General features: G+C 43.1%; 1 protein-coding gene across 2 annotated transcripts; it reads right to left on the reverse strand.

Moving 5' to 3' along the window:
• Positions 1-15,016: 15,016 nt before the first annotated feature.
• Positions 15,017-23,528, reverse strand: RBM15 (RNA binding motif protein 15). 2 transcript variants are annotated; one of them, XM_054482839.2, is made up of 2 exons: positions 19,415-23,528; positions 15,017-15,386 (listed from the first exon to the last, which is right to left on the reverse strand). In XM_054482839.2, exons 1-2 carry the CDS (start codon positions 22,275-22,277, stop codon positions 15,340-15,342), a joined length of 2,910 nt encoding a protein of 969 aa, XP_054338814.1. In that variant the 5' UTR covers positions 22,278-23,528; the 3' UTR covers positions 15,017-15,339. The 2 variants fall into 2 exon arrangements, with proteins under 2 accessions (XP_054338814.1, XP_054338805.1); XM_054482830.2 differs by having other exon boundaries at positions 15,017-16,158.
• Positions 23,529-72,089: the final 48,561 nt, after the last annotated feature.

Here is a 72,089-nt window from a genome sequence, read left to right on the forward strand (position 1 = left end):
CATTTAGATGTGGATGTCTAATATTTTTACATTTTACATGTAAGAAAATATGAAAAAAAAACCACCCCCTTACACATACAAACAGCAAAAATAGTTAACTAATAATAAATATCAGCTCTGCCACTTGTTACCATATGCCCTCATGAAAGTTACTTAAAATTAACTTCTCTGAGACCCAATTTCCTCCTCTGTAAAATGAAAATACCACCAACCTACCTCAGATATACTGTGAGGACTAAGCGCATGAAAATATACTTGTGCCGGGCATGGTTGTTCACACCTTCAATCCTAGCACTTTGAGAGCTAAGACGGGTGGATCACTTGAAGTCAGGAGTTCAAGACCAGCCTAGCCAACATGGTGAAACTCTGTCTCTACTAAAAATACAAAAATTAGCTGGGCACAGTGGTGCACGCCTGTAGTCCCAGCTACTTAGGAGGCTGAGGCAGGAGAATCGCCTGAACCTGGGAGGCAGAGGTGGCAGTGAGATCATGCCACTGCACTCCAGCCTGGGCAACAGAGTGAGATTCTGTCTCAAAAAAAAAAAAAGAAAATATACTTATACCAGGCAAAATGCACTTCATATATAGTAGCTGCTAATGTCCATTCTGCTTTCATGTCAAAACAAAAGATAATCAATGATTTTATGAACCACTTTCATTAATTCCTCCTTCTCTTTAGAGTAGCAATTATTTTTAAAAGGGACTTCAACTACCTAGAGCAACCTGATCCTTCCTCCTATCTCAGCAAGCTGTACATTTTAAGTAGGACCAACTAAAGAACTGCAAATTGAATTCTTAGGTTTTATGAATCTCATGCAACAGAGTTCTTTATCCTACTCAACGGTAATAGGCCCTCTAAACCTGGGTGGTGTGAATTAAGAAAGCCTGAATCCCAAGACTACAGAAAGCTAACGACTTCTATAACTAATGTGTTCATCATATTAACAATTAACTTATGATGTTCCTGTTCATTTACTACTATGTTGTCATTTTTGTGGACAACATTATAAGATGCCATATAAAACATTTCTAGGAATCCATAATGCAGGAATATCATCCCAGCTATATAGAGTTTCAAGAAAAGCATAATAGTTGCTGATTTTTTCTTCCCCCTCAAGAGATTCCATAAAACAAAGAGGAAACAAATATTACACAACTTACATATGAGTAAGTGCGCTTGGGGCAGTAGAGTGGTGAATAACTTTACTTCAACATCTAATAATACACCAGTTACTGAGGTAGACACATTACCTTTTTTAAAAAAATAATTTTCTTTCAAAAAATTTTTATTTGAGACCAGGTCTCGCTCTGTTACCCAGGCTGGTGTGCAGTGGCACAATCACAGCTCACTGCAGCCTCTACTTCCTGGGCTCCAGTGATCCTCCCACCTCAGCCTCCCAAGTAGCTGGGACCTCAGATGTGCACCATGCCTGGCAAAGTTTCGTATATTTTCGGTAGAGACAGGGTTTTGCCATGTTGCCCAGGCTGGTCTAGAACTCCTAGGCTCAAGTGAATCTCCCGTGTCAGCCTCCCAAAGTGCTGGGAATACAGGTGTGAGCCACCGCACCCAGCCGACAAATATCCTATTTAGTCTTCATGATAACCTTCAGAAGCAGACAGAGATACCATACCATGATGCCCATTCTACAAATGAAGAAACTGAAGGTCAAATAAATTATTATTTTTTTAAATAATTCAGTTTTATTTGAGATGGAGTTTCACTCTTGTCACCCAGGCTAGAGTGCAATGACATGATCTGGGCTCACTGCAACCTCCACCTCCTGGGTTCAAGCAATTTTCATGCCTCAGCCTCCGAAGTAGCTGGGATTACAGACGCCTGCCACCAGGCCCAGCTAATTTTTGTACTTTTAGTAGAGATGTGGTTTTGCCATGTTGGCCAGGCTGGTCTTGAACTCCTGACCTCAGGTGATTTGCCCACCTGGGTCTCTCCAAATGCTGGGATTACAGGCATGAGCCACTGTGCCCAGCCTGAAGGTCAAAGAAATTAAATACCCAGTGAGTAGTGGAGTAATAATTCAAACACAATCTAACATAAAACCCTACTCTTTCTCCTTCACATTACTCTGGCTTCTTGGCAGTATCAACAGATTATGAAGCTAATTTAATTGAAAGCAGTTATAATAAAAATCTAACTCAAATTGGCCTAAAATTTTAATGTCTGTATTGAAACAAAAAGGAGAATGCGGGCCAGGTGGCTCACACCTGTAATCCTGGCACTTTGGGAGGCTGAGGTGGGAGGATCACTTGAGTGATCAGGAGTTCAAGCCCAGCCTGGGCAACACACTGAGCCCCATCTCTACAAAAAATTGTTTAAAATTAGCTGGACATGGTGGCACACACCTGTAGTCCAAGCTACTCGGGTGGCTGAGGCAGGCAGATCACTTGAGTCCAGGAGGTGGAGGCTGCAGTGAGCTATGATCGTGCCACTGCACTCCAGCCTGGGTGACAGAGCAAGACTCCGTCTCAAAAAAAAAAAGAGAATGCAAAGGTGTAAAGTACCTAAGAACCACCCCCCATCCTCCACCTCCGTCAAAATTAAAACCACAAAATACATCTGCTACAATGCAATAATAATGTAGTTGTTAAGATAATTCTTAGGTCTCCCAATACTCAGTGAACCTGATTAAAGAGAAAATAATGCCTACGTACAGGGCCACTTATAATTCCTTAATACGTTATTATTAATAGTTGGAGTGTTTACAAATTGTATAAGCCTTAAAATATACACACATATCTAGTAGAGCTATGGTAATTTGAACATAAAAGTTCAGTATACTTCAGTATACTTTCTTCTCTGCTACTTTTTAGGTTATGTTTAAAACTGTTAGGATATTTCCATCATTATAAAAGAAGGAATTTTCCATATATGTCATTGTAAAATACTATTTCTGACACTAAAACTCTACCTTATGGTACTGTTAACTATTTGGAGTTCTTTCCCATCTATTACCTCATTATCATCATGTTAATTCTGTGACAAAGTATGGATAAGTATTATTATTATTTCTATTTTATATAAAAGGAACAAAAGCAATTAAGAACAAGTTACTTGCTTAAAGCTAGCCCTTAACAAAGCCAATTTTAAAACCTAATTACTGGTGCTGATTAATTAGCTCATGGCCCCTGGCTTTTCTTCTTTAATGATTCTCTAGGAGTTTAACTTTATTAAAAGCAATTATACTTACATGGACTGAAATGATACTTTTGTGATTTTTTTCAAATAACTGAGGTATGTGTTATGTCCTGTTTGCAAAATATGTTTAGTAAATACATTTGTCTAACTGTAAAATCACCTTTTTCCATGTGAGGAAAAAAATCATATACTATTATTTTAATTGTTTTTAAGAGAGACATAGTGCAAAACTTGGATGGTGGTTTCTCTGAAGACCTCATATAAAACCAAAGCCCAATACTTTTTATTGAGACAGAGTTTCACTCATGTTGCCTGGGCTCTAGTGCAGTGTCGCAATATCAGCTCAGTGCAACCTGTCTCCCAGGCTCAAGCAATTCTCCTGCCCCAGACTCCCTCAGCCTCCAGAGTAGCTGGGACTACAGGTGCACACCACCACACCCGGCTAATTTTTGTATTTTTAGTAGAGACGGAGTTTTGCCACATTGCCCGGGCTGGTCTTAAACTCCTGAGTTCAAGTTATCCCCGATTCAGGTTCCCAAAGTGCTGGGATTACAGGCATGAGCCACCACACCTGGCCCAAAGCCCAATACTTTTTAAAAGCTTTGAGTGTTTCTCTTAAGCCAGAATCACCTTGTATTTGCCTCAGGTGGCTACTCATTTGCCACAAATATCTATTCAATTGTTTCACATTTGTCATCTATGGTCTTAACATATACACAAACAAAAAATAACTAAAGTGCTTGAAAGCAACTTTTAAAATCCATTTAAAATTCTTCATGTTTTATTTCTGTGAGAATTAAACTGGCATGACTTAGGATCAGAGACAAGTCATTTCTTGAAAAAAGTACCTGGGGCCAGGCATGGTCGCTCGTGCCTGAAATCCTGGCACTTTGGGAGGCCGAGGCAGGTGGATCACTTGAGCTCAGGAGTTCGAAACCAGCCTGGCCATCATGGTGAAGCCCCGTCTCTACTAAAAATACAAAAATTGGCCAGGCATGGTGGTGGGCACCTGTAATCCCAGCCACTCAGGAGGCTGAGATAGGAGAATCACTTGAACCTGGGAGGTGGAGGTTGCAGAGAGCCAAAATCGCACCACTGCACTCCAGCCTGGGAGACAGAACGAGACTCCGACCCCCCAAAAAAATAAATAAATAACAATAAAAATAACCTAATCCCTGATACATTCTGACAGAAGCTAGCATATTGTGAAATCTCCTTCCATTCAAAATGATAATCAGTAACAGCTTAGTGAGGCCTTTTTAGGGATACAGAGAATGAACTAGGATTAGGGTGACTGTCTGGGTCTAGACAAAACAAAGGAGTTCTTGAGACATAGGACTTTCAGTTTTAAAGCCAGGATGAGTTGGCTACTCCTTATGAAGTAGTGGAGAATACATATGGATACTTGATAGCACACAACGAAATACTAAAGTTTTTTCTAGCCGCCTTCCAAACAAAAAAAAAAAAATCCACAAATTCATTTCTATTTTTACCTCGTGCAAGCACTAATGAGCAAAACAGAAACCAACAAAGGAGGCATACAACACTTTTAATGAGAATTCATCAGAGTAGAATTACTTAAATTAAATTTTAAAAAAGAGAAGCCACTTTAAGGCATTATTTGCCTTGTGAAAATAAATTTTTAAAAATGAGTTTACTTTTCCTATTGACAAGCTTCCAGCTTTTAAACTATTTTTAAAAGTGACAAATTGAGCAGAAGTAATGGCAAAGTGTTCCACCCTTTGACTTGTGTCAACAAATCTTATGTCTTTTAGCAGGAAAAAAATAAGTCCATCCCTTAAGGGTAGTATGCCAGGACCAAGGAAATAAGCGAGACAACTTTTAAAGAGCAACAGCAAATATTGCCTTCCTTCCACTATCGCAAAACTAGTCACAGTTCAATATAAGTTACTTATATATGGCAACCTGTAAATCAGAGGAATGTGCTTATCATACCTAATCAAACAATGTCAAGCCTAAATACTCCAGCTGTATAGTAGTCCTCTGAAGCCATAGCAATAAGATGACTCAACAACTGGCAGTTGTCTTAGGTTCTACAAATAATGGGTGTCTGCCTGCATGAAAACAAATGTATGTGCCCCAACAGACAAACTCACCCTGCTTGGCTAAGAGAGTAGAGAGACTAAAAAAACTCATCAGTAATACAGTACTTTATAATGGAAAGAAGAATCTGACTTCGCTACAACAAGATTTTATAATTCATGCAGACTTTCAAAATGTCCTTCCAATGTTCACTTACCAAAAAAGTACAAGAGAATAAGATCTAAGATAATAAAAACCAATTTTATGACCCTCAAATTAAAAATAGCTGAAAGTGAGAATTGACATTGAGTTCACTGCTTCAAGAAATGTGAAGTCAGTCACAAGAAAAACAAATCCATATTTAAACCCTCCTATTATATTTAGTGACTTGATGTCAGTTTCCACTCAAGTGAAAATCAGTAGTACATATTTGAGTTCTAGTTCGAGGATGTATATTCTTATGTGAAAACTGACAACATGTCACAGTTAATAAGATATGGGTTTATAAATATGGAATTAAAAGAAACTTACCCTTTCCCTTTGTGCAGCTCTGACTTCCAACCCAGTTTCTATAGAAACAGGAGGACAAGTGCCAGTGCCAGAAGTCTGCCAATTAGAACTCATCTTTGAGTTGCTGAATAATAAAGTCAGATCCCAAAGTCGACTATAGGTTTTTGTCAGTAGTTCCTAAAAAGAAACCCAGGAGGAAAAAAGATGTTTAACCAATTACTGTACTTAGAAATGCTCCCTTTAAAATTGGCTTTAAAAAAAATTGAGGAGGGAGATCTAACACATGTTAAAAAAATTTTCATTAGGGCTTCAGACTTTACTAAAATTAAGGAGCAGCAAACAGAAGAGAGGGTGTCTCTGAAGGTCCAAAACCCTTTTAAACTACTACATTAAAGGAAAAAAGCACTCATACATCATAAAGTAGTTTCAATCACTAAACCTTAAAGTTCAGATGAATCCATTCCTTTTGTGGAGTGAACTTTCAGTAAGGTTACAGCACTGCAAAGGGTAAACTTCACAAATGAAATTTGTCAGGAGAACTGATTACATAGGTTAAGTCTCCACTAAAAACCTCTCATTTCTAGGAGAAATCCATAAATTACAAATGAACCTTTGAAAAGTCTTCTAGAGACGTTGGCATTGTTGTGCTTGATGAAAAAAAAATCCCTCTAAGTCACATATACCAATTTAGAAATTTTAAAATTGTGGGATTGCGTACAATTTTTCAATTGAAATCCACATGGTTGTTTGGTGAATGTATTTGAGATTCTTTTATCATAAACATTTACACACTATTTTTATCTCTTCATGTGCCTCTGAGTATGAAAAACTTACACATTAAAAGTATCAGGCCGGGTACAGTGGCTCATGCCTGTAATCCTAGCGCTTTGGGAGGCCGAGGCAGGAGGTCAGGAGTTCAAGACCAGCCTGGCCAACACAGCGAAACCCCATCTCTACTAAAAATACAAAAATTATCCAGGCTTGGTGGCTCATGCTTGTAGTCCCAGCTACTCGGGAGGCTGAGGCAGGATAATCACCTGAACCTGGGAGGCGGAGATTGCAGTGAGCCGAGATGGTGCCACTGCATTCCAGCCTGAACAACAGTGCAAGACTCTGTCTCAAAAAACAAAAACAAAAACAAAAACAAAAAAAGTCATTCCTGGCCGTGCGCAGTGATTCACGCTTGTAATTCTAGCACTTTGGGAGGCTGAGGCAGGTGGATTGCTTGAGTCCAGGAGTTCAAGACCAGCCTGGGTGACATAGTGAAACTCTGCCTCTAATTAAAATAAAAAAATTACCCAGTGTGGCGCACGCCTATAGTCTCAGCTACTTGGGAGGTTGAGGTGGGAGGACCACTTAAGCCCTGGAGGTGCAGGTTGCAGTGAGCTGAGATTGTACCACTGCACTCCAGTCTGGGTGACAAGAGTGAGACACTGTCTCAAAAAAAAAAAAAAAAAAAAGTAAAAATGTCATTCCTGAACCTAATTTGATACACTGCAATTTAGAGTACTATCTGAACACTCATATTGAACCATTCCCTTTAATACATATGAATCTTAATACACTACTTGTCTCTGAGCATTCATACTGAACCATTCAATACATATGAATCTTAATACATTATTTGTCACTGTGTACTTTAATAGGTATTTGATTCTTGTTATGTAAGGAAAATTGATTTATGAAGTTAGTATACTACACTTAAGAAACAAAGGCAATTAGGAACCATTCCTCAATCCTGCCCATATCTATCCCCTCACAGAAAGCTCTAAACCTACCACTACCAAATTTCCTAAACCCTGCGGCACCTATTAGCAGAGTGTCTCCAATATCCGAACCTGTACTTGTAAAAAAGTAACATTTTCTATCTCATAAAGAAGAGAGGTGACGAGGATAGAATGGGAAGGCAAGAAAAGAGATAAGCATAGCAAAGTAATCAAGAACCAACCAACTAGGATAGGCAAAATAGTAACCCTTTCCCCTACCCTGGTGACAGAGACCTCTGGTAATTTTCTGGTCACCTGGGGCTCCCTACATAAGAACTCCTTTGTTCCACTTTTCTTGTTGAAAGTTATTTTTTAAAATGCTTTACAGTAAATGTCACTGACTAATGCACAAATCTGAGAATCCTATGCACATGGAAGAAGATTCTAATTATCAATTTTTATCACACAGAACATTTATATCTACATCTAAAGTATTGCTTCTCAAACTTTAATATACATACAAATCACCTGAGGATCTTGTTCCATTCAGTGGGTTTGGGGTAAGGCCCTGCAATTCTGCATTTCTAATAAGCTTCCGGCTGAGACTGATGCTGTTGGTCTGAGGACCACACTTTCAATAACAGATTCTAGAAGACTGAGCAATATACATACTGTACTGAACCCAAATTACATTCTCAAAGTTTTGTGTTTTGATTTTCAAACAATCCTTAAAAGGCTGATTGTGTGTGTTTGTAGGTATAAAACGTGTCTCTAGAGCAGTGGTTCTCAACCCTGACTGCACGTTACAATCACCTGGGAGCACTTAAAACAAAATGAAAACAAACCTGGGCCTTTGCAGAAACCCACTCAATCTAGATCAATTTATATGAATCTCTGAGAGTGGGCCCTAGTCATTGGTATTAAAGTTCCTCAGGTGATTCCATTGTACAGCCAGAGTTGAGACCTCTGCCATAGAATGCAGAAAAATTCCAATTAAGGGGTCTAGTTTACTGAAGTGTTTCTGTACAGAAAGAATATACACAAATGGCATATATTAAGATACTTATTGTAGGCTGGGCGCGATGGCTCATGCCTATAATCCCAGCACTTTGGGAGGCCAAGGTGGGCAGATCACGAGGTCAGGAGTTCAAGACCACCCTGGTGAACAGAGTGAAACACCGTCACTACTAAAAATACAAAAAATTAGCCGGGCGTGGTGGCAGGCACCTGTAATTGCAGCTACTCCGGAGGCTGAGGCAGGAGAATCGCTGGAACCCAGGAGGCAGAGGTTGCAGTGAGCCGAGATCACGCCATTGCACTCCAGCCGGGGCGACAGTGCGAGACTCCATCACAAAAAAAGAAAGAAAGAAAGATACTTATCTTGGGAGCTAGGTAAAACTACTGATACTCAATTTTTTTTTTTTTTAAAGAGATACATCTTGCACTCCTGGGCTCAAGCAATCCTCCCGCCTTGGCCTCCCAAAGCGCTGGGATTACAGGTACAAGACTCAGCGCCCAGCCTGATAGGCAATTTTTTTTTTTTTGAGACGGAGTCTCGCACTGTCACCCGGGCTGGAGTGCAATGGTGTGATCTCGGCTCACTGCAATCTCTACCTCCCGGGTTCAAGCGATTCTCCTGCCTCAGCCTCCCGAGTAGCTGGGATTACAGGCATGTGCCACCATGCCCAGCTAATTTCTTGTATTTTTAGTAGAGACACGTTTTACTATGTTGGCCAAGCTGGTCTCAAATTCCTGACCTCATGATCCAACCACCTTGGCCTCCCACAGTGCTGGGATTACAGGCATGAGCCACTGCGCCTGGCCTCTGATAGTCAATTTCTATATGCTAAAATAAAAATCAGTTTTATGAAACATTAATTTTCCCAATAGGTCTTAAACTGTGTAATAAAAAACATACATGAATACAGCATCCCAAAGTGTTAATAATTTTACATGTAATAATAATTATATTGCAGACACTGGTGTAATAACTTATGCTTATGCATAAAAATTTTTCATTACGTCCTTTTCCTAGGTAAAAAGGAATCTGCTGGTTACCTAAGAAAGGTCAGATAAATTCAGCACTTAAAAACTGTATACACATATGTATCTTATTTGCATAGGATAACAGCCATTTCACAAAAAGACCCTCTAAATTATTTTTTAGCAAGGGAGTTTGGTTAAATATCACTAGAAAAACTGCAAGTTATGAAATATAGAAAGCATGGTCAGTGTGTTATATCAGTCACGTATATGACTACAGTGGAAACTGTCATGACAGTTTATTGAAAGCAGAAAATACGAAGCGGCATATTCAGAAAATGAGGCATCTTCAGAAGGAAGACTGCTTTGAAAGTTCAGGATGGTCAACAACTATGAGCCCTAAAAAGAAATAAAATCCTTATTATTGTATTTAAATAAAAGAACAGTGCTGATCTCTGAACAGGAACATATTTACAGTCTGACAGAGAATCTGTGAAATGCTAATTAACTTATTTTCTTTGGCATTTGAAGGAAATTTATTACTTTCCTCAGACAGGTAGTCAAATCTTGATCAAATCATATCACACTCTGCTTAAAACCTACACTGTCTTCCCATAGCAATCAGCACTTAGAATACAATCCAAACCCTTTGTCTGGAGCCTAAATGCCCTAATTTATAGCTTACCACCTCCTTTCTTCCACCAGACTGTAAGCTCCACAAGAAAAGAGAAAAACGTCTCGTTTTTTTTTTTTTTTCACAAATACACTCCCAACATCTACAATAATGGCCGATATATAATATGTACTCAAATATTTGAATAGTTCATTGGCTATACTTATCAAACACAAATGCAGTATAGATACTGTAATTCAAAATAATCATTTACAGGACAAAGATACACTCAACTTTACCCATAATGCCTTTGTCTCAATCCTATTGGTAACTTAGGAGTAGCAGATATAGGTGATGGTCCATTAATGGAAATAAGTTTCATGTGTACACACTCAATCCCAGCATCACTTTCAATTTTAAGACTATAGTCACAGTATTTTTAGATAGACATCTGAAAACTCAAAGATACCTCAATCAGTTCCTGGCTGTGTATCCTTCAGTTAGTCACAAAACTTTTCTGGTGTCCCTTTAGCATTTCATAAACAAAAGAGTGGCCCATCTTCAGGACTGTTATGAGGCAAAATTAAATAGTAATCTAGATTGAGTTTCTTGGAGAAATAATTACATGACTAGAAAACTGTTATGTTACTTAAGTGGCAATTTTAAGTAATAAATTCCATGGCAATTGCAGTTTTGTTCTCCTTGTCTGCTGCAACAGCAAAGTTATCTTCTAGAAGCTCCTCTCAGTTTCTGAGACAACACAATTCTTGTTTTCCTATCTAGGCTTTCTTCCAGCACCATCTTCTCTTCCCATGCCTCAAATATGACATTATCCTAAGTTTACCTTAGTACTCTACTCTCTATGGGCCAGTGTTGCTCAACACATGGCCCACTGACCACAGAATATATCAGAATTACCTGAGGGGTTTGTAAAAGAACAAAGACTCCTAGGTCATGCTGGTCCTAACAAATTCCAGAATGTCTAGGGGAGGTACCAAGGGCCTGTACATTTCCCAAGTACTGCCAATGTTCATAAACTATAGTTTGAAATCCATTGCCCATTTTTTCAGGTTTGCAGCTTTAATCTCATTCTAGCCTCCACAAGTACGGTAACCAAGAGAGCCTTAGCTGGGACAAAGGCCTGGTTAGAACTGTGGCACCAAATTATGGTCTGTGGTGAGACTTAAATGAGACAATGTGTGTACAGTACTTGGCAGAATCCTTGGCTTGAAGTAGACAGTCAATAAATGACTGCTATCAATGTGCCCCAAATGATCTGTTTGCACTCTCCACCCCTCAAACTGGCCTACCCTTCAGGATTCCCTATTTTTGTTGACCCAATCATTTTACTAGTATTCCAGGCTTCAGTTTGCATCTTATCTTTCCCATCAATCCACAAGCTGCTATATTCTTACGTACGCTTGTCTGCCTGACATGTCCATCCCAACTTCTCTCCACCATTCCATGTCCTACTCTAACAAATTCTTTTGTAAAGCCTTTCTTGACCATCCCAGTTTCAAGTAACTTGTTCATATGCTCATTCATACACCTATATCACCTATAAAAATTCATTAGAGGCAGGGCGCAGTGGCTCATGCCTGTAATCCCAACACTTTGGGAGGCTGAGGCAGGGGGACTGTTTCAGGCCAGGAGTTAGAGACCAGCCTGGCCAACATGGGGAAACCCTGTCTCTACTAAATTACAAAAAATAAGCCAGGCGTGACAGCACACACCTATAATCCCAGCTACTCAGGAGGCTGAGGCAGGAGAATCGCTTGAACCCGGAAGGCAGAGGTTGCAGTGAGCCAAAATCATGCCACTGCACTCCAGCCTGGGTGACAGGAAAAAAAAAATCATTAGAAATTGAAGAGAATAGATTGATCAAAATAACTTATTGGTTGCTAAGACCAAACTTGTCTGAGGTTTGAAGGAATTTTGTTATTCAATAAATTCCTCTGCTAAGATTTTAAAACTAGATAATTCAAGTTATTAAGTTAAAGGATCTTTAAACAGGGAAGCTCAAAAAGACTAAACTGAAATGGGAGATAGAGGTGATGGTCAGAAGCCATAATCAGATATACTATTGTGAGAAGAAAAATAGATGCTCTATAAGCTGTAAACACTAAATATATTGCCTCAGATAAACAGCTTATAAACAATTATACAACTTAAGCTATGGAAGTGGCAATTTATAAAATTTAGGTTGTTTTACTGAAATCAGGGTAATCCTCATTTTCAATTTTAGTACTAACAACAAAGCTTTTCAAATTGAGCCCAAGTCAACTTGGAGGTGTTTCTGGAAGTAGTTCCTTTACAGAACCCTAAATTTAGATCATATGAAGGACACTGGGAAACCACACAAATACTTCAAAAGGGAAGTTTCCAATTTATAAAACCAGAACACTGAATCTAACACTCAATCCAGTTAATTTTTTTCACAGTGCAGCTGGGAATAAATAAAATGATTTCATGAGTAATTTCAAAAAATTGTCATGCTGTGTACCTTCCCATTTTGCATGACATGGTTTTATACACAAATAAACAAATGCCCTGTCTGCAACTTTTTTTCCTTGTTCTTACTAGAGAGATGAAGCTTGAAACTTTAAAAAGATACCAGACATATAGAAATATGTAGAAAGTGTAACACAATCTTTCTAAATCTCCATAGTGATTTAAAATATTTGCTTACTAACTGGAAAAAACCACTCAGCGGGCTCATGGTGTGAACTAGCAAGAAAAAGAAAACACACTGAAAACTGACATTTCCAACAAGTATAAAATGTTTAAAGAAATGCAGGGGAGAGACCATTTAGAAAAGCCTCAGATGGCGGCCATCATCTCATAACCAGCTGTTTTAAAAATTCTTATGACACACTGAGAACCTGAAAAATTCCACTGTACTTCGTTTTTTCCCTTTTACTGTATCAAAGTATGGGTACATAAGCTGCCTAGCAAAACAAGCAGCTCTATCTTGTGGAAAAAGTAGCTAGTATAGATCAGCTATTGTAGTTACTAGATACTGGATGTCTTCTAGAAGAGATGAAACAATAACAATTCTATTCAAAAATTTTGATCCCATTTGAAATAAAGCAAGGAAACCTAAGCTGTATTATATACTAACAAAGCTGGGCTTGTGATAAGTTGCCAAAGCTTGAAACTTGATTAATGTGGGGAAGAAGGGCTCAGAAGGCTGGTAAAACTAAATAAATACTGAAAATGTTAAGGGGAGATAAAAGCCAGACTTCTCAACACTGCTTATCAATTTCCCTAAAGTTAAGGTTGCCTAATTTTATAATCTTTCTGTGGGACAAAAAGAAAGAAAGAAAGAAAATCCTGGCTAAAAATATGTATCCTTCACAATCTGATGGCATACTTTCTTTTGTTGCTGTTATACACTGTAATGTCTTAACTCTGAAGTTTAGAAATCAGTATTTGTAAATAAGCAACGTTTTTACAGCAGTAAGTCCTCCTGCATCATTAAATCATGACTAACGGTAAAGGCCAAGGTTAACAGCAAATGTCAAAATTTTAAAGGACATAAAGGCTATAGGTCCCAAATCCATAACCAAGATTTTAAAACTTTGGCTCCCACATTAAAAGTATTTTTTTAATGTTAAAAATAAATTTAAAAATATCAAGTAGAACAAAAGTTCTGACCTGAAATATGACACTTCGGTGAAGGAAGCTAGTAATGGCAGCAGAGTGCCTTAAGGCTTCCATCTAGAGAAACAGACCCAAAACATTAAAAGCCCTCACCCTATTAATTATAATGCATTTTGACCTCTAAAAACCCTCTTACCTGTTTACAAGAGTTTATACAGCTGTTTGCCACTGGAACACCACCTTGCAGAGTATAACCGTGGCATCCTTTGTTGATAATCACCTGTTGCCTAGCAATCATCATCCCGCATGGAGACAGACAGCACTAGGGCTCTTCCATCCGAGGTTAAAATTCAAAACAAGCCCAACAAGCCTGCATTTCAAGGTGGTCTTCGTCTGCAACTAGTTAAGTTTAAAACTGGCAAACAACAACAATGGTGTCTGAAGCCAATGGTGCAGCATTGCTGGCTTCCTCTTGAACTCCAGCGTTGTCACCGTGCACTGAAGTCTCCTGCTGCAAACAGGGGAGTTGTTCTCCTGTACTGGGAACAGGCTTCCAAAACTCAGGAGCCCCTGTACAGGATAATGCAGGAACTAAAGGCAAACATTTTTCCTCCTTAAGGATGCCTCCATCTTTTTCCTCACAATCTGTACTACCAACCGAAGTGACTGGGCCTGAGTGTGCGTTCGTACCTATGAAACCGTCACGGTGCATGCACATCCAAGGCATGTGGAACCAAAGGTCAAATAAGGCACAGATACCAAGTAACGGTTCTAATTACAAACGCTAGCTCTCAGGAACTCTTCATCCATTCAGAACTAAACCCATCACTGCATAACTCTGGTAAGAAGCCCCTGGAGACGGAGGAGCTCCTCAAATGTGTCAGGAAAGGCTTTATTAACATCATCATTAACATTTAAAAAGCAAACGGAGCATTTCTCCTTCTTTTGGCAATTTGGTGCAAATGTTAAGTGCAAGATAAAGCAATTTCAAACTTTTCTTCAAATTAAAAATGAAACTAAGGCCAAACGTGATGGGTGAACAAAATAAATCAAAACTTAAATTTCAGCAACTCCAGCTCTTCAAACCAGCAAAAGCCCCCGACTCAGGCACTGTGGTGAGGCTTAGGGTGCCTGCCCCGGCTTCTTGCGTGCCAGCAAACAGCACCATTTCCTCATCACGTTGAGAACCGAGAAGCAAATGATCCCCTTCACTGCAAACAAAGGGGGTCAACAGTAACACTAGTGATCCTTCAGAATTGACACACCGTGATAGTCAAAATGAAATTGATGGTCTCCCTGCTTCTTGCTCAAGACATACAAGATCTGAGCAGCAGCAAGTACCCCCTCGGCTGCAAACAAAGGGGTCAAAGGTTTGCCGTCAATTCACTTCCAGGCAGAAAAACATTTTCCTCAAAAGAAACAATTTATTTAGAATAAAACAAAAGCAGCTCAACTGTGAGCGCACGTTTGAGAGACAGCTACTCTTAAGCTGTGTGAGCCATAAAAAGGGTTTTTCTTTACTTTTCCAGAAATCTTGTGTACACAGCACAAAGCAAAGAGGTCATTTTTTTTCCACTTAAAACACCGGCATTGGCATCACAATAGCAGATACACAACTTTAAGCTGCCATTTTAGTAAAATGCACAAATACTAAACAGATTAGCTTTCTTCCATCAGAGGCCCATGTCAACTCCACATAAGCCACAACTTCTCTTCAAAAAGGTCCATTAGAGCTTTGAATTCCATATCTTCATCCGCTGTTCAACCAGTTTTGCTTGCGGGGGGGGGGGAAAAAAAGGTTATTCAGTACAAATGTTTACAATATTAAAAATATATATATTTCCCCTATGCCATTACAGATGAACATAACATTAACAAGACCTTCCTGGATGGTTCACCTCAACTTCAAAAAGCACCAATAATACCCACTGGCATAAACCTTGAAATGAATTTACTGTATGAATGACATATAACAAGTAGAACAATAGGGTGGGTTTTTTTTAAGACTGCGATTGAAGATAACAGGACTGAAAATATCCTTTATACTCATGTACAACTGAGTAAAACATGTTGAAAAAATTCAGAAAAAAGTTTCACAATCAATTTATAATCTATCAATGTATTCTAAATATAACTTAAAAAGTGAAACTATAAAAAGGTGAAGTTTAGTCAAACTTTTGCCCCATCTATTTTCATTCTGTAATTTATATGGAGCAACATAGACTACTCCATTATTGTAGAAAGGGGTCGATACAAAGCCATTTAAAAATCCACCCTCATCTATGTTACCAAAGACAGCAGCCGTTATTTTAAGAAAACACTCATACAAATAATTGTTAAACAGCCAAAGAACACTTCAGGAATCTCACTTTTCAACTCTGTTTAAACCATACATATAAAACTCTTCATTTAGCTTAACATTTCACTGTGGTTACCTGAAATCATTTTCTCCCTTTAGGGACATCACTATAACCACTATAACAGGGTCAGCGCCATGTTTTCTCTCTTCTTGTTCTCATACCTAACTCCTATATGAAAACCAAACCCTGTGACAGAGACAGAAAAAAAATTGTCCAGAAATTCTCTCCAAAATTTTTTTTCACACAAAAGGTCATTAAGGCCCTCTTCTCAAGAGGATTTCCTAATTCTGTTACCAGAGTTTTGGTGAATGGTTCCTATATGGACCCAAACTATAGTTCAAGCTGTATATGCATAATGAACAATCTGCCTTAAAAAAGTGGATTTACATTTTTTATTTTTAAAAAAGCATTGTCAGTGAAAACCTGCTAATAGTTTTTAAATAAACTTAAACAATGTCTGACTCTGAAAGCAATAACCAAACACCTGACTCTTATTACTGGACCTAAAATGATCTGTAAGTGAGTCAAGAAGGGCCAGAGTATATTTTACCTTCAAAAGGTGACAAATGCTTATAACCAGCCAGGCGATGGACATTTTAAGATGTAATCCTCAAAAGAAAAACTCTATCCACTCTCAGTTGAGAGTCAAAGTACACCAGAAATTTAAAACTGTGTGTGAAAAATTATTTATAGGAATCCCAACAAAATACTTAACCAGAAAGTTAAGCAGAACTATTGGCTAGGTATTGATTGCTTAATTTTCCATAAAATTTGAAGCTGTGATCTAAAAGTCTTATCTTCACGTTTTTACCAGTAATACTTAATAGTCATTAAATGATATCCTGAAGTTTTCTTTCCATTCGTTTTAACTGAGTTCCAGGAAAATCAACTACATTAAAATAATTAAAGAAGAAAGACAGAAAAAAATTGGTCGTTACAAAGAACATTCAACGTTGGGATTATTAAATCCTGGCTAATGAGAAGTAGAACCGGTTTTAGACTTTTGCTTTCATTCGAATTCTTACGGTTTAACTAGATACTTTATAGATATTATGAACCTGCACAAAAGAATGGGCAGTACAAATCAGAGGTTCATGTGGACTATGGCACTCTGTAGGTAATGACCAACTAAACATAATTAGTTTTTTATAATACATACATTTAGAAATGGTATCAAGCCATTGTTTCAAAAACACTAAAGCACAAATTGCCCAGACCTAACAGAAGCGGCAATGTCAGGTAAAGATTCAAACAAACATGGAGCAAAAACATAGTACTCTTCTGTAAGCTGTCACACTAACAAAAAACAAAAAACAAACAAAAAAAATAAAGTAAAAGAAAAGAAATAAAACACACATTTTGGATGATAGTAAAATTAGATGTCATGGACTTCACTCTCCAAAAGAGCAAAATCATTTGTCCAACTATCTCAACAAAAGATATTCAAAAATTAATGGTTAGTGAGTTTATTTAAACTGGAAAAATGTAGCTGGCCACAAATTATACTATGAGCCCACGTATGCAGACTCCACACTTGCATTAGTTTCTGAACAGGTGTCTACTCCAAACCAAGCACAGCTTTTTTAAAGCAAGAAGCATCAAAAGTCTTCATTATAGGATTTCAGGTATTTTCCTAAGAGGCACAAGGACCTTCATGCTCATAGCCTAGAACCTTCCTTCTCAAAATGGCTAGTTTTTCCAGTTTAAAAACAAACAAAAACCCCCACAAAACCTGCAAACTTAAAAAATTATAGATGCATAGTGAAAACCAAGAGGGATGACACAGCAGTGATGACACTTTCGTGCTGACATGCATTAGACACCTGTCATAATGGAAAATAAAAATTACATGACATTTCCCTGGGTTATTATTGGTGCTATTTCAAAACTACCAGCTTTGATAACAGAAAGAAAACAGTTGGGTTCTGCCAGGCTTCAAGGTAAGTCACTTTCATAGAACAGAAACATGACCATGATCCAGAAGCTCCAAAAGTCTCTAATCATAATTAAATATCAAAGGCCTTAGCTGAAATCTTCAGCACTTAAATCAAGGGAGAAAAATATACTTACTAATGACCTGACAAATTAAGGGTGGGACAGAGGGGATTAAAAAAAAAAAAATCCATTACTGTTAAGCAGCAAAAGTCCTTGTTGAGAACCAGAGGTTGACATCATTCTCACCTTTGAAAAAAAAAAACTGTGAGGCTAAGTTAAATGATCCTGTATTAATTCCAGGTGTCTGGGAAAATAAAACAATTAAAAAAGGTTTTCCTACACTGACATTTCAATTCCGTAGCTGGACAGCAGTGAGAATATTAAACATAAAATTTCCAAGATGTTCAAAACATTTCCAATAATGTAATGTCACTACTGTTTAAATATGAAAATAAAAAGACAAGCAAAATTTTAAAAGAGCATGTCAAAGGCATTTTATGATGACTTTTTAAGAAATTCTGCAATCCAAATATGGCTGATTTAAATGCCCACTGAAATAAAAGATGACTATGAGCCTGCAGACAACTCTTCTTTCTATTATTGAAACCAGAAATTTGAACTGATACAAAAACAAAAACTCATCTTTGATGAAGAACACTTAGTTTTGAAATATGCACAATTAGAACTGTACCTGCTACACCTCTCTGAAAAAGTCAGTAAAAACACCACCACACACCAATAACTGACCAAAGAATTCTGATTTTAAAAGCACCTACTCACTTCTTGCATACTAGTGTAAGCATAAGACATATATGGTTTGTAACATAGTCCTTAATTTTTACTGAACAGTTACTGCTACAAACCAAAAGTGCATATATGGGATACAGAACTCTAGAACAAAAGATTTTAAAAATGCATGTTAAAGCAAACTCTCTGGGAATAAACTGTTATCTTAAGAAATACTCAAATACCTGATTAAAATAATTACATTGCTATACAATTTACCAGCATATCTTTGAGATCCCTGATCAAATTTTAGTCACACACATTTCTGGTAAAAGAATTATTTACCCACACACCAATCGAGTCATTTTTAGGTGGCTATTACTCTCTTTATATGGTCAGTGGACTCCTTTCTCCAAATTCTGACTTTTCAAAATTTTGGTTTTGTAACTCTGAGGATTTTTTAAGCTCAAGATTAAAAAAAAAAAACTGAATAGAGGAAAAAAATTACTCATAAGGGTGGGAACGCCTAATTAAAGCAAATCTGTCTGCCTGCTACCTTTAGGGCATCCCTTTCACTTAAAATAATAACTAAACAAACAAAAAAATAGCTAAACTGTCCTGATTTCTATTTTAAAGACGTTTATAAAAATATAAAAAAGAAAATGCTACAACTAACAACTAAAAAGAAAACTGCATCTGATGCTGTATCCCATTACACATCACAAAACAGGAACCATGTCAAAGTAGTAAATGCAAGTTACACATAGACTTTAGGACGCACCACGGACAATGATCATGACCAGGTAATCTTCTTCAGATTTGGCCAGTGCCTTGGCAGGGGAATCCAGGAACTGCTGGGAGAACTCACAAGGTGGGAAGGCATGAAGGACCCCGGTGTTTTCCTTGTCTTTGTTGCCCCCCACAGGGAGGCTGATCACCCCAGCTGCCTGCTTTTGCTTTAAATAGGACACAAGGTTCCTAAGTGGCCTCTGAGTAGAAGTGGCAGTGTCTGATGCAGCTGAGGAAGAGGAGGACCGGCTGTCAGAACTTCCAGGCACAGCCAGAAGAATGGCATAACCATTGGGCCCTGCTACTTTGATGCGTCGAGTTACTTCATCCAACTTGGGCTGGTCCAAACGGAGACGCTGAGTGATCTTGAGCTGGGCCACTTTGCCTCCAGTTGAACCCTCCACAAGAAGACTACTAGCCACTTGGAGGTCACCCTGCAACAGATGCATGTTGGAAGGAAAGTTGCTGTTCTTCAGTAGAAGCATGCCCTGCCAGGCCAAACAGAGTTTAGGAGAGGCTGATGCTGCAGGGGCTGTCCCCCCATCCTGTTTCTGGGACGGGGACTTCAGCTTGGAGGAAGCAGTACTGGTGCTAGGTGCACTCCCATCGGAGCGGTCTTCTTTTTTCAGAGGGCTTTTTCCCTCAGTGGGAGCAGTTGTCCGGTGCTTCCTATCTCGTTCAGCTGATGCAGAGTTTTTACGGTCTCGCTTGTCACCCTGGCTCTTCTCCAAACTACCTCGTCTGTCTCTGATTGGAGAGGGCCTTTCCAAGAGAAGACGGGAAGATCGATCATTGTCGCTGTTGTAACGATCCCGGCTACTACTCAATTCTGGACTGCGGTCAGGAGAAGGAGCGCAGTGACGTTTTCGTGGGCGGTCACTCTCAGGAGACCTATCCAGATGACGTCCTCCACTCTCCTCAGGCAGCCTTCGCTTCCTAGGCTGGTCTCTGCTGCTGGGCAGATCTCGATCACCTCTGTCCCGGTCCAAGGACCAACCATCCCGCCTGCGATCTAGGCTATCCAGTGGCTCGTAAGCAGGCACAGAAGTAGCTGCAGTCCGAGTGCTGCGTTCTCGGACTGGGGGTGGGGGTGGCACCCAATCAGAGTCAGGATAAAGGTCCCTATCACGATCTCTGTATAGTAAGGGTGGTGTCCTATCCCGAGCACCCCTCAAAGGGTCAGGTGCCCGATGTCCAAAAGCATCTGTCACCAGCTCATAATGAGTTAAGGGCAGAGGCTGCAGATACTGCTGCTGGTAACGATGTTCGGTGTCGGCAAAGTCTACTCTAAGGCGTCGATCTGGGCCACCAAGTGGGAAGCCCCGCATATGGGTCCAGGCAGCATGCGCTGCATCCAGGCTTTCATACTGGATATATGCCCAACTATCACCTTTTCGGTAGTCTATGGTGCGTATGGTGCCAAATCGATCAAATTCTCGTGCCAGGGCAGCAAGAGGAACCCATGGTCCCAGGCCTCCCACCCAGAGGCGGGTGGTGGGTGTAGCTTTACCATAACCAATTTTGATAGGATTCCGAATTATAATTTTGCCGGACATTGCTAATTTGGCCCGGTGAGACATATCTAAGTTCTCAAATTTGAGAAAGCCATAAGTACTAGTCTGGCCGCGAGAAGGCCTCTTGATATCTACTTCTGTGATGACTCCAAAGCGATCAAACGCCCTTCTTAGATCACTCTCCGTTACAGTGATGTCTAGATTGCCCAAGAAAAGCGTCCGGTTAGCTCGCTGATCATCCTCGGGTGAAATCTCATCAACTTCTCTGAAAGGAGCAGCACCTGCTCCAGCTCCCACCCTTGGCTCAAGACTGTATGCAGGGCGCACTCTCTCATAGAACGGGTAGTCTCTTTCTCTCTCCAGCTCTCGAGGCAATGGTGGCGGAGGTGGAGGGGGCAGACGGCCAAGAGCCAACTGCTGCAGCCGGTAGTCTCTGTATCCCAAAGCAGCGCCACCAGGGGAAAGTGATCTCTGGCCTCCACCACCTCCAGGGGGGTGCCGGTGACCACCTACAGAGGCCCCGACCACGCTGGCTGATGGAGGATAAGTATCTTTGTCTAAAGGGGAGCGGCTGCGACGCCGGCTCACATACACAGCTTCTATCTTCAGAGGACGGTCATAGAGCACCAGGCGGCCTCTGGCATGCTTGGCCGCCCGCGCGTCCTCTGGCCGCCGGAAGTTCACAAAGGCTACCCGCTCATCCCCGCTGCCAGAACCCGACAGATGACTGATTTTCACACTTACATCACCGAAGCGTTTGAACTCATGAAACAGGCCGTCCTCCACCGCTTCGTCACTAAGCTGGGACCCCAACTCGCTTATCTTCAGAGTCTTGTATTCCGCGCCGTCCCCGCCGCCGGGAGCTGAGGAGGCGGCCCCAGAGGAACGTGACTCCCCGCCTCCACCCCGGGAGCTGCTGCGCGACTCGCCCCCGCCCGAAGAATTTTTGGTGCTCGGGGAGCTATAACTATGCAAGCGGCTACTGGAGCTGCCCCCACCGGTGTCATACTCGCGGCTGCCACCTCGACTGCTGGACTTGTCCAGGTGGAGACTCCGCCGCGACCCACCGCCGCTATCGGTCTTTCCGCTGCTGCTCCCATTGCTGCCACCAGAGCCCCCTAACTTCTTGCTCCGCTCTCCGCGGGAAGTCGAATCCTCACCACCACGGGAGCGTTTGGCCTTCACTGGCGAGCGCTCTTTTCCCTTCATTGTTGCGGGTCGTCGGAGGTCGTCTCCGCGGAGCTGATTAACCCGCCGCCCCGCGCTCGTTTCACACAGCGGAACCGCACGCCGCCATCTTGGACTCCGCCGCGGCACAGGGTCCCGCCCCGCAGTCCTCATTGGCCAATTAGCTCTCTCTTCTACAGTCTCATTGGGAAAATTATTTGTCTATCTTTACATCTCCCCGCGCTCCAGGAAGGCGCCTGCCCAACCACTGTTATTGGGTTCCCAACCCACTAGTCAGAGTACCTCATTGGTTACATTTGTTGTCTATCTTAACGGTTCCTCGCGCCAGACTGTAGCTCCGCCCCTCGCACTCTTCGGTCACGTGACCCAAAGTGTTGAGGTGTTGATTGGACAAAAAGTCTGCCCTGTAACGGTACTTCTTGCTCAGTGAAAGCAGCAACCCCACCTCCTCATCCCTTTCATTGGCTTATAAACCCGTCCTTTAAACCACTATTTGGGAGGTCGGGCCATCAGTTTCGGCGTTTTTTCCAGAGAGGCAGGCTCACAGCGATATCGCGAGAGACGGTATGCTCCCTCTTTCGACCCCCTTTTTCCAACTCCTCCAGCGGCTAAAAGAAGTTTAAATCTGATTGGATGTCGGCAAGGAAGATGATAGGCTAAAATAACTGTCCATCACTCGCTTAAAGGGGTAGGCCTGTATAACGGAGGAGGCTGACTGAAGGTGAAAGACTAGAACACGTGCTTGCTGTGCGACGTCACTTAGATGTCGCGAGAGGGTGACTGTGTGCCAGCCCCACCTCCCCGCGTTTTCGGCGTTCTCCCCACAAACATTTGTTAAGTTCCGTGGGGTATTTGGCTGTGCTTCGGCCCTTGGAGTTCGAAACTTCTGAGCTCCCCGCCGTCCCACCTGTGCCAGCCAAGGGGCGGGGCAGGCTCTCCGGCTGTCGGGGCCCTCCAGTCCCTCAGGAAGCCGTCCTGGGACGCCTAGCGGACACCATCTTATGTCGCTGTGGTCGCTGAGTGAACAGCCGGGGGAAGCCCCGCCCCCCGCGCGCGGGAGAGCGCCGCCCGCGGTCACCCGGGCCCGCGGGGCAGGGAGTTCACGGTTCCTGCAGCCTCGGGTCATGCTGACGCCCCGGGGCGGTGCTAACACGTAACACGCGGGATCTCGAGAGCTAAGAAGCATGGCGGCTAAGACGCAGCCCTCGCCCAGGAGCCTGTCTCTCCCGGGCGCTCCCCGTTCCCGCCCAAGTACTCCGGGTAACCGAGGGGAGTGACCGTCGCTCCCCGCCTCGTGGCCCGCGGGCGGAGCCGGAACTGTCGGGACACCGCGGACGTGTCTTTGGGCGGCATGTTTTATGTTGCGAATCTGTGTGGATTTTTTAATTCTGTATTCCCCTAAAATAGCAGTGTTTGTTTTTAATATGTAATGCTTCTACTCTGAAAATCACCAAGCGAAATTTAGGCTCCATGCAGATATGTCACTTGTTTTTCCCCCTGTGGCTTCTTGTATCCCTTGGCACTCTTATTGTGTGTTAAAAGCCAGCAGCACAGGCACCTTGCGGCCGCTCCAGATCCACCTCGTTTGGCTACTTCAGTCGTTCGCCGTACAACTTTCCTTTCCATAGAGCGTTACTGTGGCGGACAGAGCACCTGTGAGAGGTGCAGGCGATGCCGAGCTTATGGCCTGTGCCCCAGCACTCGCCGGTTGGTGGAGGGACGCATCGCTGAGGTCACCACGGCCTTTAGACAGTCTGCAGCCCTCACAGGTATGCTCCGGGGCGGAGGTTACTAGGATTCTTGTATTAATCCGGTCCTCAACCCTATTTCCCAAGATCCAATCTATAGTAGAGGGTGTGAGGTGTTTATAAACATGACATTTTTCAAGGTAACAATAACATCCCAAAAGCTGAAACCTAAATTTAAAAACTGTTAAGATTAGGGACTGTAACCTAAATTTAGCCTTGGCTGAGCCATCCTTTTTGTAAATAATCCTGAGGAATGTGAAGCTGTAGGCCTTTTATCTCTTGATTAGATCAAAGAAACTCGAAGGAAGAAGCTCAATTGTAAAGCATAAAAATCCACAATATTGTAATGTGTAGACATATTCATTGTATTAAAAAGGGAAATAAAACTGCATAAGGCATAAAATAATGTGTATAATACGCTACCATTTGTGGTTTTAAAAATATTTGTATTTATGAGTATGTACATTTAAAAAATTTATTTTCATGGAAACTTTCTTGACAAATACATGGGAAATTGTTACTAGGATTGCCCTGAGGAGGGGTGCGAGGGTCTGGAGTAGGAGGGAGACTTCACTTTTCTTTGTAGAAATCTTTTGTTTCTACAAAGGGCGCTGTTACTCCTTCAGTTTAAAAAATAACATTTTTAACTTTCCTTAAACTATTTTTATGGAAAAAGTTTAAAATATATAAAAGAATACTATAAAGAACTCCCATGTGTACCCAACACCCTATTTCAACAATTATCAAATCATGTCAATCTTGTTTCATCTGCATCACTCTTCCCACTCTTCGTTTCTCCATTATTTTCTTCCAGACTTACCTGATAAATTTCCTGCCCCAGTTGTGGAATCAGCCATTTCTCCAGAGAGCTCTGGTTCCTTTTAGTGGGAGATGGTATTTAAAGATAAAAATCTGGATGCTGGAGGATAAAAAACACATGAACAGATTATTTGTAAAAGCACGAAATAAAATTTTACAATTTTAAATCTGTTTCAAGGTTATGTTAATAGACCACAAATGGAAATTGAAGTTAAGCCATTATCTGATTACTCAATGTAATAGCCAATCGAGATAATGAACCAGGCACCAGAGTGACTTTTTAACCTTAATTGACCTGCTAAGGTGACTCACTGATCAAAGAAAAAGATAATGACCAAATCAGTAGTTTTCCAAACTTCATGATAGGCATTGAGGGAGCACAAGATTTGAGAGAAATAATTCAGGAAGATAAACAGACACCCAGTCTGTGTGAACATGCACCAGAGGTATGCCAGTCTTAGTGGCTTGCCACTGCAAATACCAGGGAGCTTGATGGAAGCTACTGCCCGCAGCTGGCTATAGTACAAAGGCTTGCCTAGGGGGACTGGAAATCCGCCTGGAGCCAAGAGTACTAGTAAGTTTTACGGTTAGATGGAAAAGGCCTAGATTCCATTAAGAGTAACAGCCAAAATATTGCCTGTGATGTGTATGTGTGTGTGTGTGTCTTTCCACGACAAATGAATAATGACATAAGTTGGATCCATGCTGTAGTTAAAATAAGTGATCGTTTTTATTTCCTTTGTGTTATTGCCTCCAAAATTACCCCCTCCCCTGGCTTCCAGCAGATACTACCTGAAAATCCTTTGTGTTCTTTAAAGCAGTGGTCCCCAAACTTTTTGGCATCAGGGACCAGTTTCATGGAACTGTTCCACCTCAGATCATCAGGCATTAGATTATCATAAGGCACACACAACCCACATCCCTCACATACTCCGTTCACAATAGGGTTAGCCCTCCTCTGAGAATCTAATGCCTCTGCTGATCTGTCAGGAGGCAGAGCTCAGGCAGTAATGCTCCCTCCCCTGCCCCTCACCTACTGTGCAGCCACGTCCTAACAGGCAACTGACCATTACTGGTCCACAGCCTGGGGGCTGGGAACCCCTGCTTTAAAGCATAAAGCTGCTTACTTTCTTCTTTTTTTTTTGTTTTTTCTTTTTTGTTGCTTTGTTTTTGTTTTTGTTTTAGAGACAGGGACTTGCTCTGTCACCCAGGCTGGAGTGTAATGGTGCAGTCATAACTCACTGCAACCTCAAATTCCTGGGCTCAAGCAATCGTCCCAATTCAGCCTCCCATGTAGCTAGGACCACAGGCACACACCACCACACTCAGCTAATTTTTAAATTTTTTGTAGCAATGGGGTCTAGCCATGTTGCCCAGGCTTATCTCAAACTACCGGCCTCAAGTGATCCTCCTATCTCAGCCTCCCCAAAGCACTGGGATTACAGATGTGAGCCACTGCACCCAACCAAGTTAGGTTTTATCCTCTGTTTACATGTGTGCTTTAGAGAGGGCACATGCATAAAAGTGGATAAAAGTGACCCATGGTTTAGTTGGCCAGGACTTTGAACCCTTCTTTTGCTGTTGATGTTGGAATCGTTAAGGTGCAACCCGAGCTTTCATTTGATCTCTTTGTGAAGCTGCTTACTGAGTTTCTTCTTTTTTTTGGTTTTTTCTTTTTTGTTGCTTTGTTTTTGTTTTGTTTTAGAGACAGGGACTTGCTCTGTCACCCAGGCTGGATTGTAATGGTGCAGTCATAACTCACTGCAACCTCAAATTCCTGGGCTCAAGCAGTCGTCCCAATTCAGCCTCCCATGTAGCTAGGACCACAGGCACACACCACCACACTCAGCTAATTTTTAAATTTTTTGTAGCAATGGGGTCTAGCCATGTTGCCCAGGCTTATCTCAAACTACTGGCCTCAAGTGATCCTCCTATCTCAGCCTCCCCAAAGCACTGGGATTACAGATGTGAGCCACTGCACCCAACCAAGTTAGGTTTTATCCTCTGTTTACATGTGTGCTTTAGAGAGGGCACATGCATAAAAGTGGATAAAAGTGACCCATGGTTTAGTTGGCCAGGACTTTGAACCCTTCTTTTGCTGTTGATGTTGGAATTGTTAAGGTGCAACCCGAGCTTTCATTTGATCTCTTTGTGATCAATGGCCAGATTTGTGAGGAGAGCTGACCTAGGTGAGGAGGATTTTCGGTGGTCATGAAAACAGGGCTGGACGAAGTGGCTCACGCCTGTAATCCCAGCACTTTGGGAGACCAAGACGGGTGTATCACTTGAGGTCAGGAGTTGGAGATCAGCATGGCCAACGTGGTGCCCACCCCGTGTCTCTACTAAAAATACAAAAATTAGCCAGGCCTGGTAGCAGATGCCTGTAATCCCAGCTACTCGGGAGGCTAAGGCAGGAAAATCGCTTGAACCCAGGAGACAGAGGTTGCAATGAGCTGAAATGGTGCCACAGCACTCCAGCCTGGATGACAGATCAAGACTCCGTCTCAAAAAAGAAAAAAATAAAAGAAAACAGAGTTAAGTTACCAGCAGACTCCCTGAGCATCAGAGCAGCTCTGTAAGGATAGTAAAAAAAATCCACTGAATTGTATACTTTATTTATTTATTCATTTATTTTTGATGGAGTGTTGCTCAGTTGCCTAGACTGGAGTGCAGTGATGCAATCTCAGCTCACTGAAGCCTCTGCCTCCCGGGTTGAAGTGATTCTCCTGCCTCAGCCTCCAGAGTAGCTGGGATTACAGGTATGCACAACCACGCCCAGCTAATTTTAGAATTGTATATTTTAAATGCATAAACTTCATGATATATACGTTAAACTTAATAAAGATTGAAAACATACTGGCATCTTAAACTTATGTTTTCAATCAAATGTCCTCTTTCCACCCTCATCTTTCCTAGGTTTTATTGTTTGTGTATCCTCAATATACACACAAAAAATTACAACTGCAATATGAAATTTATCTTGAGAGTTGAGAGCCGTCCAATTTCCTGGCAGATGCAAATAAGAGGCTAAAGCTGGGAATTGAAAATTTTTTTCCATCCATAATAGCAGATTAAAATTTTCTATTTCATCCTCCTTCATAAAGTGAGTGGTGTCTTGACAATGAGGTTTATTTTGTTTGGTCTCAGACCAAACAAATATTTACCGTTAGGCAAATATGAAATCCCACAAGTAGCAAACAATCATTCAGGACCCAGTTTGTGTTACAAAATCACTATTTGTGGTCTGTGAGGTTTTTTTTTTAACAGCTTTATTAAGATATAATTTATATACCATAAAGTTTACCCACTCAAAGTAATACAATTCAGGGGGTTTTAGTATCCTTACAGAGCTGTCCATGTGGTTCCTCCTTTAATATTGTTATAGAAAGCACTCTGCTATAACTTTTTCATGACTAAGCCCTAATATAATTATCTCTTTTATTTATTTAGACACCTTATAGGGTAGTGATTAAGAGTACAGACTCTGGAGGCTGCCAGCCTGGATTAAATCCCAGCTCTGCTATGGGCCTCAGAAGAGTTACTGGTAACCTCTCTGGGCCTTGGTTTTCTCCTCACAGGGAAAATTAAATGGGTTAAACTATATAAAGAGCTTAGAACAGTGCCTGGCATGTGGTAAACACTATATAAATGATTGCTATTATTAATATATTTTCTCTTTGAACTTGGGTACATAGAATTGGATTAATTATAATCCTTAATTCATGGTATACAATCATCAATGGTCCATATATGGGCCCTTCAACGTTTATTATTTATTAATAACATAATGAATATCCCTGAACCCAGCACTCAATCCAGCACTCAAACAAATAGAAAATTATCAGTAATTTACATCTACCTAAATGCTCCTCCTCTATCCTGTCTACTGCCCACCTTCATAGATATCCTGAATCTAGCATTTAACAATCCTCGCCTTGTAAAAGAATTTTTAAAGGAATTTTAAAGAATTCATGTGTGTGTGCTTGCACATGTGTGCACACACATACTTTAAAAGTATATTCTTTTCATTTCGGTTGTTTTAGAACTTTATACAAACTTGTATTCGAACAACACACTATATATAATTTTCTGAGATTTGCATTTTTCATTTATTGTGTTACTGTGATTCTTGCATGTTATCATACATAGTAGCTATAGTTTATTTCCATTGTTGTAAAATATTCCATTATATTGAATATACTACTACTTATATATCCATTTTTCTTTTGATTTGGGCTATGAATATTTTTTACTTTTTGTGCTATTATGAAGAGTGCTTGATATAGTTTGAATGTTGTCCCCTCTAATCTCATGTTGAAATGTTATCTTCAGTGTTGGTGGTGGGGCCTGGTGAGAGGCATTTAGATCATGGGGGAAGATCCTTCACGGCTTGGTGCTGTCCTGGTGATAGTGAGTGAGTTCTCCAGAGTTCTGGTTGTTTAAAAGTATATGTCACTCCACTCTGTCTCACTCCCACTCTCACTGTGGGATATGCTGGCTCCCCCTTTGCCTTCTGCCATGATAGTAAGCAGGCCAAAACCTCACCAGAAGCTGAGCAGATGTCAGCACTATGCTTCCTGTACAGCCTGCAGAACTGTGAGCCAGTGAAAACCTCTTTTCTTTATAAATTACCCCAGTCTTGTGTATTGCTTTATAGCAACACAGAATGGCCTAACGCAGTGCTATGATGAAGATTCTTATTCATATGTCCTGAGGCACATATGTAAGAATTCCCCTGGGATAGGATGGAGAGGTGAAGGATACCTAGGAGTGGAATTACTGGATTAAAAAGTTATATTGAAGCTGGCCTGTAACCCCAGCTACTCAGGAGGCTGAGGTGGACAGATCACTTGAGCCCAGGAGTTCAAGGCCAGCGTGGGTAATATAGTGAGACCCTCCCTGTCTCTTAAAAAAAAAAAAAAAAAGGTTATATTGAATGTCCAATTTCACAGGATAATGTCAAATTGTTTTCTAAAGTGGTGTTTAGCAATTTACAATCTCATCAGTAGTGTATAAGAGATCTTATTGATCCATGTCACTAACATTTTATAACTTTTTTTAATCAAATGGACATAAAATAGCATGTCTTTGTGGTTTTGATATTTTATTTCCTTGATTACTAGTGAGGTTGCATATCTCTTTATAAGTTTACTGGCCATGTATATTTCTTCATCTATGAAATATCTATTCATGTATTTTGCTCCTCTATTGAATTGTATGTTTCTTATAGGTATATGAGTTTTTCACATGTTCTTGATCCTAATCCTTTATTATAGAGTGTATGTATGGCAAACATCTTTTTCTAGTTGTGGCTTATCTTTTCACACAATTTAAGCTGATTTTTAAGAAACAAATTCTTAATTTAAATAAGATAGAATTTATCAACATTTTATAGTTAGCACTTTCTGTATCTTGTCTAAGAAATCCTCATCACTTTCCCCAACCCTGCCACCAGTATTTGACTATATTAAATTTTTGTTCTTTCTTATAAATTATAAGGCAGAGTGGTTCACACCTGTAATCCCAGCACTTAGGGAGGCAGAGGTGAGAGGATAGCTTGAGCCCAGGAGTTTGAGATCTGCATGGGCAACATAGCGAGACCCCATTCTCCACAAAAAGGAAAGAAAAAGACAAAAAAAAGTCTCCCTATAAAAAAATTATTTTTCCTTATTAAAAAAGTATTTCAGTGAATATGGATATTTTTCATTTAATTAGGTCTCATTTCGTTTCCTTCAGCAAAATTTGTATACTTGATGAGTACTCTTGCATCTCTTTTAGTATGGTTTGTTACTATTGGTAATGGTGTCTTTTTAAATTAAATTATGCTTTTTATTTGTCTGTTGTCAGGATTTGAAATACAGCCCCTTGCTAAATTTTTTTTTTTTTTTTTTGAGACAGGGTCTCACTCTGTTGCCCAGGCTGGAGTGCAGTGGTGTGATCACGGCTCACTGCAGCCTCGACCTCCCAGGGCTCAGGTGATCCTCTCACCTCAGTTTTTGTATTTTTAGTGGAGATAGGGTTTCACTGTATTGCCCAGGCTGATCTTGAACTCCTGGGCTCAAGTGATCTCCCCACCTCGGCTTCCCAAAGTGCTGGGATTACAAGCATGAGCCATTGTGCCTGACCCCCTTTTAGTTTTTTATGTAGGCAGTCATACCATCTACAAATAGTAAGAGTATTTCTTCCTTTCTAATCCTTATGATTTTGCTTTTCTGGTGTTACTGTGCTGACTTTGACTGATAGAATCTTTGATAGGATGTTACATAGAAAGAATGATGGTAAGCATTATTATTCCTTATTTTATTTTATTTTTATTTTTTGTTTATTTATTTTTTGAGACAGAGTTTCGCTCTTGTTGCCCAGGCTGGAGTGCAATGGCGTGATCTTGGCTCACTGCAACCTCTGCCTCCTGGGTTCCAGCGATTCCCCTGCCTCAGCCTCCTGAGCGCCACCACGCCTATCTAATTTTTTGTATTTTTAGTGAGGAGAGAGGCCATTTCTCCTACTGTCCCGTCTCCAAAGAAAAGGAGGAAGTGAAGACTGAAAAATAACAGACTGATCGGCGCCACTCGCCAGGCCTGTAGATTAAAGATTAACCCTCACCCTGGCCAGGCGTGGTGGCTCACGCCTGTAATCCCAGCACTTTGGGAGGCCGAGGCGGGTGGATCATGAGGTCAGGAGATCGAGACCATCCTGGCTAACATGGTGAAACCCTGCTTCTACTAAAAATACAAAAAAATTAGCTGAGCGTGGTGGCGGACACCTGTAGTCCCAGCTACTCGGGAGGCTGAGACAGGAGAATGGCGTGAACCCGGGAGGCGGAGCTTGCAGTGAGCCGAGATTGTGCCGATGCACTCCAGCCTGGGCGACAGAGCAAGACTCTGTCTTAAAAAAAAAAAAAAAAGATTAACCCCCACCCTAACCGCTCGTGCTATCTATAGATCACAGACAATGGTATAGAGAAATACTTGCCTTGCTTACCCCCACCGCTAGCGTTTGTGGACATAGTCACACACCTCTTGCTTGCTCAATCTATCACGACCTTTTCACGTGGACTCCTTAGAGTTGTAAGCCCTTAAAAGGGCTAGGAACTCTTTCTTCAGGGAGCTCGGTTCTTGAGACGCAATTCTGCCGATGCTCCCAGCCGAATAAAGCATCTTCCTTCTTTAACCTGGTGTCTGAGGGGTTTTGTCTGTGGCTTGTCCTGCTACATTAGTAGAGATGGGGTTTCACCACTTTGGTCAGGCTGGTCTCGAACTCCTGTCCTCAGGTGATCCATCCACCTCGGCCTCCCAGAGCGCTGGGATTACAGGTGTGAGCCACTGCACCCGGCTTATTATTCCTAATTTTAAAAGGAGTACTTCTAATGTTTCTCCATTTAAGATGATGTTTATTACACATTTTGTTTGTTTTCTTATTATCCTTACCTTAAGAAAATTCGCTTTATTCCAGTTAGCTATCAAGTTTTTAGTTATAGAAGTTGAATTTCTTCCAGAATAAACGAGAGACATGTCAATAAAATCAATGCCTAATGCTACCTTATATCCTAGATGGGAAAATAAGCTATAAAGCACAAAACAAATGGAGTATCTCTTATCCAAATGCTTGGGTCCAGAAGTGTTTCAGATTTTTTTTTCTGGATTTTGAAATATTTGCATATACATAATGAGATATCTTGGGGATGGGACCCAAGTCTAAACATGAAATTCATTTATGTTTCATATATACCTTATAGCTTGAAGATAATTTTATACAATATTTTAAATAATTTTGGCTGGGCGCAGTGGCTTATGACTGTAATCCCAGCACTTTGGGAGGCCAAGGCGGGCGGATCACCTGACGTCAGGAGTTCGAGACCAGCCTGGCCAACATGGTGAAACCCTGTCTCTACTAAAATACAAAAATTAGCCGGGCATGGTGGCATGCGCCTGTAATCCCAGCTGCTTGGGGGGCCGAGACAGGAGAATCACTTGAACCCGGGAGGCGGAGGTTGCAGTGAGCCAAGATGGTGCCACTGCACTCCAGCCTGGGCAATATGGTAAGACTCCGTCTCAAAAGAAAATAAAGTAATAATAATTTTGTGCATGGAACCAAGTTTGTGTTAATGTTTATGTGTGGAAATTTCCACTTGCGGCTTCATGTCAGTACTCAAAAAGTTTTGGGTTTGGGAGCATTTGAAATTTCATGTTAAGGATGCTCAACCTGTACTGGGAAAATGAATACAATTTGAATATGTATTATGAATTAGTTAATAGTAATGTACCAATGTTATAGTTCCTGATTTTGATCAATGTTCTGGGGTTATTAAGATAATGCCTTTAAGGTCGGAAACACATGCTGAAATACTTAAGGTGTGAAAGGAAAATAAATCGTGGGATCCCCAAATCACTAAGCCAAAGGGAAAAATCAAGCTTGGAACTGCTTAGGGCAAACCTGCTTCCCATTCTATTCCTAAAAAAGATAGCTACTAAAATAAAAAAGCTACATACCTCACTCGCAATTTGTCCACAGGGAAATTCCTTGCAGACAAAGGACAGACAGAACTCAAAGTCATCCTTCTGCTAAGATAAATGCATATCTGATTGCTTCCTTTGGAAAGGCTAATGAGAAACTCAAAAGAATGCAACCATCTGTCTCTTATCTACCTATGACCTGGAAGCTGCCTCCCCACTTCAAGTTGTCTCACTTTTCCCAACCAAACCAATGTACATCTTGCATGTATTGATTGATGTCTCATGTCGCCCTAAAATGTATAAAACCAAACTGTGCCCTGACCACCTTGGGTACATGTTGTCAGGACCTCCTAAGGCTGTGTCACGGGCATGCGTCCTTAACTTTGGCAAAATAGACTTTCTAATTGATGAGACCTGTCTCAGATACTTCCGGTTCACAAAGGGTAAAGTAAAGGGATATCTCCAACTTCCTCTAAATGACTCAGAAAACTTTTAAGGAACGGATTATTTCCTTCTATTTTGTGGCTCTGCACTTCTACTGCATTATGATCTGACATGGCTTCTCAAGTTGCAGCCATGATAAGCATTCCAGTCAGCCAACAGGAAAGAAGGGAGGAACAGCAGCATGCCAGCTTCCTTTTACAACACTACCTGGAAGTGACACACTAAAATTCCACCTATATCTCATTAGCCAAAACATAGACATCTGGCTACATTTAGCTGCAAGGGAGGCTGGGAAGTGTATTTTTAAATTTATTTTAGCCCAACTAAAAAGCAGAGGTTTTATATCTAAGGAAAAGGGGAAGAGCAGACACTGGGGCCAACCAGCAGCTTCTTCCACAACTCCATACTGGGTGAATTATATGACACAATGCATGTAAAGTCCATGGTACTTAGTAGGATTCAATTATAGCATGTCATTTCATGATTTGATTTACATTATCTAATTCGATTCTCACAGTAATCATATGAGTAAAGACAAACATTAATATCTTAATTGCAGATTAGAAAACTAAATTGCAGATTTAGAAAACTAAAATTCAGCTAATTATGATTGTTGTTGATGGTATTTGTTTTTTTGTTTTTTTTGAGGTGGAGTTTCGCTCTTGTTGCCCAGGCTGGAGTGCAACGGTGCGACCTCTGCTCACTCCAACTTCTGCCCCTCAAGTTCAAGGGATTCTCCTGCCTCAGCCTCCTGAGTAGCTGGGATTACAGGCACCTGCCACCACGCCTGGCTAATTTTTTGTATTTTTAGTAGAGACAGGGTTTCAGCATTTTGGTCAGGCTGGTCTCAAACTCCTGACCTCAGGTAATCCACCCGCCTCGGCCTACCAAAGTGTTGAGATTACAGGCGTGAGCCACTGCACCCAGCCTTGTTTTTTGTATTTTTGGTTTTTTTTTTAGATGGAGTCTTACTCTGTTGCCCAGGCTAGAGTGCAGTGGCGTGATCTCGGCTCACTGCAAGCTCCGCCTCCTGGGTTCAAGCGATTCTCCTGCCTCAGCCTCCGCAGTAGCTGGGACTACAGGTGCCCGCCACCACGCCTGGCTAATTTTTTGTATTTTTAATAGAGACGGGGTTTCACTGTGATAGCCAGGATGGTCTCGATCTCCTGACCTCGTGATCCACCCGCCTCGGCCTCCCAAAGTGCTGGGATTACAGGCGTGAGCCACCATGCCCGGCCTTCCTTATTTTGTTTTTAAAGAGGGAGGCAGTAGAGTTGAAGGGAAAGGAGCAGTAGCACCATTCAGGAGCCCCAGATTCTCTAGACAGAATCTCTCCCTGTCAAGTCCTGTAATTCTATGTTTTGTGACTTTCCCAATTTGGCACATAAGTCTGCAAGGGACAGAACTCAAGTCCACTGACTGCCACCACTGGACACTTTCCACTGTATCCCATGTGAAACAGGTTGTTGGAAATGACGTGGGTCTTGAGAAGCTGCCTCTCCTTCCCAAAGTAGAAATGTGAACAAATAAATCATCACATGATCCATTCACTGACAAATAAAAGCCAGCCTTTATTGAGCACATACTACATGCCAGGCACTCCGCTAAAACTTTCCTCACATTAGCTTACTTTACCCTCACAACAACCCCAGGAGACAGGTAGGCTTATAATCCCTTTTTCTTCAGAAAAAGAAACTGAGGCTTAGAGATCTAATATATTTTACAAATATTTAAGAAGAATAATATGTGTACCCTGATTGGTCCCCTGGCCGCCACCAGAGTCTGTGCAAAGTATTTGATTTTAAGTCATCCTTCCATATTGTGGATGACACTGCTTGTTGTGTAACCAATATCCATTCTCCTGTTCTTTGTTGTGAATAAGTGCAATATTTTAACGGAAAAGTTGATAACAAGTGGTGCAGACAATTCTATAGAAATGTAATGTAGAAAGATACAGTAACTATGTTATTAATTGCCTGCTTCAAGAATGGTACTTTAACCTCAGTAGTTTATAGCAACCACAAGAGAGTATTTCACTTGATTGTGGACAGTTTAGAGGCAAAATGTAGGTGTCTTGCAAAGGAGATGGAGATTCAGGGACTCTCAATTATTGGACAAAGTGTCTACAGTCAGAGACAAAGTTTGATTTTCAGCTGTTTATTGGGTATTAGGCAAAATTCTCTTGCTGTTTCTAGTGTCTGGTGGAGATATCAATTTAAAGAGCTCTTGAGAGTATATTCTATGCAGTCTTCCTATCTCTCACATCTGAAATTCCACCCACCTATAAAAACTGGTATGGTTATAAAGTTGATAGAATATGAGTACATCTGTTACCAACTGTGTTTCTTTTTTCTTTTTCCTCTTCTTTTTTATGGTTTTAAAATTAATTAAATAGAAGACTGCCTTGGCCTCCCAAAGTGCTGGGATTATAGGCATGAGCCACTGCTCCCAGCCAACTGTGTTTCAATTGGACAAAACATGGTAGATTCAGATATTTTCTGGGGTGTTTTAGCACATCAAGTCTGTCACACAAATGCAATCAACTTCTGAGATCTCACAAGCTATTTCTGTGAGCCCACTATTAGCGAGATGAGACCAAGTTTAGAGAAATCCAGCCTCTTGAAACAGCTGTAAATCATCTAGTAGAAAAAAAGTGGAGTTGTGGCTGGGCACGGTGGCTCACACCTATAATCCCAGCATTTTGGGAGGCCAAGGTAGGCGGATTCCTTGAGGTTAAGAGTTAAAGACCACCCTGGCCAACATGGGGAAACCTGTCTCTACTAAAAATACAAAAATTATCCAGGTGTGGTGGTGTGTGCCTGTAATCCCAGCTACTCAGCAGGGTGAGGCAGAATAGCTTCAACCCGGGATGCAGAGGTTGCAGTGAGCTGAGATCGAGCCACTGCACTCCAGCCTGGGCGACAGATAGAGACTCTGACTCAAAAAAAAAAAAGCAAAAAAGTGGATTTCTGCAAATGTTTGTATATATGTAGCATGGGTAAAAGCAGTATTGCCATGAAATTTTTAAATTGTAAGTTCCAGGCAGGGCATGGTGGCTGACACCTCAAATCCCAGCACTTTGGGAGGCTGAGGCGGGTGGATTGCTTGAGATCAAGAGTTCGAGACCAGCCTGGGCAATATAGCGAAAACCCGTCTCTACAAAACACACAAAAGTTTGCCACGCATTGTGGTGGGCACCTGTAGTCCCAGCTACTTGGGAAGCTGAGGCAGGAGAATCACTTGAGCCCAGGAGGCAGAGGTTGCAGTGAGCCAAGATCACGTCACTGCATTCTAGCCTGGGTGACAGAGCAAAACTCTGTTTCAAAAAAAAAAAAAATTGTGATTTCCTTTAATAAATCAACTAATTTATCATTATTAATCATGTTTTATGTGCCTAATACAGTTAAAATACAGGGAGAAAATCATGATATGATTCCTACCCAGAATTTGCTTATATGGGGACAAAAACCAGGTACACTTAAAAATTAGTCAATGAATAATTAAAATATAAATATTTAAAAGTTAAGCCTTCAAAATATTATCTTGTATGTGATAAATACATAGAATTTTATCTGTCAAAAAAAAAAAGTTGTCAAGTGTAAAAATTTAGTGAAAGTAGACAGCACAGACTGGGAAAACCAGGCCAGTTATATGTGTTCATTGTAACATTCCAGACAGTACAGAATGCACAGTATAGAATTCTGATTACATTACAAGCAATGTTTTATGAGGGGTGCTGACTCTTAAGTGTCCTTAGTGTGTAACCTTGGGCATGGCACTTAACCCCTCTGTAAACTGGAGTTGTTGTGAGTAAATAAGAGAGTAGGTAACTGTAAGAATGTCAGGAATTGCTATGGGCAGTTGTGAGATGATGCTTAAACTCTAAAGACCCCAGAGGCTTGGGGACAGGATGAAAGACTTGTATTTGGGATTCTAATAATTAGTATAATTGGGTATAGAATGAGTTGACTCTTGTTTGAGACGTTTTTCAGAAATATAGGAATTTTTGCATATGGTTGAGGGTGATGATGACTTCTATAATCCCTCCCAGCTTTGAAATTCCCAGGTACATAAATCAAACTTGCAGTCATGAAGAGTAAATGGTAGGCCCCAAAGAGCATGGTTACAGGTGGATGTTAGGCTGGAAAGAGAGTCCTGGGGCTCTTTTTGGATCCTAATAATAGATGTTCCAGAGAACATCTCTAATTTTAAGACATGTTTCTGCACAATGCTTTGCTTGAATGAATTGAGGTAAGAGCAGACCACTTCTTTCCCCATTCCCAATTCTTTAGGTACAGAGGGGAGATTTCTGGAGAAGTGAATGGGTATCTATGAGTTATTACAAAGCCAGCTCTGTGTGGGTTCAACTGCTTTGTAGAAGAGGGATTGATCTAGACACGTGAATTGATTTTTTTTCAGCATCTCTTCCGCCACCATCATCTTAGGCTAAGTTACCACCATCCTGAACCACTTCAATAGCTTTTTAAACAGCTCACCTAGATTCACTCTGGCTCACCTCTGATGAGTTCTCCACTCAGCAATTTGAATGGCTTCCATACTCCTTTGATAAAAACAAATTCCCAACATGGCCTATAGGGCCCTATATGGTGTGCCCTTTTCTATCATTCTAGCCTCATCTTGCTCTCCATTCTTTCACTGGCTTTCTTTCTATCCCATCCTGGGGCAAATGCTCCTCTCCACCCTCATCCCCATATGAACTCCTACTCATACTTTAGATATCAGCCCCAGGTCACCTCCTCAGAGCAGCCTTCCCTGACCAGTCTGAAGCTCCCTATTATAGGCTCTCATTTGGCCATGTAATGTGACTTTTCTTTATTGCAACTGTCAAAATTACAATTTTATATTTCTTATGATTATTTGATTTACAGTTTAGTGCATTTGATTCATGTGTATCTCCCCCCAAGTCTTCATAATGTCAGGACAGTATGTCTGGTTAGTCACCATTTAATCCAGTCTCAGCACACTGCCAGGCACATAATTGGCACACAAAAATTGTTGCTGAGTGAATGAATGAACGTAATCTATGATAATATTTTCAAATATCCTATAAAATGAAGTTGAGTAAAAAATCAAATGACTTTAGAAAACCCTTTATACCATATTATTTAAGCCTCCATCTCTACCCCCACCCACACATATTTTCATATAAAAGACTGTCAAATCCTGCAGTAAAGAAGCCCTCAACTTATTTGACCGCAGGATATAAACCAGGACATACTGGGGGCAACACTTCTACTCAAGAGAGACAACTTGGATGCCAATGCTAGTGCTGTTTCTGGAAGCAGCAAATGGCAGGAAGTGTTCTAAATGTGTACTAAGAGAAATTTCCCAAGAATTGGCAGGGCACGGTGACTCATGCCTGTAATCCCAGCACTTTGGGAGGCCGAGGCGGACGAATCACTTGAGGTCAGGAGTTTGAGACCATCCTGGGTAACACTGTGAAATCCCGTCTTTACTAAAAATACAAAAATTAGCCAGGCGTGGTGATGCACACCTGTAGTCCCAGCTACTTGGAAGGCTGAGGCACAAGAATTGCTTGAATCCAGGAGGTGGAGGTGGAGGTGGCAGTGAGCCGAGATCACGCCACTGCACTCCAGCCTGGGTGACAGAGTGAGACTCTGTTTTTTTAAAAAAAAAAAAAGAGAGAGAGAGAGAGAAATTTCCCAAGAGTCAAGCTGCCTTGGGAATCCAGGCAAGTCTAGGATTTAAGATGTTTAAAATGGCGCCACAAGCACAAACAAGTTCTACAAATAGAACCTGCACAGTTAGCTGAAGAATGGACTCTACTCAGCACAGTATGTAGCACAGTAAACATTTGTTTGGTGAATGAATGGAGAGAGAAAGTATCTGGGGTGATCACACCTTAGCTGGTGGTCTCATCTTTTCATAGAAAATACAATTATATTGTTAAATCTAAAATTCAAGTGTGAGTAGAAGATCTTTGTGTGTGAGCATTTTAACTGGCTATGTAGTGAAGAGTGAGGCATAATAAACCTGCAGCATTCACAGGAACTTACATACCTAGTAACTGGATTTAAAGAAGTACCACGAACATGCTGAAGACAATTAAATACTGATCTTGTTGGTTTTGTGATAAATGTTTTGTCCATCGCTGCTAATGCTAGGACTTAATATTAACTTCAGTTTCGTCAAATCCAATGTTTTCTCTTTCTTTTTCACCCCAGTGCTTACCCTCTTTGATCTTTTGGTATCTTTTTGACAGTGTCACAACTCCTCTTTCTTTAAATTCTTTCTGCCCTTGTTTCTGTGACCTGCACTTTCAATTCAATTTCATTTCAACCAATATTTGTTGGTCATCTGTGCTGTGCCCGACACTGGACTATCATCATTGGTTTATTAACTCATTCATCAACATTAATTGAGTTCCTACTGGGTGTTGGGCACTGTGCCAGTGATGGATACAAAGATGAACAAGATGTAGTCCCTGACCTTAGAGGCTGCACAGTGTAGTGAAGGAGTCAGCTAACTATATCACGGAGTGGAGAGGCTGTTATAGAAGTGCACACTCAGGGCCTGTGGCCCTCAGAGAAAGAATCGATTACTTCTCTATCGGGGGAGGGGATACATTGCATAGCACCACACCTGGCATGTGCTAAATTTTCAACAAATATTTGTCAAAGAAACAAATAGTCTTCCAGGTGGAGGTAATAGCACAAACAGGGATCTCTAGGGAGCCCTCACTAGCTAAAGTAGTGGTTTTCAACACAGTGAGGCAGAGTATTACATTCTCTGGAGGCATGGAAGGGGATGGTGAAGGGAACAATATATATCTGAAGGGGGACTGCATATGAAAAATGTATTCCTACTGTTGCAATTTAACTTACAAATTTTACAAACTGCATATTTAAAACCACATTACATAAAATATTAATTTATAGATTCAATTTTATACATTTATATAACAAGAATGAGAATAAAATTATTGTTTTCATAATATGAATTACAGAAATTACAGCTCAAACTAGGAAAACTGGATAAATATAGGTAAATATAGAAGTTCCAGAGGTTCTGCAGCAAAATCATTGTCTTCTTGAGGATGGTGGTGAGATTTTTATGCTTAACAAAAGGGGGTGTAGAATAATGGGCTTTGAAGGACTGTATTCTGTAGGTTAAGGTTTGTCAACTGGTGTCAGAATCAAAATCAAAATCACGTGGGGATCTTCTTTTTTTTTTCATTTTATTTTATTTTTATTTATCTATTGTTTTTGTTTTGGGGATCTTGTTTTAAAAAGCAAATTCCTGGATCCCGTGTGTTACTTAACAGTAGGGATACATTCTGAGAAAAGCATCATTAGGTGATTTCATCATTCTGCAAACATCATAGAGTGTATTTAAACAAACCCAGAGAGCATAGTCTACCATACACCTAGGCTATATGGATAGCCTATTGCTACTAGGCTACACACCTGTACAGCATGTTAATGTACTAAATACTATAGGCAATTGTAACACAGGAGTATTTGTGTATCTAACATATTTAAACCTAGAAAAAGTATAGCAAAAATACAGTATTATGATCTTATAGGACCATTGTCCTATAAGACAGTGTTCTTCATTGACCAAAATGTCATTATGTGGCTCATGACTCTGTGTGTGTATACATAGGTATATGATTTATTGTAAGGAATTGGCTTATGCAATTATAGAGGCTCAGAGGTCCCGAGATCTGCAATCAGCTAGCTTGAGACTCAGGAGAGCTGATGATGTTAGTTTCTTTTATTTATTTTTGAGATGGAGTTTCACTCTTGCTGCCCAGGCTGGAGTGCAATGGCGTGATCACAGCTCACCACAACCTCCGCCTCCTGGGTTCAAGTGATTCTCCTACCTCAGCCTCCCGAGTAGCTGGGATTACAGGCATGTGCCACCACACCCAGCTAATTTTTTGTATTTTTAGTAGAGACGGGGTTTCTCCATGTTGGTCAGACTGGTCTCGAACTCCTGACCTCAAGTGATCTGCCCGCCTCAGCCTCCCAAAGTGCTGGTATTATAGGTGTGAGCCACCGCGCCTGGCCTCAATGTTAGTTTCATTCTGAAAGTTGGCAGGCTTGAGACCCAAGAACAACCCATTTTTTAGTGGGAATCTGAAGGCAGGAAAAGACCTGTGTGCAGCTCAAGTAGTCAGGCAGGAGGAGTTTCCTTTTACTCAGCCCTTTTGTTCTATTTGGGTCTTCAATTGATTAGATGAGGTTTACCCACATTAGGGAGGGCAGTCTGCTTTACTCAGTCTACTAGGTCAAATGTTAGGTGTTTGTTTGTTTGTTTTGTGACAGAGCCTCACTCTGTCACCCAGGCTGGAGTGCAGTGGTGTGATCTCAGCTCACTGCAACCTCCGCCTCCCAGGTCCAAGCAATTCTTGTGCCTCAGCCTCTTGAGTAGCTGGGATTACAGGCGCCTGCCAGCATGCCCACCTGGCTAATTTTTGTATTTTAGTAGTGACGGGGTTTTACCATGTTGGCCAGGCTGGTTTCGAACACTTGGGCTCAAGTGATCTGCCTGCCTCAGCCTCCCAAAGTGCTGAGATTGCCCGTGTGAGTCACTGTGACCGGCCAAATGTTAGTCTTACCCAGAAACACCCTCACAGACATACTCAGAATAATGTTTGACCGAATGTCTGGACACCCTGTGGCTCAATCAAGTTGACACAAAAATTAACCATCACACAGATGATTACTGATACATACTGTGTATCATATAGATGGTTTTGAATGCACACTGAAATCTGAGGACATTTACAGGCCATTAGGGACCATGGAATGTTTTCAAGAAAAGCGATTTGATCAGATTAGCTGGGAACTGCTTAAGAAGGATCCCTGGTGGCTATGTGGAAAGTAGATAGTGATAGGGTAGGGTAGGTGAAGCAGGGCAGAGTGGGGTGGAGCAAGACTGGAAGACAGGAAGGTATTGTGCAGGACAGAATGATGAGGTTCTATTCTTTTCTCTGCTAATGACCCTTTCCCCCTTACTGTTGCTACATAACAAATTACTCCAGTGCTTAGTAGCTTAAAACAATTGTGGGTCAGAAATCTGGGAAGGGCTCTGCTGGGTGGTTCACACTTGAGGTCTCCTTCATAGTTGTAGTTGGATGTTGGTTGGGGCTTTATTTATCTTGTCTGTGCTAAGATAAATAAAGATGCATGGTTGGCAGCTGATGCCAGCTGTCATCTGCTGTACACAGCCTCTCCAGCAGGGTAGTCTGGGGGTAGTCAGACTTCTTACATGACATATGGCTTCATTTCAAGAGAACCAGGCAGAAGTTGCATGGCCTTTTCTGATCTAGCTTCAGAAGTCACACAACATCTCCTCTACTGAACTCAATTAGTTGAAGCAGTCTCAAGTGGTCCAGATTCAAGGGGGGTGGGAGGAATTAGACTCCACTTCTTGATGAGGGCAATGGCCAGTTGACAGTATAGAAGAACATGTGGGATGGGAACATGTGTTGTGGCCATCTTTGGAAAAAACAATTGACATAGCTCCCAAATTGACTTATTTTATATACACAATTGCCCCCAAGATATCTCCACTTGGAAGTTTTGTTGTCAACTCAAGTCTAAAGGAGAATTTATCACAACAAACCTCCATCCCATTATTATTATTATTATTATTATTATTATTGTAAAATGATAACTTTTTTAAAAAACATAGACTAAAATATTTTTCTTTTTTTTTTTCTTTGAGACAGGGAATTGCTCTGTCACGCAGGCTGGAGTGCAGTGGTGCCATCTCGGCTCACTGTGACCTCTGCCTCCCGGGCTCAAGCCATCCTCCCACCTCAGCCCTCCAAGTAGCTGGGATTACAGGTACACGCCACCATGCCCATCTAATGTTTGCATATTTTGTAGAGACAGGGTTTCACCATGTTGCACAGGCTGACTAAAACCTTTTATCTTTGACTTTTCTCTCTCTGAAAATAATCTGCTACAAAGTCCTATTTTTTCTTCTTCCTTTATGTTGGTTCCACATCCTACTTCCCTAATTCTGGAGTAGGCCCCTAACTGAAGTCCATTTATCTAAATTTCTAATATTGGGTTCCCTGGGAAGTGAACTCTGAGGCAGAGCTTAGCATGCAGGGTTTTTCTTAAGGGGTTACTTTAAGATGGACACCTGTGGCAGGGAAGAGAAGGAACTAGAATTGGGAAGGATAAAAAGTGGAGCTGCAATACAGGCCCAACACAGCCTCAGCTGACTCAGTGGGGAGCTCTGGAGTTAGAATGTTCCTTCAGAGTTGTCCCACAATGGGCTAAGACGGATGAGCCTTTATGTTTCTGCATTGTCCAGTCATTGGATGGGCCACCATGGAAAGGAGCATGAGCTTGGGCAAGGCAGCTCTCTGCAGTTGAGGAAATCCCCGAGTGGGTGACCGCTGCTGGTTGTCCATTCACGGCACTCCCAGGAGCTGGAGCAACAAGTCCTTCCTTCATTCAGTCTTCAGCAAACTTCGTTCCACATCATTCTCTCCTGTTGATTTACCCTCTGATTATTTCATGGCCGCTATTTTGCCCCACTCCAATGCAGCTAGGTTATGAGCTCCTTGAGGGAAGGAATGGAGGCCTGCCTTTTCCCCACGATGTTCAGCACAGGTGAAGTACAGATATATGTATAGTCAGAGCTCAAAAGGTGCTTGGTAGTCAGTTAACCAGGACTTCGGATTGATGCAGAGATTGCTGACCGTACTGTTTGTATTACCATTACCATAGCAGAAGAAATACTTTAGGGGACCTTCACCTCATTGTCTTTCTGAGGGAGAAGAAAACTAACATCCTTGTTATTAATAGCTGCCCAGAGCTTGTGGTGTTGGGCGGGGAGTGGCAGCAGGGTCCGGAAACATTGCCTCTCTGATTCGAGCTGCACCTGAGGTCTTACTCCCCACCCGGCCTTTCCCCTCCACGAAGTAGAGCTGGGATCCTTCTGGTTCTCACAGGGTGCTGTGTGCATTTAACTAATTAGTGGCTATAAAGTGTTGTCCAAATGTCAAGTATAATTATGGTTAGCAGTTACTTTTGCCTGGAGAGGCAGCATTCCAGCCATTGTCGAGGGAGGGAGATAAGTGATAGAGTGTTCTATTAGAGACTGGGGGAGCAGGAGCTGCTTTCCTGCCCTCAGAGGGTCAGGAATCTGGATGCAGCTTTCACACACACACACACAGGACACACCTAGGCAGGAATCCCCTGTGGAGTCATATTTTTCTTTATAGATTCATTTCCATTTTGGGGATAGAGAAAAGCATTTCTGAAGTGCACTGCCCGGAGCCGCCATCAAGGTAGCTTCTTAGAGTGTGGTTAAGCTCTGAAAGCCACTCGAAGACCCCCTCTTCCCCGGGCCCCAGAGATGTTGTGGGCGAAATCCACCTGCAGGTTTTCTTGCCACCCCCACAGCATTACCGCAGCATCTGAAATTTAACAATAGCCTCTGCAATCATAATAATACATTAAAAATAAAGTACTTTGGGGCTCCCTAAATGGAAATTTCTATGTGATTTTTATATTTAGAATTCTTTCTCTCCCTCTGGGTAAATTTTATAAATAACCATTGGGAATGTTGAACAGAACTCGATTTCCATATTGATTCTCTTTTGTCTTTTCACATAGGAAATACCAAGCAATTTTTTGTCACATGACCTTTTCCCATGAAGGTTTATAAAATTAGATAATGTAAACTGGCAGGTAAATAGGAAAGGAGGGAAAAAAAGAAGGAAACAATGGTGTGGAAATAAGCAATGGTTTGCTTAGAAAGAAATGAAATTCCATGTTATATCTAGAGATAAATACAGGTTCATCTCACTGTCCTGCCTGTTCATAGTTAGAATTAGAGGCTATACTAGCTAACATTTTTTGAACACTTGCTGCGATCCACATAATTCTCAGGTACTTCCTATGTCTTATCTCATTTACGTCTCACATTAACCCTGGAAGTAGATATTATTATCACCCCATTTTATAGAGCAGAAACTGAAGACTAGAAATTAAGGAATTTACCACATGTGTCCATCTGGCTCCAGAGCCAGCCAGGGCTCCTAACATCACTCTGCTACTAAAGGCTGGGTGGGGCATGCCGTGAATGTGTAGGGATTGTCATTTCTAGAAACAAGAGCCAGAGCACTGTAAGTTCCTGGGATCAATGAAGATTCCTTCATGCCAGCTCACTATGGACACCCCAGAAGCATTTTTGACCCTCTTTACCCCAGGACTATGCAGTCTCAGAAGTTTCTTGGTGAAGCTTTCCTGTGTCTAAGTATTGAAACTCTAAGTGAAACTTGAGTCCATGTCCATTATTTACACTAACTCAGAAATAACCTTAGAAAAATATATATTCTTTTAAGGGATAGGGTTTCACTCTGTCACCTAGGCTGGAGTGCAGTGGCTGATCATAGCTCACTGCAGCCTCAACCTCCTGGGCTCAAGTGATCCTCCCACCTCAGCCTCCCAAGTAGCTGGGACTATAGGCATGTGCCACCATATCTGGCTAATTAATTTTTTGTTTTCGTAGAGACAAGGTCTCACTATGTTTCCCAGGCTGGTCTTAATCTCCTGGGCTCAAGCAATCCTCCCTCCTCAGCCTCCCAAAGCGCTGGGATTATAGGCGTGAGCCACTGCACCCAGCCCAAAGACATTCTTTTATATAAAAACCTAGAGGCAAAGTTTTTCCTGACACATCCCTCCCCCACCCCGCACCCCAGTCTAGGGCAGTTCTTGCTACCCATAATGCACTCTTGGAGCATTCTAGACTTTCCCTTCATAGCATTTATTGTAGTTGTGGATTACATGTTGGTGTGACTATTTGACCAGTATCTCTCTGCCTCACCAGGTTGTAAAACCCCATCAGGGCAGTGACTGAGTGTGTGTCACTGTGTGCAGCATCCCCAGAACCTAATACCATGCCTGCATGGAACAAGCACCCGGATATAGGAATGAAGGACGCTACTGGTGGCCCCGTCCGGTTCTGAGAAAATGCTGCCACAAGCTACAAGAGAAATCTGCTTCTCTGAAGCCTTTAAAGATTTGGTTACTTTTTCAAAATGAATATTCTTTAATACACAATTTCAATAATTTCTGAAATGAGGATAATGGCTGGCTTTTTTTTTTTTTTTTTTGAGATGGAGTCTCACTGTCACCCAGGCTGGAGTGCAGTGGTGCAATCTCAGCTCACTGCAACCTCTGCCCCCCGGGTTCAAGCAATTCTCGTGCCTCAGCCTCCTGAGTAGCTGGGATTACAGGTGCCCGCCACCACGACTGGCTAATTTTTGTATTTTTAGTAGAGACGGAGTTTCACCATGTTGGCCAGGGAGGTCTTGAACTCCTGACCTCAAGTGATCCGCCTATGGCTGGCTTTTTATAATAGTTAAGAATACTGCTCCTGGAGTCAGAGGGTCTGGTCCTCATCCTCTGATTTTTCATCACAACTTGCTGCATGATGATGATCAAGTGTTTGAACTTCCCAGTGCATCCATTTCCTCCTGGGTAAAGTGGGGCTAATACCATTAAAGCAGTGATGTAAAAATTAAATGAGTTAACACAAGTGAGCATTCAGAATTGCATCTAGTGCAGGGGAATCCCTCATGAGTGTTAGCTATTATTATCAGTGTGCCATCAGCTTGGAACTCATGCAGTTCTGCTACAGATTTGTATTGTTCCTGAGAACAGAATATGAGACCAAATTGAGGCCAGGTGTAAAGGCATCTGGACCTTATATCCCTGCTGTCTAGTTTCTTCAAGAGGCCAGAGAGAACATCCCTCAACTCCAGCCTGCCAAGTGTCATTTATTTTAATGCAGTGTGCCCTCAGTCTTAGGCAATGGAATTCTTCATCTTCCAAGGCCTCTGGCTGAGACTGGAGACTTGTGCCTGCTCCACTGCTTGGCTGGATTAGACGCCCTAGAAAGATACTTTTAACTCAGAGAAACTGTGACTCCATGAAAGGGTCAGATCCCACCAAAAGTTATCCTGGTTCTCCATCAGTTTCTCTCTCCACTCCACCTCCCCCAGCCCATCCTCCGTCTGGGCTCCAGGACTCTTTCCTTCTGTGTTCCCACAGGACGGTGCCTGCTTTTACCCACCCTCTAGACTTTGCCCCAGTCACCTCAAACAGCCGAAGGTCCAAATTTAGTAATAGAAATTCACTTCTCTAACCACTTTACAAAAACATTAACTCATAACTCACGGAAACCCAATGAAGTCAGTGCTGGTGGCACCTCCATTTGACAGATGATGAAACTGAGGAGAGGAGAGAGGTTGAATAACTTAGCTCAAGGTCACTTGCTGAAAAGTGGCAGAGCTAGGATTCACTGCCTCTGGTTCACTGCCTTGGAAGGAAGGAAAGTCTCCCTACTCCCACCACTGGGGAACTCTTCTTTAACTTTCTCCACAGTGTCATTGGTCAGATAAATGAGAGGCGAGGAGAGAAACAAAGACGGATGTATGTATAAACTTAGGCAAGCATGGAGAGCCATGGTGATGTGGTTAAGTGTCAGTTCTGGAGCTGAATTGCACTGGTTAGTGTCCTGGATTTTGAATTTACTAACCCTGGAAAATAAAATTAGAATAATAATAAGTGTACATACATACCTTACAAAGTCATTTGGAACCTGAAGTTAATAAATATTAAGCCCCTTAGAACAATGTCTGGCATATAGTAAGTGCTCAATACTTGTTATCTGCCTTTTTTTTTTTCTTTTTATGTTCTCAAAAGGCAGAAGCAGCAATGCCTTTGTAGAAAGAATGGTAGACTTGGAATCAGAAGATTGAGTCTGAGTACCACTTAGCTTTTGCTTCCTGTATGATCACCAGTAAACCATTTTTCCTCTGTGAGGCCTTGCTGTTTTCATCCCTAAAGTTGGGAGGAAGATACTTTTACACACTGAGATGGTGGCCTATGAAAGAGCTTTGTAAATTTGCAAGCTGTGACCAAATAATTATCCCATTTTGTGATTTAGGACTTCTCCTAGAGTAGACAGAAAGTTGCCTTTCAGAAGATCTTCAGACTCACTTCTCAGCCTTTTGGCTAAGTTCAAGTGCAGAAGGTCTTCAGACTGAAAATACCTTCATCTTTTAGAATTCCACCACTGGAGAGTCATTGTCCGAGTCTTCCAGACTTACTAAGATAAATGGCAGGAAGTATAGAGCCCAGTGTGTTTGCGGGGGAGAAGAGAAGTCTCGGGAATATGACTGCCGTCTTCAAGGAGTTGAAAGGCTGTCACAGGGTGGCCTGGTCAGACTTCTGAGTGACCAACAGGTAAGAACTGGGTCTCTAAGTGGAAGTGTCAGGGCTGATTTAGTGTGAAGAAAGAAGAGCATTCTTTCGATTATAGCCCTCAGAAAGTGGAAAGGGCTACCTGATAGTGAGTGCCTGCCATTGGAGGCATTCAAACAGATTTGAGACCTCTCCATGGGAATGTGGTACAGGAAATGTTAACGAGTCAGGTGGTGATGAAACTAGTTGACCTGGGCCTGGGAAGATCTAATTCATCCTAGGATGGCAGCACGCTGTGAGGCACGGGAGGGCCTGTGAGGGAGCGGAGGGCTGGTTATGCAGGGAGGCAGGAGGAAAGTATAGGGGGAGGCCTGCTGGGAACACAGGCCCAGCTCAGCAGAATTCACTCTTTTCCCAGAGTAGCTCCTGTCTCTTCGGCCACTTTAGGCCCTAAAGCCTAGAACTGTACACAATACACTCATTCATTCAGTTAATTCAGCAAATATTTACAGGCCTGAGAGTCAATTCCCATAGCGGACGCAGCGTGGGATTGCCTGCCCTGGCAAGCCTCCTGCCTGGTGACCAGCAGAGGGCAGGAGAGATGTGCAGATGCCAAACCCTGCACAGCCCACTAGCCTAGTGAGCTTCCCTGCTGGGGAAACTGGGTCACTCAGTCCTGCCAAGCTGCAAACATTCCGAGGGTTGTGGGCATGTTGGGCCTCTCCGGCAAGGGCCTCTCAAGCGAGGGCTATGAGGCCCCAGATGTCACCTGGCAAGGCTGAGATCTCAGACCTCTGGACTGGCAAAGTCGCTCCCTCCTGCATGGGGAAGGAAGGAAGGATGAGGCTGATAACATGCGATGGCTCAGGGAGAAGGCTGGAGGGATCTCTTCCCAGCAAAGTGTTTCAAGTAGCAGGGGCAGCCCAGTCTACGTGTCACAGAGGAGCCATGGGAGGCCAGGCCTGCCACGGTGGATGGGTGGGGCCGTTTGCTTCAGAGAATGCCTAGACTTCACTAAAGAAGTTTGAGGCTCTCCTTAGGCTGGACTGAAATCCCCATTTGGAAGTGCATAAAAGGCTAACTCGCTGGATATGAATGGATGAATGCCAAATCTGATACCTGAGTGGTTAGGAGGCAGGTTTGGAGTCAGATTTGCCTTTGTGTCATGGTTTTCCATCTATATGTCATGGGACCTTGGGTAAGTCATTTTCAGACTTGATTTCCTTGTCTATAAACTGGTGGTGCTACTGTGAGTATTAAGTGGAATAATGAAGCAAGTGTGCAGATTGCGATTCTTTCTCCTTCCCAGCTCTCTCTCATCCTGGTCGGGGGACTGTGTGCCTGGGATAACCGTTGAAGCAGATGTTTTTTTGAGAATGGAAGTGAGGAGTGGATGCCCAACATGCTGTCAGTCTGGGCAGGGTGAACTCAACCTGAAGGCATGCTGTTCTGGGTAAAGCACGTGGAGCCACCTCTCCCCAGGCTTCTCTGGCCCCCATAGAGTCCTGCTGCAGAAATATGCGAAGTGTGTGAAGGCTCGCGTGGCCTCTTGAAGTCTGAGGGTTAAGAAATCAGGGAGGTGAAATAGGCCTGGAATGGGAGGAAACTGGAGGATGGAATGGGAAGGAGCCATTCCCCAAATTCCCATTCCCTTTATGGACTGATGGTTAGAAGGGCCACTTGAACCTGCAATCAAGGACCAGTTTATGCACTCTTCAAAATGTGTTTTCTCAACTAATCTAAGACCTTGAAGCAAGGACTTTGTTGCCCATTCCTCTCCAGGAGGGATGGTGGGTGCTGATGCTGCTATGTAAAGGCTCAGCACCTTGCTCAATACTTGTTTGCTATTGATGAGGAAGGAATCTTGGACAAGTAATTTGAGTTCCCAGTTTTACTGATTAAAAAATAAATAGAACTGAGGCTCAGAGAACAGTGGAACCAGGAGAAGTAAAGTTCCTGTCATTTGCAGTTGCTGCTAGAATCCTCATCTGTGACCATCTGGAGAAAGTGGCTCAATCCCTATGGTGAGCTGCTCAAATCTTGGAGTCTCTCTGCCTCTTTAGGGATTTCTCTTTGGCTAAATCCTCTCTACTACACTCTAGCCACTGCTTATGTTACCCAACCCCAGGTGAGAGACAGACTGAGTTTTTCTCACTCCAGCCTAACCTTTAGGGCGCCAAGGAGCAGCAAGTGCTTCGCAGGTTGAGGGGTAATCCACCAGGTGTGTAGTGCTGGCAGCATAATGTGATAGAGCCAGTCACCTATATTGCAATTCCAGCACCACCATGTACTGGCTGTGGGACCTTAGGCAAGATACTTGATGTCTCCAAGTCTCAGTGTCCCCATCTATAAAATAGGGACAATAATAGTATTTACCTTATAGCCCCTGTTCTTTCCAGTCCTTCCTAATCTGAAATTGGAAGAATGAATAAATCAAACAGCCATCTTCTTCTGGGATGGCTGGGAAAGCCAAAGAGCGACTCAAAAGGAAAGAACTGAAAGCTGGGCTTTGGAATCTTCTCATCCAGGCACTAGGAGCTGTTGGGTGGTGTAAATAGCCCTGGGCTGGGAGACAGGACCATGGCCTAGCACAACTCTGCTCTCAGATTGCTACCTTATCCACGTTGCCAAGCCTCTTTGGGCCTTAGTGTCCTCCTCTGGACAATGACAAGGTTGAGCTTGCTGACCATGGAGGTCCCTGTAGCCTTGCCCCTACTGAGATTCTCGGCTGCAGAGCTGGGCCCTCGTTCTTTGGGATTCAGCCCAGGCCTCACACAGTCACAGTGGCTGAAGAGGCAGCACTTTGCTGAGCTCTGGCCTACTTCCCAGAGAAGGTCACTCGGCCCCAGGGAAGCCCCTGGTTTGCTGGTTTGGATGCTGTGGAGGGCCAGGCAACAGGGACCTTAGCCTATTGGCATCTGGTTCCAGCCAAAGCTTTTCAGGGACGTGTGAGGGTAAGCAGCAGGGCTGGCAGAAGCAGTGAAAACCAGCCCAGAGCTTACGTTCTGTGGCCTTGCTTTGAAATCTACAACCTCAGCCACCTGGGAAATGATGAAGCTCTGAAAAGAAACACTGGTCAGGAGCCCAGGGGAAGTTTCCTCCTGAAAGGCCTGTGTGAGGATGGATTCCATGTGAGGGGGAAAGTATTGATAGAAGGAGGCTCTGCAAAGGAAAACAAGCAGGGCAGGAGCAGGTACCCCATTGCTGATTCAGTCAATAAGCAGTGATTCAGCGTCTGCTCTGTGTGTGGCGCTGGGTAACAGCTGTGGGGGTGTCATTAAAGGATTCAGATGGGCTGGCTTGGAGGACTTTCTGAACCGTGAGAACTAGATGTGATGTGGACTATAAACATGTGGGGGTAGGGAGTTGGAGAAGAAAGAAATCAGTGCCAGAGGGCTGCAAGATCCCCCAGGAGGTGCCTTAGAGCTGGCTGCTCTCGGCTCTCAGGCAGGGGATTGGTTGGATTTCCTTCCTCAGGCAGTGAACTGTCCTAGATACCCGATTCATTCATTTGACAGCTAATGCCCGGTTATAACTGACTCTGTAAATTGTACTCCCATGTGTTGACTCATTGGATCTAATGACCACTGTATGGAGTCAGTGAAGACAGGTATGATTATGATCATCCGTGTTTAGAGACAGAAAAGCAAGGGCCAGTCAGAAATGCCTCATGCAGAGTCACCCAGCTTTCAAGGCTTGGGGCTGAGATTTGAATCTATGTCTATCTATCTTCGAATCCTATGTCTATTACAACAAGATGCCAACTCCCAGTGTCCGCCTATTACCTTGTAGCAAGGATAGACAACATCCTCCTACCTTTACCACATGCAGACTGGCCAGATTTTGGTGGAAATGTAGACATTTTCAGGGAAAACCAGATGCTCTGGTTGCCTATCCCCACTGTGAGCAGTAAAATAGCTCAGTATTCACAGGGTCACCAGGAGAATGCCCAGCATTAACTTAAAGTAGTCCACTAGGCTCTCTCCTTCCACAGGCCCACATCTTGGGGCCTGATGTGCTCTGAGGTCCCCCTGGATCTTGATGCCTCCACTTCCACTTGGTGACTCCACTCCAGGACTTTTTGGTGACTCACGCAGAGGGAAAATACGTGGCCTTGCAGAGCCAGGCAGAGCCACTGGAGTCCTGATGAAGGCTCTCTTAACCAGATGACCTTGAGCAAATTGCTAAGCCCTCCGGGCCTGGGTTCCCTCATTTGTTAAAATGATGACAACCAACTACACCAAACAAAACTTACAGCTTTGTTCTGAGAATTGAATGAATTAACCCATGTGAAGCCACCTCACTCTAAGGAGATATTCAATAAGTGCCCTTTTTCACTGCATAGGAGTGGGAAACTTTGTGGCAAGAAGAAAGGTTATGGGAATGATAATCACTGAGCACTTAAAACATACCCGTTATTATGCTAAATTCTTTACTCAAAATGTGCTATCTCAATTAATCCTCCCAACGCTCCTATGACGCAGGTAGTATGCATCCTCCAATTTGCAGATTAAAAAACTGATACCTCAAGATGTTAGATTCCTTGTCCAAGGCCAACGTGATCAGGAATCTGATGCGGAGCTCAAGTACTGAACAGCTAAGATGGCCTGCAACAAATCCTGCTCTCCTGTCGTGATTGGAGCATCCCTGCCTGAAATGCACTCTCGTTCCATGTTTAGATTTTTGATTCAAGGAAGCAAGAGCCTCCTGTAGGGAGATTCCCATCTCTCATGCTAGGCCACTCCCTCTCCTAAGCGCTCAGAAACTGTGCTTGTGTTTAACCCTTAGGCTTTCCATGTAGTGTTGTACATACGTATGCATGTCTCCTACCCTATGCGATGCTCTTTGAGGGCATAGACAGAATCTTGTTTCTTTCTGTTTCCTCCCCACATAACTATTACCCACAGCACTTTGTATGCAGTAGGCTTTTCATAAATATCTGCTGACTTGGGGTGTGTGTGAGGCAGGGTGAGCAGGGAGCATGAGAGAGCTGGACTGGAATTCCTCCTCCCATGGACTGTGGCTCTGGGCAAATTTCTCAACCTCTGTGGTTCTCCCTCAGTTTCCTCACTCTAAAAGGGGGTGATAGTATTTGCTGTCAAGGGGTTATTGTGAGGAAATGAAGTGAAAAAATGCAGGCAAAGCATTTACATAGTGCCTGGCACATATTCCACACTCCATCAGTGATATGTATTCTAGTAGCTGCAGGGTGGTGCCTGGGCAAGGTGGATTGTCGTAATGAGGAAGGAAAGAGCCCCAGGAGGCATGAGAAACAAGGGCCTATTAAAGACCACACTTCCAAGGGGATGGAACAGAGATAGATAAAAAGGAAGGAGATATTTTAAGGAAAGCTCAGTAAAATGGAGAGGAGCCAACAAAATGAATGTGAGGCTGCTGGGATAAGGGGGAAAGGAACTGATTAGAATCAAGAGAAGCCTAGAGCCATGCCCCAGAGACTCTATCCAGGATGAAAGGAGGGGCCTAGAGAAGAGGTAGATGCGCCCAACCAAAAAGAGAAAAGGGCCAGGAGTGGGGAGGGGGTGACTGGGAAGATGACATTACAAACTAAGGTGGCTGTGGAAGGAGCAGTATCTGTCTGGATCCAAAAAGAGGATCTGAAAGCCAAAAAGGATGAATAATCCAGGCATCGGGCTCAAGGCAGGAGGCAGCTGTTCATTTGTGGCTTGATGAGCACTTGACAAAGGTAGTTTAAGAAACTACTTCTAACACAGTTTAGACTAGCTGGAGCATGTGCCTCACCGAAGACCCCACCCAGCAGGCATCACAGAGTAGTGGAAGCGGAAGGACCCCCAGACCCATGGACACAGTCTGGGGAGACTACCGCCCCTCTCATCCCTGGGGCGGGACAGTGGGAAATTGCCAGAGACAGCCTGAGGAAGGCCTTCTGTCCTGTGCCTCTTTGGTAAATCAAGCAGGGTCTTTCTGTGCATCAAATCTAGTCTCTGAAACTTGAATCAAAATTTGCTGACACAGCAGCTTCTATCTGCAAGAGGTATGCAGGGAAGGCCAAGGTTAGGGGCTCCTTTGACCACTTAGAATCAGATCTGGTCTCAGCTGGAGTCCTTGGTCCCTCCTCTGACCATCACTTGGCCCCATTCTCCACAGTGAGAGGAAGAAGCTTGCCAAGTGGCGAGAGCCAAGTCATCAGCCTGCAGGGAAAGAAATGTTCTTTCTGGCCTGAGGATCTGAGCAAGATTGTCCAAAGCAATTTGCGGACTAACTTGAAAGGCGACATGGACAGGAAGGTGTCTGGGGAAGCAGAAGGCCCCTCATCCACAGATCCTTGAGGCAGACATGCCCTGCCTGTTAACTAGAAATAGTACCAGGCTGGGAGCCCAGAGGAGCACCCCCAACCAGATGTGATGATAGCCTGTGCACATATATGTATACATGTTGAGTGTGTCTTGTCTCCTGGCTCCTTTCACTCCAGGGCAGGTCCGGGTTGGTAGCATGGGCTTGTGCTCTACTCAGTTACTCAGGGACCTGGGTGGCCATGGTTTTGCCGTCTCCAACCAAGGCTGCCCTGGGATTTGGTGTCCAGCGGATGCAGAAAGAACATTGAGACCACACTGGGATGTTTTTATAGTCAGGTCTGAAAGTGGCACACATCACCTCACATTCCACTGACCAAAACTCGTTCCCAAGAACACAGCTAACCTGCAAGGCAGCCTGGGAAATAAAGCCTAGCCATATGCCAGAGAAGGTGAGATGGATTTGGTGATCAATCAGCAATCTCTGTCACATGCCTAAAAGCACAGAGGACATTTCGCGATAGAGGATTGGGAAGAAGCACCTGAGAATGGAACAGATGGAAAAGACACGGGGAGCTTGGACAACATCCCAATGCTACCATGGGGTAGCATTAGTAGGCACCCATATCCTCACCTTAGGAGCATGGTGTCCTGCAGGGAAGACGTGCTAGGAATATTTGACTTGGAGGCTCAAAGAACCAGGAATCTCTTGGCCAAGGGGAAGGGTGCTCTCAAGGTCTAAAGGACCCTCTGAAGAGAGGCCTGGTAACCTAGGTCCAGCTCTGGGCTCAGATGAGGTGGGTTCAGGCAACCTTAGGTCCAGCCCAAGTCACCAGGGGAGGAAAAAAGGCAGGGGCCCAGAACATACACTCCACACTGCAATGCCCCCTGTGCAATTCTCCTGTGCTCCACTTTTATGAAAGGGAGCCAGGAAGCCAAGGTATAGGAGGAGGAGCTAACCGAGAGGTCAGCAGGCAAGGAATATCACTGCCTGCAAAGGTCTGGCCACAATGGTGCAGGGAGCCTCAGGCATCTGAGGAGGAGGGGCCCAGAGAAAGAAAGGAGGAAGGCTATACATGAGAAAAGGGAAATGGAGACAGAAAAGCCTATTTTGTACATGGTGTAAGAGGTGAGGCTTGATTTTAGCGTTGATCTTACTTTGGAGTGCCACAGACCTATCCAACAGAAACTTCTGCAGTGATGGAAATGTTCTCCACCTGTGCTATCCAATAAGGTAACCAATAGCCACATGTGGTGACTGAGCACTTGAAGTGTGGCTAGTGTGACTTAGGAACTGAATTTGTAATTGCATTCAATTTTAACTAATTTAAATCCAATCAGACACATGTGGCTAGTGGCTACTGTACTAGACAGCATAGGCATAGTTTCAGCCCAGTAGAAGTAGAGTAGCTGATAGTCATTTCAGCCGAATGTCCTCATTCTCTGCCTATTACCACTCCTGGGCCCTCAGCTTCATCCCAGCTTTGCCCTGTGGATGAACCTTGGTGGATGGCAATGTAGTTCTACCCTTAGGCTTGGGCAGATTTTGGACTCTGAGATTCTCATTTATCCTTGTGGGTCTCTGAGACTGAGCAGCACAGTGTAGGGAAGAGAGATTGGGCAGAGTGCTAGGCAGCCAAGAAGCATTACTGAATCTTCATGGTCCTAGTTCTGCAGCTTCAAAAGGGGCTTGGGCCTTGGGTTCTCTGCCCTTGGTTTCCAGGCATAGGGCTTTGGTCACTGCATCGCCATCTGTAGGAGGACCTGAGGCACTGAGGCCTGGCTGATGTGGTAGCATTCTGCAAGATGCTCGGGGAAAAGTGTCATAACACAAGGATGGGAAACGTAATTTCATCTGCCACTCACCTACTACATGCGCAGACTGTCTAATGCCACTCACTTGCTCTGTACCCAGACTACCTACACTATAAATGCTTTAATATCCGGTGTCCTGGAGACCCTGCTTCATTTTGAATCTAACATGTCGTCTCTGACATGTTAACATGTAGTTCCCACATCAGCTGAATCAGCTCTGCTTCGAAGCCTATTGTCATCATCTCACGTCCTCTTGTCACTTCAAAATATTGAAGGAGAACATTATCAACAGACATGACTGTCCATTTCTGGTCCCTGAGAGACCTTTAGGCCCAGGGCTGCCTTGCCAGTGCTTCAAAGCCAACATCTGAGTCCCTGGAGCTTGCTTTACCCTTGAGACTTCCCCATGCCCACCTCTTGGCCCAGGCACCAAGCTAGAGGGGCAGAACCCACACTGAATCCTTCCCCTCCTCTGTTGACTCATAGTTCTTTCTCTCCTGTGATATCCTCCCTCCCCTTTGGGGGACAGCTGGTTTTTATCCTCTCTACAGGATACAAAGTTGGCTGGTCCCAAAACAGTATTTGAAAGTGGTGAAAAGGAGTTGATAGGAAAGAGATGAAGCACAGTGTGGCCACAGGGGCCATGGACCAGGGGCCAAGTGGGGTCTAGCCTGCTTCTTACTTCCATCCCCAGAGTCAACATTTCCTTAAGGCCAGGGTTTTCTCCCAGCCTTGAAGGCTGACCCACTCTCTCCATACGCCAGAACTGAAGCCACCCTCAGGTCCCAGTTTAAGCTTCACCGGAGTCCTCTGCCTCTGGCTGCACCAGCTCTCTGAGGCACCAGAAAGAGCTTTTCTTTTTCTTTCTTTTCTTTTTCTTTTTCTTTTTTTTTTTTTTTTTTGAAACAGAGTCTCACTCTGTCATCCAGGCTGGAGTGCAGTGGCACAATCACAGCTCACTGCTGCAGCCTCAAACTCTCAGGCTCAAGAGATCCTCCCACCTCAGCCTACTGAGTAGATGGGACTACAGGTGCGTGCCACCGCACCTGGCAAATTTTTGTATTTTTTATAGAGATGGGGTCTTGCTATGTTGCCCAGGCTGGTCTAGAACTCCTGGGCTCAAGCAATCCTCTTGCCTTAGTCTTTCAAAGTGCTGGGATTACAAGCATAAGCAACTGCACCCAGCCCAGAAAGCTCTTTCTAAAGGGCAAAGCTAATGGTATCCTGCCCTGTGCAACATCCGCCAATGGATGTTCAATGGCTCCCCAGTAGAGGCCAGAATCCTTAGCATGCCTTGGAAGATCTGTCATGCTTGTTCCTCTTCTCCAGCCCATACTCTAACCAGGCTGGGATACTCACCTTTTCTCCTCTACTCCACACTGAGCTGTGATGGTCCTATGGAAGGCCTAATCCTCTGGGCTTGGCCAAGATTATTCACAGTTCCCTGTGAGCTACCTCTAAGTCTGCCGATTTCTCTTCTTCCCAGGCAGCGCCCTTACTCCACATTGCCTTTCTGATCTGCTCAGGCATACTACCTCTGTGGCATAGCCCTTGTCTCCCTAACGCCAGGCGTAGGTGCTTTGACAAAACCAAAAAGGTCCTATCAAACACTTCTAGGATCTTTTTGGTTTTGTCACAGCACCTAAGTGAGACCTTACAATTTTAATTTCCTTATCTGTCCCTGAACCCACTCCTAGCAACCAGCACATGTTGGGCTCATTCATATGAGTTTGGCTAAATGGAATGAAGTCCACCCTGGTCACCAGCCCAGGAAGCTTTCTCTTGCCCAAAGCCAGATGAGAGAATGAATGCAGGACCTACAGTTGGTAGAGTTTACCAAGCACTTTTTACAAATTGGTATTAAGCTGTTGTTTCCCACATGTGGCCTCTACCCCTAGCCCTCTACTCTCAAGGGCAGAGACCCAGGTGGGGCTGGTGCAGTCTCTTTCACAGAGTAGGTGCTCCATACATAGTTATTGGATGAAGCTGAGCTCAGACTTCAGTTTCATTGTCCTCGCTGTTTTATTTTTTGTTTTCTGGTCTACAGAGCCATGCAAAGAAGTCTCACGGACAACTGGTGTATGCCCTTTCTCCTTACCCACTCTGCCCTTCATGAACCTAGAGTCAGAGACTCCAAAGCTGGGGCCAGCATGTTCTCCCCGATCTCTGGACTGCCCTCTTGGGACCCACTTCCCACAGCCTCCTCCATCCCCACGAGCAGCTGAGACATCTGATTCATGGATGCTCCTGCTGTGCAGGGCTTTGGTGGTGGCTGCTTCTCCACCGCTCTGCTGCTTGCTCAGCCAGAGCCCTGCCAAGCCTCCTCCTCCACACCTGATGGCGTACCTGGCCGGGTTCTCAGCCTCACTTGGGATTGCTTTCTTTGGTTCCAAGTTGGGACCAACTTCTTCTTTGAAAGAACCCCCATGGTGCCAGGACTATCATCAATTTGCCTCCCAACTCCTTCTCTCTCCCCTAGTCTGCTCCCTGGGTGAATTCTCCTAGAGCAACATTGATGCCCTCCTTACACCATCCTTGGCACTAAACCACACTCGGCCTCCTTCAGCCTTGATTGTGTGGGTGTTTTCTCTCTCTCAATCATGCTGTGGATTCCTCGAGAGCAGGCTTGGGGGCTCAGCACAGCTTTGTAGCCTCCCACATTCTCCATGCTCTCCCACAGACCCCTGCACATGGTAAGTTTTAATGCCTTCTTATTGATTACTCAGAAGTGGAGGCTCATTAAGGGGTGTGTGAAATTTGGGTTCCCTTCCGTTAGGCAATGGAACCTGGGTTCTCTTTCGTTAGGACAGTGTTTCCCAAAGTGTGTTTTATGGGCTGTAGGCTATTAATAGGTGTTGTAGGATAAAGAGACCCGCGATTAACTAAAACACATTTCTTAGAGCCCTAATATGTTAATGAACGTTGTGATATTCCAAGAAGAAAGGTGTGGGAACTCAAGATCAACATGGCTTAGGGCAAGCAGATACGGAACCCTAAGATAGTGCTCAGGATGGTGGAGAACATCTACTTATCTCAGATAAAGGTTAGAAGGCATTGCTTCTCGGCCTTTTGGCTAAGACCAAGTGTAGGACGGAAGGTAACTGGTTAGACAAAGACTAGGGTAGGATCAACTAGTAAATCCAACCTCACACAGATACACTCTGAATCACAGGGCTCACACAGCTAATGCTAAATGCGGGTCCCATAGGGTGAGGGGAACAGGAGTCTCTTCTCTCTCAGGTGTCTATCTCCTCTCAACCCAAGGAGGTGGTGGGCCATCATCAATATCTTAACCAATAAACCTTCACTCAAACCACGTACACCTGGCTGCAACAGCCAGATTCCAGATACTGAATTTCTAACTAAGCTGCAGACCTAGGAATTTTCTAAGTCAGTACTTATTCACCAAATAGGGGCTTTCTGAGATAGGACTGGCCATAGCCAGTAGCCATAGCCAACAAATTTGGCTAAGAAAAATTTTTTTTAACACCTCATAGGATTGATATTTCTAGGACAGTACCTTGGTACATGTGCCTTGGAGGCACTCACCTGTCTTCACCATCAGAGAGGCAGCACCATATGGTCACCATTAATGTTTTGTGATCCTTCTGGGCAACTGTCCCATCATGCAAATCTCCCAGGCTCACAATGGACAGTAAGACTAGCATTGCCATTGTCCCCATTGAACAGATAAGGGAAGGCAGAGAGGTCACTGGAATGGTGAGTCAGGAGATATGCATTTGAGATTCTGCTCCAACATCTACTAGATGTGGGATATCTATCTCTGAAATGAGAATATCTATCTCCCAACGATACTGATGGGATGAAATGAAGATGTGTATTAGAGGACTACATAAGACCCATCACTCCATGACATATTTATTGGACCCATGCTATGTAGCTGTCTATAAAGAATAGCTACTGTTTGCTGAGAGTCTATAGGGTATATAGGGTATCATACACAATTCTTGGCTCTTTCTGTATGAAACTTAATGTAATCCTTACAATAACCTCATGGAGTTGGTTATTATAATCCCCATTTTATAGATGAGGAGACTGAGATTTGAGGAGATTTGCCCAAGTTTATATCCTTATACTGATAACCAGAAAACTTGAACTCAGAGCCAAACTCAAAGCCCACATTCCATGCTGTTTAATATTAGGAGTTAAGACGCTAGTGCTAAAAAAAAAAAAATTTAAATAAAGCTTACTTCACATGCAAACACAAATGAAAAAGATACTAGGTATAGGCTACACTGTATGTGGTTCTATATAATGAAGATTAACCACATTAATATTCATCTTTAAAATTAAAAGCAGTAAAAGTTAAAACTGGTGTTAAAAGAACTGTGTCCAAAGCTTAGTTCCAGAAGTTACTGGTGTAGCAAATATCTTTGCTGTCTGTCTCTCATTTTCTTCCTTTGGAACCCAGGGGGAAATTGCCACCTATTTCCCAAGGCTGTTGCAAGAAGTAAATTGACCTAGAATATGCTAAGCAGCTACAACAGTGCCTGGCTGTTGGCAGACACTCAATGAGTATAGCTGAATGAGATTCTTTGTAGCTTATAATCTAACAATGACACATATTAACATGTTGCAGATATACTGATTTTTAACAACTGAGCATAATACAGGTGAAAATATTAGTGCTTGTTTTTTTTATCATTGTGTTTTAACAATCAGGTGATACGACCTGAGGGCAAGGCAGGAGCCCTGCACAATAACCTAGGTAAGAGCACAGACTCTGAGCCACACAGCCTTGGTCAAATCCACTTACCAGCTTTAGGCCCTGAGGAAAGTCACTTAGCCTCTCTATGCCTGTTCCTTCATCTGTAGAATGATGGGGTGGTTGTGAGGATTATGAGAGTTAATGTATGCAAAGCATTTAGAACAGTGACTGGTATACAGTAAGTGCTATGGAAGCATCCCCTTCCCCCTACCTGCTGTCTTTCTGATCCCTTCAAACACTTATAAATGCCAAGAAGAGGTTTGGATAACATTCCACGCTTTGGGTTTTGTTTCGGTTTGTTTTTTGTTTGTTTGTTTTGTTTTGTTTTTGTTTTTGTTTTTGTTTTTTGTTTTTTGAGACAGAGTTTCACTCTTGTTGCCCAGGCTGGAGTGCAATGGTGTGATCTCAGCTCACCGCAACCTCCGCCTCCTGGATTCAAGTGATTCTCCTGCCTCAGCCTCCTGAGTAGCTGGGATTACAGGCGTGTACCACCACACCCGGCTAATTTTGTATTTTTAGTAGAGATGGGGTTTCACCATGTTGGTCAGGCTGGTCTTGAACTTCTGACCTCAGGTGATCCTCCCGCCTCAGCCTTCCAAAGTGCTGGGTATACAGGTGTGAGCCACTGTGCCCAGCGCTTTGGTATTTTTGTGTTGCACGTTTTATCTCCCCTATGATATCTAAGCAACTTAAGGGCATGATTCTATCTGATTTTGCCTACACAGGGCTCACCTAAAATAAATTCTCAAAAACTGTGGAATCCGTGAAGAAACCAATGAACATCCTGGGGGGGTCCAGTTCTGAGGGGCACCGAGGGCTGTGTGTTCCCCCACCCCATGGCTAAGCTCCTTCACTGCTCTGGGCTCCCACATTTCCTGGCTGCAGAAGTCCCAAGAAGAGTATGTATGCTCTGAAGAGTCCAACAGAGGTTGTAGCAGTCCAGCTGCTGCTCCCCACAACCCTTTGGCCAGTCCATTTACACTTACGACCACAGATTTCGCCTGAGAGGCTGACAGATTAAGGGCTCAAAAGCACCTGGGTATTATGATGTAAGGAAAAGCCCCCTCCTTCCTGGCCCCCATCTGAAAGTCCACCATCTTTTTCTAGGCACCCTCTGGGGCACACTAAACCATTAGCTAAGAGGCTTTCTGCAGCTCAGGGTAGGAAAAGGTGATCTGAGCCCTAAGGAACTAGGATGGGGAGGAGGGAAAGAGGCCAGCTTCTGGGGCCTTGGGAAGTGGGATTTTTGCCTCTCTTCTCCAGGACCCTGGCAGTTAGGGTCTGGTTCACAGAATATCAGATGGAAAGGAGCCTCAGAAATTCTCAGTCTCCAAGCCTCCTAGGGAAGTGACCGGCAATGGCAGACAATGCTGTTCTCACATCTGTTCCAGGTTCATTCCTCACTCCTGTCTTCCCATCCTCTCCCTAAACCCTTGCATTGATGTTCAACATATGAGCCATCCTTCCAGGAGGCCACCTGGCACGGCTGCCCAAGCTTGAGCTTTGGGAACAATCAGACCTGATTTCAAATGCGGACTCTGCCAATTACTGTCTGTGTGATGCTGGCCAAGTTCCTTAACCTCTCTGAGCTTTAACTTCCAGTATTACTAATGTTACTATTTCAGTTTGGCTAATTTCAAATATTGCCGAAATTGATGTGAGCTAATTATGTTAAGTCTCCACAATGCCTAGCACATAGTAAGTGTTCAGCAAATTATGATTGGGGCGTACAGTGTCAGGTCTAGACATACTCTACACTCCCCCTTTCCCTCTGTTTTCATCTAACTGAAAGCCAGTCAGTCTCAACATGGCATCAGGCAGCCCAGGGTGAGGGTGAGAAAGTTGGAGGACAGGCCATCCTCTTGTTTGGGCAACCTGATAGAGGAAGGCCAAAGAGTTACAGGCCGAGTGTTCAACTGCACCTCATGTCTGGATGCGTGTGCAAAGGCATTTGCCAAGCAGGCTGAGCCATTCTTACGCCATGAACCCATCCCCTCTGAATTAGCTGTCTCCCTGGTCCCATTCCCTACTTGCTTTTCTCCAGCAAAGACTCTGGGGGTCTGAGTAGAAGGGTTGGATGCTTGATTGGGAAAAGATACACAAGAAACATCGTAAGACTGATAATAGTAATGATCAATAACAACAAACTTTTGAGGGCCAACTCTATGCCTGGCACATTGTGTGCCCATGACTTCGCTTCATTATCAACAACCCTAAAAAAGAGGTGCTTTTATTATCCCCATCTTATAGATGAAGAAACTGAGGCTCAGAGAGATCCAAAAACTTGTGCAAGATTACATGGTTCATAAGGAGGGAAATAGGATTTGAAATTAGTCTAATTCCAGGGCTTACCTACCATAAGCCCAATACCTTAGTAGGTGCCTTACATCATTTCTAATCCTCACAACAATGTTATGAGTTGGGTAGTCCCTTTTTACCGTTAAGAAAACAAAGTTGGAGAGGATACATAACCTGCCCCTGGTCATGCAGTTAAGTGACTTGTGTAAAGTCATGCAGCTGGTAGCTGTGGAGCCAGGGTCTGAATCCAAAGTTTGTGTGTTTCTTCCATTCCACTCTACTCCAGTGCCTCCAGTCCAGCAGAGCTTGGAAGGGGAGGCTCTGACGGGAAGGAAAAACAATCTTTATAAGAACCTTGTACATGGTCAGCGCTTTCCCATAAGGTGTCTCATTTAATCCTCACAACTACTCCATCAACAGGGTATAATTAGCCCCAAGAAGAAAACTCAGGCTCAGAGAGTAAAGTGACTTGCCCAAAATCACACAGTTAGTAAGCAGGAAACTCAGGATTCATACTGACTACTGGTTTCCAAGGACTTGTTATTTCTACTGGGGTGCACCATCTACAACATCCCATCTGCTGGTTTTGCAATTTTGCTTTGCTCCCAGTCCAAGATCCATTTTCTGCCTGCTCCATGTTCCAGGAGACAAATCTCTGTGGATAGTATCACATTGCTCTCCTGTCTTCTGTCTTCCAATTTTGGTTAGATTAACAGGAAGCTTTGGCAGGAGGTCAAAGGCATGAGACAGGTCAGGGTGTTTCTTCTGCTCCCTCCTTCCCTGCCTTGCTTTAATTCTACGACTACAGCTCCTTCTGGGCAGCCCCCTTGCATGGCTCCAACATTTTCTGGGTCCTGAGGACTACATTCTTCCATGCATCTCCTCAGGTTGAGAGTAGGAAGAGCTTCCTGTCGTTGCTGGTCCCTACCTGTCTCAGCATTCCTTGTTGATTCCCTTAACCTTGCCGTACTTCTGCAAATGGTTCCCTTATGCAATTACCTTCATAATCCCAGTTGAGGATCCTTCTGTTTCCTGCTGGGACCTGACCAAGCCTCCTAATGTTCATCTGAGGCTGCTCCTTTTGGAGCTACTTGGAAGGAAGGCCAATGGCTTCTTTGTTGATCAAATAGGTTCAGGTCTTTCCCAAACTAATTAGCAGATAGACAGGACAGTGGCCAGGGACTGGAGGCTGGCTCTTGATGCTGTCCCTGCCTCCGTCCATCTGGAATTACAGTTTGGAGCAGCTCAGCCTCTCCAAGTCCAATGCCCTATCTTTTTTTGTTTTTTTCCAACTGATGCAACTCAGTAATTTTTATTGCAACTGGAAGACAATGCGTCACAGAAACTTTATGGTAGGTCTGTGGAAGAGTGTTATTTACAATACATGATGAAATAGTTTGTCTTTGGCAATACGATTACATACAAAGAATGCAAAATGCAGGTATGGATGCCTTCCAAGCAACACCATCAAGTCCCTAGAGTTTGGCTGATGGCGCCTGCCTCCTCATTGTTTCTTTAGGTTCACACGAACATAACTGAACATCACGTTCTTTCTCCTTTATGGTTCTCCCTTTCTATTCATGATATTGGCAGTTTCACAAAGAAAATACAGAAAAAAAATTAGCTTTTGAAAAATTATTACTCTCATAAATTAATTTAGCCGTGTAGGTCTATTGGCCAGCCAAGGTCAGACGACCCTAAGCATCAATAGTAAACCTCTTGGTCTTCTGATTGCTTTATCACTTTTTTTTTCTGTAAAACAAAACAAAACTAGGAAATGTTACAGAATCAGAGTATTAAAAAATGTACAAGTGTATATGCTTCCCAGACACACATGGATACATTTTTCCTCCACATTTTCACCATGGCAGTATTAAGTAGTGAGTGTGAATGACACAGCATGAAACTGGTTACTGAATCAGCTATGAGCTCAGATGGCCTCAACATACATACTTAAGAAATGTTTTATGTTTAAATAACTGAGAGTGTGCTAAATCTCATCTAAAAAAAGGAGGAGAGGGGCTGGGGAACTCAGGCCACAGTCGTGAAAGGACGAATACAATTTCTAGGTTTAATAGGTTCACATATCGAAGTCTTTGATAATCCAATATGGAATATCAATTATTTTGCAAAAGGTAGAGAAGGCAGTTCTCAACTTTTGCAAATGAAATACAATGGAAAAACACTGTTGTATATATTCCAAATAAATAGTCTTGATTTCATCACTAACAAAACAACAGGAACGGTACTCGCGAGCATCTCACAGTTAAGTCAGAAATGATCATTCACACAGGTCTGATTTCAGAAGTACAACAGCAAGATGCAGCACCATAGACACATCGGTTTTGGCTGTTAAAAGATGGGTCATTTTAAAAACTGTGTTTTCCTTACTTAATTTTTGGTCAGTGAAGCTAGCACTTGTTTGCTGAACCGTGGAAGAACTGCAAGGTCACACACATTTTTCATGATAAAGCAACTGAGCTGACAAGTCTGTGCTTAATTCAGAATAACCAGTAGCAGGAGGCTGAGGCAAGAGAATGGCGTTAACCCCGGAGGCGGAGCTTGCAGTGAGCCGAGATTGCGCCACTGCACTCCAGCCTGGGCGACAGAGAGAGAGAGAAAAGAAAAAATAGAATAACCAGTAGGAGAGAGAGAAAATACAAGGAGTTAATGACCATCGCCTGTGCTCTCTCAAAGGAAGAGGGGTTAACAGATGAATTCACAAAGGTATGCAGATCTATACAGAACACTGAATGCCATGTGTAAATCCTCATGAAACTCCAGAAACAGGAACACCACACAATGTATATACTTTGATTTACACATTCTGTTACAAAGGAAAAAAAGACACCATTACAACTTTGTAACTGTGTTAACTGCAATATAAACCAAGTCCAGAGTTTGGCAGGTAACTAAAAGAGGGTTATCACTTAGGTTATATAGCAAAAGTGTTGATGTATATTACATATAGTAGTATAATTAATAAAAAAGTATTATTTAAATTAGATCACAGTGCTGCATTATGTGCATAACAGTGTTTGATATAGTATTGGTGGGCTGGGACCTACAATACTAAGGACTTAACTGTCAACACTGGGAAGTCACAATCAAGAGGAAACACAGAATTCCATGTTTTCTTTTGGTGGCAAAAAAAATCCTGAAGATTAAAGAAAAATACTTCTCTACAGAAACATAATAATCAATTGCAACATCTGGGCAGCTGTGATCCACCAGAAAGAAACAAGTCCCAACCTGAATTAAAGGGAAAGAGAAATCACATGGAATTTAATCCAATCTCATCTAGAAAAGCTTCCCATTGGTGGGGCGCGGTGGCTCACGCGTGTAATCCCAGCACTTTTGGAGGCCCAGGCAGGCGGATCACGAGGTCAGGAAATCGAGACTATCGTGGCTAACACAGTGAAACCCCGTCTCTATTAAAAATACAAAAAATTAGCTGGGCGTGGTGGCGGGCGCCTGTAGTCCCAGCTACTCAGGAGGCTGAGGCAGGAGAATGGCGTGAACCCCGGAGGCGGAGCTTGCAGTGAGCCGAGATCGCACCGCTGCACTCCAGCCTGGGAGACAGAGCGAGACTCTGTCTAAAAAAAAAAAAAAGAAAAAGAAAAGCTTCCCATTTAGGTCACTTGTACATAACTCCAATTCCTTCTCTAGGAGCCTTTCTAGGAGAGGTGCAAGGCCCTCCACACAGTGGAATGAGTGGAACCTGCGTCAGTAGCCCTTGGCCGGGGCAGTCCTGGCGTGGTGCAGGACTCTGAGCTGGGCACAGAAGGCGTCCACCTGGTTCTCACTCTACAGAGCCCACTGCCTGATGCTGTCCCTCAGGCAGGAGCCTGCTTCAACACAACGGCCGCTCCCAGAAGTCTCTGTGGTAGTAGCTGCTGTGGCCAGCAAGCACTAGACACATTGAACGCCTCTGCAAAACAAAACAAAACTCCGTTCTTGGGAAAGGCCTCTGGCACATTCCTTCTTAAAAACTCCCAAGATTGAGACCTGCCACGATCGTTTTGGCCATGGTTTTCTCCAACCACCAGTGATATGGGTTTGGTTCATTTTAGTTTCAGATAGATGGCTTCACCAAAGAACTCTTGAAAGAATACTGATTAGAGAGGAGCAGGGAAGTAGGAGCTTGTGGTATATTATAAAGCTAGGAAAAATCTATGATGCAAACCCTTTCCACATAGCACTAGATAAAGATAAAAGACAATTATAATAGAATAAAAATGACTGTCTATGTGTATATCATTTAAGAAAAAAAAGAGTGACTGTCTCTTTCTCTTAAATGTGTCCGAGGGCCAATAGCAAGTAATCGTAGATGTCGTGATGTTGATGTGTTCACGGTTGGTTTCCAAAGCATCTTTAAATATTGCTATAGTTCCCCGTTTCGCCCTCCCGCCTGCCTCGTGTGAGTATGTGAGATACTGAATGACACATGAACTGCCACTTCTCCCAGCAGGAGAAATGAAAGCAAAAACACCACACCTCTTAATGGTGTTCAGGTGATCTGTCAGACTAATGGATACATATGCTAGTTTGGAAGCTGAAAGAACACCTGACGTTTGGGAAGGAATTCCAAGACTAAGGTGAATGGCACTTAAGCAAAATGTTCTTTCACAAATAGGCTTGTGCTTAAATTATCTACTGCGCTTGGAGGAGGGAATAAGAATATGAGAGGGTGCCTCCTGCCCCTTAGCTTGTTAAGGACGCGGACAACCTCATTCTGCAATGAATTCACTACAAACAGCCACATACACATCGATACTTTTTGTTTTTGTTCTCAACAATCAAAATACAAAGTTAAACACAATTGAGCCATTGTTTTGGTTATGCATAATGTGTATGCCTCCAAAAACAGAAGAAAAATAGGAAGAAGTACCCTCACTAAAAGGTTCCCTGACAAGTCTTCCGGCAGATCCAATGAAGGGAGACTCAGGAAAATCACACTTAGCTGCCCAATGAGGTATTTACGCAAAAAGAGTGGTTCTGGAGTTAAGAACACACTTTTATATTTATCTATTTCTCAAAGAGATCAGAAAAGTAAATCACACACATTGCATTTTATTATTTTTTAAAAGAGCCTCTGCCCCTTTAGAAAAATGAAATGAAGGGAGACAGCCCACAGTGGGGGTTTTAATTGGAAGAAGTCCTCGGCCAGAAACAGTCCTAAATGTTTAACCTCTGCCTTTCAGGAGAGAGGTCTGAATTTTACCATCTGGGGGGTGGGATGAAGGTGGGAAACTGAGCTGGAGGTCTTTAGGCTCGGTCAGGTGACAACACAAATCAAGGTGTCACTCAGGCTCCATAGCTGTGGATGGCTTTTAGGGTGTCAGATGTCTGGGGAGACGGAGGGAACAGAGCACTGCAAAGATACTTTATTCCCATCTACACCCTGAACAAATATGCTGGAAGTATTCAGCTTCAGGTCATGAATTTGACCTGCTGTAGAGGAGTAGGTTTTTTCAGGTTCCCTCATCAGCAACCTACCAATGCCCCATCTTTAACAGGTGAGGTGCCAATAAAGGTTCTGTCTGCTCCCTTCCAGCCCTGACAACCCAGGCCTATAAGCTGACACCCAGAGAAGGTAAATAACTTGCTGTCCCTGCACAGTGAGGCAATGGTGTGAGTACTTGAACTTCTGCATCTTAAATCAGTTACTGCTTCTCTGCTTTACCCTGGAGTGTTTCCTTCACAGCTCAATAAATATTTCATCAGTGGTGACTCAATATAATCACCATCCCCCATGCCATCCCAGGAAGCTTACAACCTAGAGACTGTCACTGCTCTTTGACATTTTCTGTCACTTTGCCTCCCCAGGTCACCATCTTCTCACTTGCCTCTGACTTTTCCCACAGGGGAGAGCTGGTCAAATAGTACGGTTCCCCGAGGTGAATGGGGAGAAGCTGGGCAAAGGAAGAATGATCTTCAGGCAGTAAGGGTAAGAGGAACCACTTTTCCCATCTGAGTAAATACCAAGAGAAGATGAATGTGAGGCTCTTGGAGATTAGCTGTCTGCTGGGAGAGAAACACCTTCATTGATTAAATACAAAATCTGTTCTGGAAAACATGGTCGTTGGAATAGCTCTCAGCAGATCCTTGCACCGGGCTTGTAAAAGCTAAACTGCCTTCTGCTCCCAACCTATCCCTCCCGCTTGGGGGATTTGGAGAAAGGGCTAGGGAGAGGGAGAGGAAGAAGTGGTGCCCAGGATGCCACAGGGAGAGGAGAATGAGCTAAAGGTAGAGAGTGTGAGGATATGGTCAGAGGGTTATGCCCTTGACAGTCTTGGGCTGGCAAATGCAAGGGCCTTTGGGGGACAGTGCAGGGGCTGAAGAGGCAGGCATGAGGATGCTCTGGTTACGTGGATACTAGGGCCAGAGTCCTCTTGGCTCAGGCACTGTGTAAGGAAAGAAATGTAGCTTCCTTATTGCCTGTCCACTCTCCCTCAAAACAAACACTGTTTTCTGTTTAAATAGTAGGAGACCACCCTCTCGGTAGGAGATAGCTAAAAAAGAAAAAATAAATATATAATAGGAGACAATATCTTGAGAAGGTGGAAATGAGACCCTCCCCCGCCCCAGGGGAAAGTGATAGGAAAGCTCAGCTAGAAAGCTCCTGAGAGAAAGTGATAGGAAACAGCCTGGACCAGGGCCAGAGAGGAGCAGGAGGAGAGAAGATCCATCAGTGTTCGTGTCCTCGCGGGAAAGGAGGAATGTACTGACAGCTGGGATGTGATGGCAGACTGGTCTAAGGGTAAGGCCTGCGGGGAGAAGCTGCTAGCAGAGGGCATATGGGGTGAAGGGAATAGGGGGAGCAGAGCTTCAGGTAAAGGAGGAAGAGGTACTGTTTCTCCATTTCCCTTTGGGCTTTTGCTATTTAATTGAGTAATTCCTGGCCCCAGGGCAACTCTGAGAATTTCTCTGGCTTGCACTAGAGGTGTCACTTTATTACCTTAAGATTATGTTTGGAGTTTTTCTTTCTGAATTTCCTCAAATGGCCCAGCTTTGCCTCGCCATTTTGGTGGGTTTTATTTTCTCTGCTATCTAATGTCCCAGGGGTCTCCAGACAAGCAAGCCTTTCTGAAAACCTCTGGGGAGTGCCTTTCTCTGAAAGCCTGGGCCAGGCCTGGGAAGACTCACCCACAGGCTGAGATTTGAGACCTTGTACCCCACCCCTATGACCTTCCTAAAACACAAAACTCCCAGGCAGTATCTGAAATGCCTTGACATGAAGGGAGGTAATAGTAATTTCTCAGAAGAACATAGGCTCTTCTTTAGTCCTTGGATTTAAAACGCAGATTCCAAGGAGGATAAATTGTCTTGCCAGGTTGGGTAAATCTGTTGGTCAGGTATCTTTTCTCCACTAAAAAAGAGATTAATCTGATTACACCTATAATCACCTGGAACTGTTCCATCTCTGCGATTTTTTTTTTTTTTAACAACTTCTTGTCCAACAGACACCTTTAAAATCTTAATTTTAAATATACTACCCTCAGGATATAAATCTGTTCATTCAGCTTTTCCCCAAACCTGTCATTCTTCCGCAAGACCTTCAGCCCTAAACCTCCCTGAGTCTACCAGTCCCTCCTGATGTCCCTTCCTTTCCTGCCTGGGTCCCTACTCCATGGTTGACCATTTGACCTCACCTTCACCAGCCCCTTGTATTGTGACTCTGTATTAGTTTTCTGGGGCTGCCATAACAAAGTACCACAAGTTCAAGGGCTTAAAACAATGGGAAATGTATTCTCTCATAGTTCCAGAGGCCAAAAGTCCAAAATGAAGGTGTTGGTGGGGCTGTGCTCTCTGTGACGGCACTGGGGGAGAACCCTTCCTTGCCTGTTCCCGCTGCTGGTGGCTCCTGGCTTTCCTGGCTTCTGGCAGCACAACTCCAATCTCTGCTTCATATGGCCTTCCTCCCTGTGTCTGTGTCCTTTCCTGTCTCTTATAATGACATCTATCATTGGATTTAGGGCCCACCCTAATTCAGTATGATCTCATTTCACATCTGCAAAGACCCTGTTTGCAAATGAGGTCACATTTCAAGGTTCTGGGTAGACATGAATTTTGGGGAGACACTATTCAACCCACTATAGCCCCCTTTTTCCTTCTATTGTGTTCCAAATTCCATTCCCCAAGCTTAGCTCAGGCCCACAG

The sequence above is a fragment of the Pongo pygmaeus genome, chromosome 1, assembly GCF_028885625.2.
Source record: "Pongo pygmaeus isolate AG05252 chromosome 1, NHGRI_mPonPyg2-v2.0_pri, whole genome shotgun sequence".
NCBI lineage: Eukaryota > Metazoa > Chordata > Mammalia > Primates > Hominidae > Pongo > Pongo pygmaeus.

What these genes read in the sequence shown, in the direction of transcription:
- RBM15 (XM_054482830.2), bottom strand. Translation starts at nt 22,277, where the DNA reads ATGAGGACTGCGGGGCGGGACCCTGTGCCGCGGCGGAGTCCAAGATGG. An exon ending in GGTCATGATCATTGTCCGTG is followed by an intron (nt 16,159 to 19,414) that starts GTGCGTCCTAAA and finishes TCTCTGTCACAG; the next exon opens with GGTTTGGTTTTCATATAGGA.